Source organism: Numenius arquata, chromosome 8 (assembly GCF_964106895.1).
Source record: "Numenius arquata chromosome 8, bNumArq3.hap1.1, whole genome shotgun sequence".
NCBI lineage: Eukaryota > Metazoa > Chordata > Aves > Charadriiformes > Scolopacidae > Numenius > Numenius arquata.
In genome coordinates, this window is record NC_133583.1 from 60,897,481 (window position 1) to 60,961,271 (window position 63,791).

Sequence of the window (63,791 nt, forward strand, 5' to 3'; positions counted from 1 at the left end):
TCCCCAGCAATAAAGAAAACGCTTTATTATGAAATCCCATACAATGGCCTCGGGCTGCAGGACTTGTGCTGGGAGAGGGGACATCATTCAGTGTCCCACAAGGTACAAATTGCCCAGGGGCTGCTGGGAGCAGGTTTAAAAGGGACAAGAAGAAAAAGCCAGCACTTCCCTCTCCCCAGCACCACTGGAGACTGTGGACAGTCTTGGATTGTTGCTGGGACACTCAAACCCACCCAGTTGCTCCTTCCCTTTTTAAGCTGGGAAACACGGACCAGCTCCATCCCACAAGCCTTGTTGCTGGAGCTTGTGGCCAGCAGGCATACGGTGACACACAGCCGTATAGCCTTTGATCATTTTTGTCACTCTTCCCCGAGCCTTTCCTTGATCTAACATACCCTTTCAGAGGGGTGGAGACATCTGGTTCACAAGCCCAGTTCCCCCAGACCACCACTGCAAGTATCACGAGGGGTAATGGCTTCAAACTGAAAGAAGAGAGATGGAGATGAGATGTGGGGCAGAAGTTCTTTGCTGTGAGGGTGGTGAGAGCCTGGCCCAGGTTGCCCAGAGAAGCTGTGGCTGCCCCATCCCTGGAGGGGTTCAAGGCCACGTTGGAGGGGGCTTGGAGCAATTTGGTCTGGTGGGAGGTGTCCCTGCCCAGGGCAGGGGGTGGCACTGGGTGGGCTTTAAGGTCCCTTCCCACCCAAACCATTGTGTGATTCTAAAACCAGTCAAACTGTTCCAGCCAAAGACCATTTGCTGGCCTCGAGAGCCATGGTCCCCAGCTCACCCCCAAAGGTCTATCACGACCCATTTCCCTTCTCTTACTCCTTCTGCTCGTAACTCCACCACATACCTCTTAGAGAAACTCTCAGGCAGTTGTTCCCATTCCTCTCCAGTTCTCACCGTGTCCCTGCCCGGTGGCACAGAACCACGAAGCTCCTGGGACAGCTTGGAGCCTGAGCAACACCTTGCAGGTAATGGGAACTTAGAAACCTAAGCAAATTTCCCACATTTTTAGTGATTTATTTTCTATTTTCCTCTGGCTGGAAGCCGTGATCTGCTGGCAGCAGAGGGCAGCAAAGCCCTGCCAGGGCAAAGAGCCTAAAGAAGAGAAATCTTGGGAAGAGAAGCCGTGTGGGAGGGTGACAGTGGTTTTACAGTTACTTAAAATTCATGAATTTGCTCTTTTGAAATTCATTAGATCGTGGAAGCGCTGTGATGCCTCTCCTTTGCCTTTGGGCAGCCCTCGGTCCTCGCCGTGGCAGAGGCTGCCGCAGCGGTGGGCTCTGCCTAAATTAGGCAAACTCCCCAGCCCCCCGTCCCCTCTCACGTGCCACTTGATCAAGGCAGCTCCTATTACGATGGGAACTTCAAGCTATTCATATTGAAATCAATCTGTCATCATCACATTTTCCATGACTCCTTAACGCGCAAGTCTTTGGGAAACCATTTTTCCGCCCCCTGGATTATAGACCAGAATGCGGGAAGCAGCGGGAGGCAGCGCCTTCGAATACAGCACAGATGGAGGAGGATGCTCAAATCCTGGGGTAAAGCCAATGTGCCAAGTTCCCAGCCGAGCTGTGGCCACTCCGGGGCCGGCAAGAGGGGACAGGTAGATCCAGGGGACTTCCCAAAGGAAAACCCAATGGCTGTGCCCCGCCGTGGGATCAGACTCCGGCTGGGCCAGGGGAGCTGCAACCCACGCTCCAGGGACAAGGAAGAAATGGCTCCTAAAGCAAAGGCTTTAAAGGTCAAAAAGCTATTAATTTGGAGAGAGATGCAGGAGAAAATCATCTGAGTGAGCCAACTGTTTTCCCCAGCAGCAACTTGCGCCACCTGCCACTGCCTGAAGTAAAACACCAAACAAAAGCACACAAAATCACAGCAGAAAAGCTGTGATTTCCCAGACAGGCCCACCATACATCCACAATATTGTATATTTTATTTAAATTAACAAAAACTACACGTTTCCCAGGTTGCTTAAAGCAATCTGTAAAAACCGGAACTCAGCCTAAACAAAAAAAAGGATATATTTTAATAAGACCCAGGGACTATTTCTGAGACATATGAGTAGGGCTTAGGAATTAAGAAATAAAAAAAAAACCCCCCATACGCACACACACGCAGACACGCGCCCCGTAAACAAATTGTTAGTGTTTGACACAAAATTTGGTTTGAAAGCTGCAATTCCTCTCTCCCCCTCCCCCCCCATTTGTAAGGAGCTTTTACAAAACGCAACGCTACACTACGCTGTAAAAAAAACCACGGACGCACCTATGGGAACAACATAAATATCACGCAAAGAATCCAAGGTAAAAAGCGACGTTAAAGTTGCAAAGTCGAGCACTGGGCCAGGAACAGTAATTGTGCTCCCCCCCCTTTTTTAATTATTTCTTTTCAACTACATTTCTCTTCAGTACAGGGGCAACCCATCCCACTTCAAAAAAAAAAATAAACAACCAACCCAAACTTATAAAAAATGACTAGTATTGCAGTTCAAGTATCCAAAATGATCCAAAGTTACTCCCTCGAGCAGCGTTCAGCATGGCTCCGGTGCTGCGGTGACTCCACACGCTCGGATGCAGCATCACCAGGGGCTTCACCCTGAGCCTTCAGCCTTCCTTGGCGCCGAGACCATGCCAGGGCTAAGGGGGGAGCTGGGCATCCCGGTGGGGGGGCCACCAGAATTGCTTGCTCTTAAGAAAACGCTGTAATATCTTGAATTTATCTTGAATTAACAATAATAAGGCAACGCTTCCGCAGATGGGGTCTGCCCTGGGTGCTGCACCCTGATGGGAGACCCATGCGATGGAACACAACTTGGGGGTCCTGGCAACCAAAAGGAGGCGAGATTATCTACGCTATCCTCTTTTTATTTAAAATGCCACTTTACAGAGTGCCGTTCTTACTGGGATTGTAACAACCCAGCACCTCCTGGTGCTATTCCTTCCACACAGTCAGCAGGTCCCTGTGGGAAATCCCTCCTGGGAAAGGCCAGTGAGGGGACAGATGGGGTCCCTGGCTGGTCCTGCACGTGGCTGAGGGGCAAGCACTGGCCTTCTGGCCTCATTCCCCGAGGGACTGGGAAAATCCAGAGAAATTATTTGAATTCCTCATCCCAGTGGAAGTACTGATTTGTCGGAAGAATCTCAGGGAAGGGAATGCAAAAGGCAAAGGAAGGCGGTGCTGTGTTTTGTCACCAAGATGCTAGGGATGGTGAGAGGGGAACCATCAGTGGCTTTGGGAGCTCCCGCCCCTCTCCCCAGATCTCTGACCCTTCAGCAACAGAGAGATTCTTATCTTTTAGGGACAAAACTGGGGGGGTTGAGTTACATGTTACTAGCAGTTAACACACATTTATAGGTGATGAGGTCCCCTGGATCCTCCAGGCCCTAGAAGGAGATGTGCCCTGAGCAGCCACGCTTCTTCCTGCACACACCATCAACACTTCTCTTAACTGGTCCCCAGCATGGTCCCAGTTTACTCCTCCATCCCATACCGGTTCCTAGTCCCCTGGTGCTGCCAAGAGGCCGACCCGCCCAGGCACAGCGTGGGGGTGAGCGACCTCATCGTCTGCTTTTCCTCCAAAAAGCCAATATGCACCTTAGTGCATGACAAAGGGACTTTTTTCCAAGTTCGATAATCCCTGGAAGAATCCAGCTCGGCCAAGCAGGCTCCATCCCAGCAGCACGAGGAGGAGCGGGATTGCCCGGAATCCCCTGCTGAGCTCGTGGACATGGACCTGAGAACACACTGTCCCTCCCGTGGCCTTTCCCTTCTTCCCATGGCACAGAAACAGCGTAAAAATGAAGGATCCGTAACAAAAAAGGCAGGATGGACGAGGACAACGAGAAGGAGGGAAGCCAAAGGGGCTGAGAAGAGGCAGGAGCTGGCGGTGGGACCGGGACCTCTGGGACCTGGGGACAGGAGTACCCCTTTCTCCTGCAGCTCAGCTCAGACAACCAGTTTTTACATTCCTCTACATTTAACAAAAAGCTGCAAAGCCTACCGAGAAACCGATGTCGCTGCTTCTGCTAAATCTTATTTATTACAGTCTACTCCCTTCCCCAGCGGCGTCTGGTTCAAGCGACGGAGGTTTGCTGCAGAGTTGTGGGGCCGTACCCAAGACTTAAACCATTTCAGTGCAGTTATAGATGATGGAATTGAATGTTTTTACAATGAGGCTGTACTTCAACCCCCCCCTCCCACAACCAAGACCTTGTTTAAGGAGAAAACTCCAAATACTGAGTATGTGCTCACCAACTGAGCTCCTTTATGCGCGGGCACGTGGGAGCCAAATAAAAACTGCCCGGCGTCAGCTCTGCCCCTTTCCCACCTTCTGAACACGCGACTTTGCAACCTTAAATGCTTTTCTGGCAGGTTTTTATGTGCTGGAGTGTAACACAATGTACATATCCCTCCCCCCAGAAAGAACTACACCATAGGAAAGAGTTTACAAACGTTCTGCTCCGTGTCACTGCTCGGTGAAAAGACACTATCAGGGGGGTGGGGGGCTTGAGAAGGACGTTGGGTCAGAGAGGTGTCCTCCTGCCAGGCGGTGTGTTGCCCCCTGCCCTCCAGCCCAGTTCTGGGTCCCAGCTGAGGCCACCACCTCAGCGTCACTCCTGAGCCTCCTTGCGAGCCAGCTTGTAAACCTCCGTTGGCCCATCCACATGGGTGATGGTGGTGGTGAGCTGAAGCTCTTCCCCGCTGTTCACTCCCAGGTCACCTGAGGAAGGACGTTATTCCATCAGCCCGGTCTCACAATGAAGTATTTGGCAATTAGAAAGCAAAGGATCCATTTTATTCCCTCCAGGCTTTCAGGAGGTACCTGAGCTATGGACTATGCAACGTCGACCTTCTCTAGTGGGAAGTGTCCCTGCCCAGGGCAGGGGGTTGGAACTAGATGGTCTTTAAGGTCCCTTCCAACCCAAGCCATTCTATGATTTCCCTAAACGCTTTTATTTAGTTATTTAAATATCAGCAAAGGATGATTTCTGCACTGCTGAAGACTACTGATAAAGGAATCCAACAGCATTGCCCAGATTTCTATTTTCTCCTTCCCCTCTCCCTCCATTTGAGCTACACAATTACAACTGGGCCATGCTAAACAGTACAAAAACCCATCTAGAAGGTTCTAGACAGCCTTGGCTAGATCTCAAACCTGTCTAACCTTGTCAGTAATTAAAACGTCTGCCACGAAAAAACAAACCATCATTTACATAGCATTTTGAAGTGTTGAACATGCAACTTTGGCCAAAAAAACAAGGTAGCAAAGGTATCAATCACCCCCTTGATATCGCTTTCGTCCCTTGAGAGCCATCGGATTGTGTAGAGGCATTTACCGTTCGACTGGTCTTCGCCGTAATTCTTGTGCGACGGGGCGTAGAGGAACATCAGGGCAAAGACGTAGAGGTTCCACATGCCGTAGATGCCGGTGAAGAAGGCACTGTTGACTTGTATCGTCACGTCCCCCCACTTCCAGTGGCCTTCGGTCACCTGCCCGGGAGAAAACAGGGTAGATCAGCGAGACCAGATTCTTTAAAAATTCAGAATTGATCCCCTAAAGCACTAACTTAAGAGTAAATCAACAAGAACAGCGTCAATTCAACGGGATGGAGTAAATGGAGTGGAACGGATTCAGCGACGCAGAACTCGAGCGAGGATTCTCCTCTTTAGCCTTAATCCGCAAGAAAAAAAAAAAAAATGGTCCTTACAAAATGCTGGCATCAGGGTTGCTTTAACTTTGATTTATCACTCTTAAACGTGACAAAATCTCTCTATTCTGCGATACATCCCTGCTGTAACCGACGCCTTCAGCAAAGATTGCCACATGAAGGGCAGTACCCAGGAGACAAGCAGTTCTGTCTTCTACAGACGGAATTAGACTTCTATTAGACTTCTATAAATAGACCTTTTATAGAGGGAAAACCGGCATGAATAATGCGAAGAGCTAATGCGCTGAACGCCGCCTTCCTGCTTCCGCCTACGAGAGACGCCTCGGCTGAGAGCAGCAGCCCTTAGAACGGGCAGGGATTTGTCAAGATTTAGGAAAATATCATCAATATTAATATTACTTCAACCATCAATATTAATATGGCTCGAGGACAGGCAGACTGTTCCCACCGAGACGTTGGCTTTCCGTTGAAGAAAGAGAAATAAGGGGGAAAGACGAAAGCTAAACCAAGAGTAGTTGGGGAAGACTGTTTGCGTTATGCCCATAGGTGACGATGGTTATGGTCACCAGCACTCAATAATGAATCCAACTGCCATTTCTCAAACCATTCCTTCAGTGTAATGGATTTTTAAGAGCAAAACCATCTGCTGCTGTAGTTTGTGATGAGACCTACCACATACCCCAAAGCGTAAGAGGTGAGGTGAGGGAGAAACCGCTCCTGCACCCCTAAAAACTCTGCAAAACTGGGCTTGTGAGGCTGCACCCGCAGCTCTCCCAAGGCTACAAAGCTGCCTGTACTGAAGAACAACCAGGAACGACAACTTTGGAACAGATGCAAGCTGAAAAGTCACTTGGAGTACATCATCAAAGCACGTTTCGGTAGCAATATAAACTCATTTGTGCCGAGACTGCGTTGGAGCTCAGCGTAATCGGGTAGAGACACCACAAAAGCCAACCCAGGGAAGGCTGGATTCTGCTATTGCTCCGTGGGCATACAAAGCCACCGGCTTTTTTGTTTATTTTCAATGGGAACAGAAGATTTTCCTCTTGCTGAGTTCTCAGAAATGACTAAAACCCTCTTGGCTGATACTTCAAACAGCAGAGCCCCAAACCCTACCCTGAGCCAAAGGCCTTTGTCAAGGCTTCGGCCTCAGCAGTTTTATGGCCGTGCTTCCAAGAAATGAAAACAACTCCTTAAAAAGCAACTTCTTATCAAATCTTATTATCAAATATTATAACAGGCATGCCTTGTCCAAACGGCAGGTTGAGTGGCTACGGAATCGAGGGCTGATGGAGCCCAGTTTGGTCCCTCACCTGGCTGACGATGAAGAAGATGACCGTCATCGCCGCACAAGCCAGGGTGATGAGCATCAGGAACTTGAACCTAAAAATCAGCCCCTGTTTCGAGAGAAACGTCACTGGACACATTAACAGAACCCACAAAACCCATTTTTGTTTTTAGCATATGCAAGACACAGTATAAAAAAAAAAAAAAAGGGAAAAAAAAAAAAAGGGTCCAACCCACGAAACCCCAAAGCAAAACAACCTCCACCCACTCCTCTGCGCCGTCTTCGGGACGGCCCATCTTCTCCGCTCCCCACACGTCTGCATTCCTCCCGCGCGCCCCGAGCGGGCTGTGCGCGTCTGGGCAGCCCCGGCTTCCCGTTACACTCGCTCCTGCCGCCGGATTTCCCCAGGAGGAGGCAGATCGGTGTGAGCCAGGAGCTTCGGTAAAACAAACACGGCTCCGCAAGAGGTTTCCGCAGGGTTTCCGCAGCGCGGGACCTGGTACCACACTCACACTCATCTCCAGGCTCTGCCTGGCTGGAACCCTGCACAATTCCCAACGCACGTCAAAACTAGGCCGGCTATTCTGGAAAAAATGTCCATTCTAAGACAAATTATGGCTCAAGAATGACTTGATTGGGAATCTGACGGCAAACCGTACTTGCTTGCGCTAGTTTTACATTTTTACTCAAAAATTCTTTTGTTTTTGGTTGTGGGTTTTTTTTTTTGTGTGTGTCTGTTGTTTTTTTTAACCTGTTTCTGGAATTTTGGTGGAAATGTCAGCGTGTGCGTAATTGCTGTGCCACACTATGACAACAAGTGACTATTAATTTAACTCTTCATGTTTGCCAGATGTTTGTACGTAGAGCGCGGCCGCAGCGGGCTCTACAAGACGAGCTGAAATCCCGTGCCTCTTGCTAAAGGGAAATGTGGAAAAAAAAAATGTTCAATATCTTCTTCATTCTCTCATGTCCCATTTTCTTTTTTATTTTTATGTGCGTTCCTGACGGGTGATAATGGACTTACTTAAATTAAAAGTGACCATCTTTTCAACAGAACAACATCAGCAATAAATATTTACACACCCACGGAAACACCACTTAAAGCCAGCTCCTCGTGTTTAGCAGCAGCTAAAGATGGTGAGGACAGAAACAACGTACAAAATCATGGGCTAAAAACGGGGATAATGGGGCCAACACGTCACGTTTTGATCCCGATGGGACAGTTTGCCTCCAGTGACTTGGTTAGGGAAAGACAACCCCATAAATCTGAATTCACACCTGAATTTATGCCTATAAATACTTCAAGGGTGGGTGTCAGGGGGATGGGGCCAGTCTTTTTTCAGTGGTGCCCAGGGACAGGACAAGAGGGAACAGGCACAAACTTGAACACAAGAAGTTCCACCTAAACATGAGGAGGAACTTCTTCACTTTGAGGGTGGCAGAGCCCTGGAAGAGGCTGCCCAGAGAGGTGGTGGAGACATTCTCTGGAGACATTCAAAACCCGCCTGGACACATTCCTGTGCAACCTGCTCTGGGTGGACCTGCTCTGGCAGGGGGTTGGACTGGATGATCTCCAGAGGTCCCTTCCAACCCTATATCAGCCTGTGATTCTGTGAAAAACAGGGTGGTTTTAGTAATACTTTCCACTAAATACAATTATTAATGTTACAGAAGGAGCAAAACAGAGGTATGGGGACCTGATGGGTTTAGACTCCATAGTAATTCAAACAAGAGTTGGGCCAATTTTCTTCTGTCCTCCAACACCATTCAGTAAGTTGGGAGATGGCAACGACTCATAAGAAGGAGAGGTGGCTGACATACCCTCCTGACAGCTGAAAAATACTTCACTGGGACTAAAGACCCAAATAAAGAAGACATGACAATCAAACAAAAAAGCATTTAAAGCATTTAAGGGATTTGAGCAACCCAAGGAAGCCAATATAGACCAGATCTTCCAATTCAGGACAGAGAAGATCTCAGGATAGTAGACTTTAAGGTCAATAATGCATTCTAAAGATCAAGAATCTACGTAACGAGGAGGGAAGTTACCTCGTAATGAAGGCGGCGAGCCTTGCTCATGGCGGGGAGGCTGGACTGCTTCCCGCTGATGTTTCTGAACACCTGGAAGACCATAAAGCACAGGAAGAGAAAATAGAGGCACAGGCAGATTCCCGCGACTATAATAAAGGCCATCTGGGCAGCGCAGGTTAAGAGAAAATGGCACGAGCTGGACAGAAACAGCAGCAAACATTATCCAGGCGATGCAGTTATTTTAATATCATCCCAAAGATCATAATTAAACTTCCAGCAGGCAGCCAGGAGGGACAACCCACCAAAATCTGCTGTGGCCAACTGGCGCGATCTCCGGAGAGGCTCCTGCGAGAGGGCTGGATGCTGCCGGAGGGGGACTAATCGCATTAATTGCAGGCTGGCAATCAAAATTAACAGCAGTGAAAGCAAGCCCTTCCAGCTGGGCCTGGAAAAGCAATTCATGGAGACGCCTCCGCAACGCCTGCCCGAGGAACGGCAGCAAAGGGAGAGTCCTGGAGTAGATGCTACCACAGCTGGGGACAAGGGGGAGCAGAGCTGGAGCAGGACGGGCTCTGGGGTATTCATGATGACACCCAGGACCCTAATCTGCCATGCCTCACCCCAAATCTCTGACATCTTGAGGAGAGGTTCAGTCCTCCAGCAACTTCCCTGAGCGCAGCATCAGTCCCTGGAGATAGCCACCTCCAGGTCTTCTTCTCCCAAACAACACCAGCATCTCTCACAGCACTCAAGCCGCACCCTCCAGTCCCATTCTGCCAAAAGGAGGTTTCCCCCGACCCTGCAGGAGTCTGGCAGGAGGGGAACATCTCCCTTCCCTACCAACAGAAACCAAGCCTTCCCCAAGCTGGCTGGAAGGATACAGCCAGCTCCGTGCCGACTTCGGTGGTCCAGATGCTGTAGAAGGGGTTCTTCAGCTGCACCCCCCTGCAAGGAGGAGAGAAAACACCGAGTTGCCACAGAAGCCAACAAGCTCCGAGAGCCCCACGTGTGTCCTACAGCCTGGGAAGAGCCAGCCACGCTGCTTTCCCATGCGGGTGAGGAGGAGATGAGGTGAGAAGCGTTTCTTTATGGTCCCACAGGACAAGATAGGCTGCTGGGAAATGCCAACAGGCTTCAGTGTGCTCCCCAGAGCCTCTCCTCGCTTCCCGAGATGAAGCTGTGCATCCAACCACGGGAGGTGCATGGGGAGCAGCGTTGTACCTACCTCTCGCACATGTCGAAGATGAAGAGGCAGAAGGAGCCAACAGCTATGGGTCCAACCTGCTTCCAGTACCCCGAGAGACGATTCCGCTCGTTCTGGTCCTAATAAGAAGGTCAAGAGGTGGGGAAGAGGAGGAGAAAAAGGAAAAGCGAGTTAGCTTGAAGTCCTCTCACCTGGTGCAAAGTCCCAGGGGCTGGAAACCACCTTCCCTTCTGGGTTGTACCCACCATCATGTGCTCGCCGCAGAAGATGATCCAAAAGGACAGGAGCATGGCATAGAAAATGCCTTGTCGTATGTCTCCGAAGAGCAACATCCATGTCCAGTCAAACCCGATGGAAAACCACTCCACGGGGATGTTAATGAACGTCATGGAAATCCCCAGAGCAAAGATGACCCTGGAGAGGCAGAAAAACCATCTCTTTCCAGTTTGCAAAGCAATGACACAGAGCCCCAGAACCAAAGCTGTGCATGAAGAGCAACAGAAGAAAATCTGGTGCTGTTTGGGTGGTGGGGTGTCACCTTCTGCCAGCAAACCCTCTGGGGCTAAGCCCCATGGCCAAATGAAGCTATTCATTTTCTATGGGCTTAATGGGAAAGAAAGGAGAAGCTACAGATGTCTCCTGCTCCCAGTGTGCCTGGGTGGACCACCCCTGTCTCCCCAAACATGGGCTCTGCCTGGGAGCAGCGACCACCTGTGTCAGGGTCCTCTTGCTTGAGAGTCACCTTCGCCAGCGTGCGAGCCCCTACTCACTTCTCCAGCAGGACAGGAGCGCGTGTCATCAGCGTTATCCTTCTCCAGTACCACACCATGATAATTAAAATGCTGGGGGTGAGGAAGGTCTTCATGGCAAACCAGACTTTGGTAAAGCCTCCATTTTGATGGATGCCCTGAGGAAAACAAAGGTGGAATGAAGAGCTGTGCAGGGTTTAGCATCACAGAATTATAGAATGGTCCGGGTTGGAAGGGACCTTAAAGCCCACCCAGTGCCACCCCCTGCCCTGGGCAGGGACACCTCCCACCAGACCAGGTTTCTCCAAGCCCCCTCCAACCTGGCCTTGAACCCCTCCAGGGATGGGGCAGCCACAGCTTCTCTGGGCAACCTGGGCCAGGCTCTCACCACCCTCACAGCAAAGAACTTCTTCCCCACATCTCATCTCCATCTCCCCTCTTTCAGTGTCAAACCCTTCCCCCTCCTCCTAGGGCTCCCCTCCCTCATCCAGAGTCCCTCCCCAGCTTTCCTGGAGCCCCCTGAGGGACTGGAAGGGGCTCTAAGGTCTCCCCGGAGCCTTCTCTTCTCCAGGCTGAACCCCCGCAACTCTCCCAGCCTGTCCTCCCAGCAGAGGGGCTCCAGCCCTCCCAGTATCTCCATGGCCTCCTCTGGCCCTGCTCCAACAGGTCCATGTCCTTCCTCTGACACAGCACGGAAAAAACTGGCTAAATTGCTCTCAGACAAGTAACGAGATCCTCCCGAAGCCGAGTCACCACCAGTGGGAAACGCATCAGCCAAATTAATGGATTTCTCCAGACACAGGCCCTCCCACTGCTGTCTGCAGCCACCACAGCCGGCTGGCTCCCTGCTTCTGCTGAGAGGGACGGGGATGGGAGGTTTTCCAGCTGGGAAAGCCTCAGGGGAGGGCAGGAGCAGGGACAGGTGACAGCCCTCCTGAACATCTGTGTGGTGACAGCCAACTCCAGGACACAGCAGGTCCCCCCTGAGCCCTGCTGTTCTGTTCCTTCTTAGCTCCTCTCCACCAGAGGCAGGGCTTGATCAGGTGGAGGACCTTGACCCGAGCCAGACTGCGGTGGGGAGGAAAGGACACAGGGGACCTGTAGGAAGAGCCCAGCTCTGAAGGTGGCCACCAGGCAGTGCAGGAGGGTGGCACTGCTCAAGGCTTGAGGAGAACTTGGTCCTCAGAAGAGGGGATCCTTCAGGAAGGAGGAAAGTCACATTTGCAGGTAGGAGCTATGCGCGATGAAGTGTAGGACCTTGCTGTGGAGCAAAGAGAAGACCAAGAAGGAGCTGCAGCAGCCCCTGGGCAGACATCACGGACAGGAGCACGGTGGCTACTTACCACGAGGCGGATATCCTTGATCTCCCCGATGCCCACGTTAATGCCCTTCCTCTCGTTCACAGGCAGACGAATGTTGATGAGGTAGTACTTGTGGGCCACACTGCCAATCTCCATGAAGGGAAGGAAGTCACAGTCGTAGTGACGGCCTTCAGACTCCAGGGTCTGGAAAGGGCACAGAGCAGCAAGACGTCCATCAGCCTTGAATGGACTTCCACGGTGAGGGTCTGCAAAAGCCCTAACACTGGGACCACTGCTAGCACCCAGAGCCTGCTGGCTAATTCCAGTCTTCCCTTGGTGAAAGTCTGTCCAAGTCTGGAGAACATCAGCGGTTTGGGGACCTTTTTGATTGTTTGGGGTCATTGAGTCAATAGCGTTTGACCTCAAGTAGGTTCATGTCTCAGGCTCTTAAATACATTTAAAGTCAAGGGAGCCTTTGGAGATGAAAGGCTGCTTTGGGATTGAAGTTTCCTCCCTCAGCAAGCACAACTTGAACCAACACAAAACACGCAACCCTCTCACGCACGTCTTGATGTGAAGTTTCTTAAGTTCTGTTTTACGAGCAATACTCTCCTCTGCGCCTCGTACGTGCTTACTGGGTAGATGTGGCCGTACAGACGAGTACGGGTGTCACCGGGGACACGAGGGGGTTGCTGAAAGGGACTGTGAGATGGGAGAAACAAGGCACAGAGCTGCAAAAACGTGGCACGGTGAAGAGACACCAGATTCATTTAAGCACAGGAATTACCGTCTGCAGCACAAAAAGGAACATCTTTAAACAAGATGCTCTGTTCTCACTGCCGGCTGTGCTCTCTGCTCCTAAGCTTTGTAGCCTGAGGCGTTGAGAAGTTATTTTAAGAAACTCTCACCCCACCTCTCCAGGTTCTTTGAGCGCTGCAGTGTCCCTGGTGGGCTGTTTCCTCACCACTCCTGAAGAACAAGGTTTTATCCATCACGGAAGTGCACGATGGAAAGGTCCATGTTCTCTAGGATGGTTTGGGGTACACAGATCTCAAAGCATTCAAGTTCCAGCTGCAGAGGACAACTCTGCTTGCACCTGGATCTGTGTGTTGACCTCACACCTTTTCTTCCTCACAGTTCTAAGTCTACCTTCAACTTCATCCCCTTCTCTTGTATCACCAAACAGAACCACTTGCATATGGAGCTCATCAGGTTTTCAAAGACTTTGAGCAAAGAGAAAGCTTTCAAAGTCATGACTGAACAACAAGAGCTTCTAGGAAGCACCATGAAGGAAAGGAAGAGGACAACTCCCACCACACTCCCACACCTCCCCACCTCCAGCGTCATCAGAACACCTTACTTTTGGCGAGCCAAAGGTGCATTTCAGCTTCCTGATCTCTATTGCGTGCGCTATTTCTTCCCAGTCGTCAAACATGTCATCGCGATACGCTAATGACACATCCAGGGTAACTTCTGCATTCTCTTCTGCAAGAGCAAGGAGACATCAGGCTGGTTAGAGAGGAGAGGAACAGTACAGAACATCAGAAGGGTGGGAGAGCCTCCAGACACTGAAAGGACCTGAAAGGACCTCTGAGAGGCACACAGTTACGGCGGGGAATGGAAGTTTTTGCATTTCAAATAATACAGACCAAATTACCCTTTTTTCAAAACATTTATCTCCTCTCTAGTAGAGAAGAAAAAAATCTTTTACTAGTCATGAAGGTCTGATGTCTTTCTAACATAGCATGACTTATGTCATATCACAACATATCACGGCTTATGTTACGATTGCGGGTGAGGAGCATTATTTATTCATGTAGCATTAGAAACAGTAATCATATAAAACTAGAATCTAGAGAGCTGCAGAGACAGAGAATAAGCCTAAAAGCCACCCAGCAGCCTCTCCACCACAGGCTGGCAGAGGGACAGTAAGAGAGGTTTCACCATGGACTGTCTGCAGGCAATGCAATAGGTCCTTCTGCTTCAGGAAACAACTACATTGCATCATAGGATTTGCTTTACATCAACATTGAAACAGTGCTTTTTACAGAAAAATCACTGAAAAAAAAAAAGTATACAACTGTATATGGTTAAATGAACTGTGTAAAGGAGAAACCATGCAGCTGATGGTACATTTTGTTCATTTAGATATGACAGCAGAAGTCGTCTATCAACATAACCTTAGGTTTCTTATGGCTGTAGGTTCACCATCCCCAAACATCGAAGCCCAACATCTTGACTAAAAAGGCCCAGAATGTGCCTCTAACAAAGACGTGTTCTACCAGAGAGATGTCATAGGAAATAAAGAAAAAGGGCCACAGAGGTCTTTGGGTGGGACGGGAAGGGAGGAGGCAAGGAAAGGTCAAAATGCATCACCAAAAGCCCAAATCACTTCACAATTGCCCATTCATGGGATCCTCTGCTCTTAAAAGATAAGTTGGGGGTCCCAGAGTAATAAGAAAAAAATTGAAGTTTAGCTGTGATGGCCTTGCTGGAAAAAGGGACGACCAGGAACCTCAGAAATGCGGATGCAGTTGATGTTTTTCATATGTATTGTTTAACTTAAGTCATTCTACGTTAAAACTTTTGAAGCCCTCCCCTCCACACGCACACCCTGCAGCACCACTGCCTTCTGTCTGCCTTTACCAAAGCACCAACTTGCAGGAGCACGGGGAGTAACTGCTTTTAAATATGCTCTTGCTGCCAAGAGCTCATCGCTGCAAGAAGGAAATGGGGCTGGAATGGACTTATTTAGGTGCCATAACTGAGCAAGTTCACGAAATCAAGAGTTACAGTTGAAGCTGCCAAGCAGCAACACGTAAACATGCTTTAAAAACCCCAGGCAAGTCTGTACCAGCTCTACCAGATGTAAAATCCTGCTATTTACCAGGCGCAGATCCCAGGGAAGGCTCTGAAAGAGGAACATGTTCTGAAACAAGCATGTGCATGCTACAATCTGGCCTCTTCTCATAGATCACCAAACTCTGAGAGCCACAGCTGTTGGAAAAGCGTTGGAAGATGGCTACAGAACCATTGGTCATGGAGAAGTGTTGGACGGTGGCTACAGAACCACTGGTCGTGGAGAAGCGCTGGAAGATGTCTCAAGAACCACCCGCGGTGGAGAAGCATTGGAAGATGGCTACAGAACCATTGGTCATGGAGAAGCATTAGAAGATGGCTACAGAACCATGCTCTCACTGCCAATAGCTCATGCTTGCAAGCTGCCAGGATGCATGCCGTGGCACGTTCCTGAGCTCAGGAGGTCAGAAATGCCTCTGCAGATCTGAGATGACAGACAGACACATTCCACTGGGGCTGCGTCACCGCATGAGCGGACACCACGTGTGCTCTGTCTTGCAAGGACGCAGAAGGCATCATACACAACATCAACACCCATCACATTTCACCAGGAACAGTCTGTGTGACACCAGGACTTGCCTGTTCGGGGAATGGGCTGCAAAGACACATCAGTTCTCCATGGGCTTTGAAGTTCAGCTCCAGAATAAATGTGGTCTTCATGAAGGGAAGCTGAATCATGTCTACGAGTAAGGACGAGTCTTTCAAGCGCTGCGTGTCCTGTGTATTGGTCACCTTTTCCAGTTATATTTCTGCTGGGAAGAGGTGGTGGCACACTCCTCCAAAAGGATGGGAAGGGGCATGGATGGTCTCTGTGGTTTAGACTTGCCGTTTACAGTATCTGGAGATGGCTCTGTTACGCAGCTGATGTGGATGCACCAAGATCTTTCTGAGCATTTTTTTTTCACCCATGTGATCTGTTCCATCCAGCTTGATACTGTGCTCCTTCCCGCGGCAGCCGCCAGCGAGGTTTCCATCCAACACCAATTTGCCATCTCAGATCCGCTATTTAGGAGACCAGCAAACCAGATAAATGGGAACAGAAGGTTGAACTTGGCCCGGCTAAAGAGAACTGCAAACTTCATTTCAGAGGCCATAAAACCAAGCGGAATGCTTGGGATTAAAGCCAACAAAACCAGCTTTCATTATTTCATCTTTGTAATCCCAATGTTGCTGCTGCCATCACGTATGAAACAGGCAGGAGATAATAGCAGTGTGTGCCCTTCCAGGCCAACGGATTAGAACTTCCCTCTGAATTTCCATCAGTCCCTGGGCCAGGGTAACGCCTCCCATTAAAATAGTTTTGTACAAAGATCCTTCAAGATAAAATACATAGATATATGTGTATGTGTACATATATACACAGATGCTGGGAGGGCTGGAGCCCCTCTGCTGGGAGGACAGGCTGAGAGAGTTGGGGGGTTCAGCCTGGAGAAGAGAAGGCTCCGGGGAGACCTTAGAGCCCCTTCCAGTCCCTAAAGGGGGGGCTCCAGGAAAGCTGGGGAGGGACTCTGGATGAGGGAGGGGAGCCCTAGGAGGAGGGGGAAGGGTTTGACACTGAAAGAGGGGAGATGGAGATGAGATGTGGGGAAGGACTTCTTTGCTGTGAGGGTGGTGAGAGCCTGGCCCAGGTTGCCCAGAGAAGCTGTGGCTGCCCCATCCCTGGAGGGGTTCAAGGCCAGGTTGGAGGGGGCTTGGAGCAACCTGGTCTGGTGGGAGGTGTCCCTGCCCAGGGCAGGGGGTGGCACTGGGTGGGCTTTAAGGTCCCTTCCGACCTAAACCATTCTGTGATTCTATGATTTACACACGGACATTCCCACCCCAGTTCAATCTCAGCCTTTCATTTGCAGTCCCCACTGTCCAAGAGACATAAATAAGGACAGTGCTTGGCAGAGAACTGAATTTTAAGAAGATTCGTAACTTAATCACATTAATACCAAACCCTCAGAGGCTGAACAGACAATCTGGGTGTGTGTGTGTGGCCCTTTTCGTGCCCAGCACCGACACCACTGAAGGCTACAGGCCGGGAACGTGCCCACACACACAGACACGTCGAGAACCAGCAGCTCGTGTTCCACCACGCTTGGCTTCAAGATAAAAGCAAGGTGGTTTAAAATCGTGCTATTTACCATCAAAACAGCAGCTGGGAGGAGTGAGCAGGAGGCCAGAGGCTGACACTCAAGGCAGTTTTTACGTCTGGAAGCACTGAGAGAGTCTAAAGCATTTTAATTCTTCAAGGCTGAGCCCCGGCAGAAGAGGAAGAACACATGCAAGGAAGGAGGAGAAAAAGCTACTGCAAACCTGTGCTCAGCCTCCCAGATGCCAACATCTTTGAGGAAAGCAATCATTCAGTTCCTCCACACACATTAATCAAGATTCTCCGCAATTTCCCAACAATAAAAGGTAGAAATAGGTAGATCTAAATCTGTCTCATTCGGAGAGATGAAACTTCATCTCACAAGGACCACATCAGAGCATGTCTTCATGACGTGCTCCACATTAACCTTTCCTTCACAGATCTTAAAGACAGTCTGGAGCCTGGTACATCATTTCTGATATTAGTGGCTCAAGCGCTGAGTGACGACCTCACTAGTATCACAGGATTACATTAAAAACCCTACAGAAATAAGACAGGTTTGTGTAGATGATTATGGGCTCCAGGGATGACTAGCGAGGAGAACCCACGCTCCTGCGGGGGTTCCCAGGGACTGTCCCTTCTCATGGCTGCAATATCACAGAATCACAGCATGGTTTGGGTTGGAAGGGACCTTAAAGCCCACCCAGTGCCACCCCCTGCCCTGGGCAGGGACACCTCCCACCAGAACAGGTTGCTCCAAGCCCCCTCCAACCTGGCCTTGAACCCCTCCAGGGATGGGGCAGCCACAGCTTCTCTGGGCAACCTGGGCCAGGCTCTCACCACCCTCACAGCAAAGAACTTCTTCCCCACATCTCATCTCCATCTCCCCTCTGTCAGTGTCAAACCCTTCCCCCTCCTCCTATGGCTCCCCTCCCTCATCCAGAGTCCCTCCCCAGCTTTCCTGGAGCCCCTTGAGGGACTGGAAGGGGCTCTAAGGTCTCCCCGGAGCCTTCTCTTCTCCAGGCTGAACCCCCCCAATTCTCTCAGCCTGTCCTCCCAGCAGAGGGGCTCCAGCCCTCCCAGTATCTCCGTGGCCTCCTCTGGCCCCACTCCAACAGGTCCCATGTCCTTTCTTTGCTGAGGACTCCAGAGCTGGACACAGTCCCCCAGGTAGGGAAATGATGCTGTGACCCCCAACACCGAGGCACTCCCCGGTTCCTCCCATGCTCCCAGCACCACCAACAGATGTTTCTTCATGTTGGCATTTTACTGCCAGACATTCAATCCCCACGATCTTTTCCACAATTCACTTTATAGCACGATATGAGCAGAGGGTTTGATCTTCACTCGCATTACAATGGTCTAAAAATAGGGAAGTTGTTGGAGGAGATGGCTCTGTGCCAGCTGCACACTAATACAGACAGCCCTCTGGAAAAAGGAGGATGCAAGCAAACTGAAGAAATGCTGGAATTATTTGCATTACCCACGCTCCAGCAGCTCTCCGAAATTCCAAAAACTACCAAGAGAGACCCAAATTGGATGAATTTGAAGAGGAGCCCGCAGCCAGCCGGCCAGCCGCCTGTACACAACTGCTTTCCAACGGCAGAGAAACCAGAAGTCATTCTCACTTAGTAACAGTTTAAGTTTGCCAGATATAAAAATAGAGGAAAACAAGCTTTTTTTTTTTTTTTTTAAGTCTGAAAATGTGTAAAGGCCCCTCTGTGCTGTTACGCCACCTGATAAATAGATGCCTCGTTATCCAGTGCCCACTCTGTGCTCCTCGGGGACATCGCGTTCCTAGAGGTAAATTCAATATGGAGCAATTTCAGGTTTCACTTTTCCACAAGGTGAAACTGGGGCAGGAAAAGCCCAGCTCCGGGGGCTCCCGAAGCCCATGGCTGCGGGGAGGGAGCAGCGCCCGGGTCCCTGCTCCAGCCAAGGACAGATCCCAGGGAATTATTTCTCAGCACGTAGGCGGTCGCGCCGCAAAGGGAAGGGAGGGAAGGACTGATGGTCCCTGCTGGAGCTTGCCAAGCACAAATGGCCCAGACCCATGGCTGCAGAAACCAGCCCAAAAGATAAAGGAAGAGAAATCCCCTGCGAGCTCACAGCACATCCTCCCACCCTTCTCCAAGGTATCCTGCGGGAGAGCCTAGCAAGATGTGCCAACAAACAACAATTAAAGCAGGAATGGATTTTTAAAGTGCATCTGATGTGGAGGGAACAGAGCTGAGCACCCAACGTGCCCGGGATGTGCATGCTCGGTACCGGTGACCCCGTCCAGAGAAGGTCCACCCAGAGCAGGTCCCACAGGAACGTGTCCAGGGGGGTTTGAATGTCTCCAGAGAAGGAGACTCCACCACCTCTCTGGGCAGCCTCTTCCAGGGCTCTGCCACCCTCACAGGAAAGAAGTTCCTCCTCATGTTGAGATGGAATTTCCCATGTTCCAGTTTGTGCCCGTTGCTCCTTGTCCTGTCCCCAGGCACCACTGAGTCTGGCCCCATCATCTTGCCACCTGCCCTTTAGCTATTGCTCAGCATGGATGAGATCCCCTCTCAGTCTGCTCTTCTCCAGCTGAACAGCCCCAGGTCCCTCAGCCTTTCCTCAGCAGAGAGATGCTCCAGGCCCCTCATCATCTTCGTAGCCTCCGCTGGACTCTCTCCAGCAGTTCCCAGTCCTTCTGGAACTGGGGGCCCCAGAACTCAGCTTTGGCCATTGAGGTACAGGCAGCTTTAAGGTGACTTCATCTCATTTCTCTAACTGCTGCCTTTCCCTGGTCTGGAAAGGGTTTTTTTTTAATAATTGAATGCACAACACATGGAAAAAGCTTGGACACAGAAATAGCCCTTTCCTTGGAGAAACAGCGAGTCTGAGCCTCTCCCGGCTTTCCACGAGGGATACACGCAAGGGAAGTAGTTCAGCTTCTAAACATCTGCCTTTTGACAACATCGGCATTTCAAAAACACTTAAACATCTGCATTAGGACAGTCCAGAGCCAGTTTCCAAGGGGAAAATGTGATTAAGGCGGGTTCCTCCTCGGAAGGGCGCAGAACACTCTCAGGATGCTCAACCCCTCGGGATGCGGGCGGCTCTCCCGGGGGCCGGAGGGATGACACGGAGGGATGACTCTGGCTCTCCAGAGGCGAGGGAAAGGGCTGGTGTCTGGCCCATGAGTCACCCCGAGGTCCACCCCCGGGCAGCCCCACTCCATCCCTCTCCTAGGAGGGATGTGACACCCCACGGCTCCGGAAAAACCCCAGCCCACCGAGGTCCGGCTTTGAGGTCTGGGATTAAAGCTTGAGAGATGACACTCAAACGGTCGATTTAAAAGAAGAAAAGAGGTTATTTCACAACTTCAGTATTGTCTCTTTTGAGGCGCCCATTCCAACGACCTGATCAATGAAGCTCTTAACGCTCGGGCAGAGCTAGCAGCGAGACAGAGACATGTATGCAATTATTTTGGCTTGACAAGACTTTTTTTTTTTTTTTTTTTTTAAATCTGTTACAAGACAATGCAGCCAGCAAGCAGCACGTTCCTCACTGGTTTCTTAGATTTTACACTTAATTTATGTCTGCCTTCAGCTTGGCACAAAGCGTAGGAAAATAATGGGTTTTAAAATACTTTCTTCAGTCAATGAAAGAAAAACTTGCAAGATGTGCTAAATAAGGTCTCACCATAAGGAGGACTCATGTTCCTCATCTCACAAAGAACAGCAGCAGCTACAGAATTGATAACGACCAGACACAGAAGTGCAGGGCTCACCCCCAAACCTTGCTTTTATTACCCAGAGGGTGGCCCAAGACAAGCTTTCCTGCTTCTAAATCTCAGAAAAGAGTTTCCTCCTTTGAAGGACCCGGTGACTGAACAGCACAAACCATGACCCAAAGAAAAGACTCTGCCCTTGCAGGGGAAACGCTGTCAGGAGCTTGTTTAGCATTTTAGCAACCTGCTCCCAGGTGCTCAGCCAGTTACCGATGCCAGCTCAGCTGTTTGACTTTAAAAGACTCAGAACAAAGTGTTATTTCTCTAAACACAGCCACCTATTGAAGTCTGAGCAGCTGAGTGAGGCCTTAATGAAGTTACAAAGCTACTCTCTCCGTGTTTTAGAGATAATTATAGGGTTGAGAATACACACGTAGGCTTTACACAATCTCATTTTTTAACTTATCTTAATGAGGATACATTAAAGAGCTACCACCCGTGTGTGCCGGCCCCTGTCCCCAGCCCAGCAGCCAGGTCCTGGGACAGATTTGCTCCCTGACCTGATCCACCACGCGGTCCCGGGGACAGCAGAGCCACACCGAGGACAGGCTGCAGCCAGAGAAAGAGAAGGAGCCCCAGAGCTGAGCAGCTTGAAAAGGGAATTGTTTAGTCGTTGTTAGAGAGAAGGATTCTTCCCCAAACCCTCGCACACACAAACGCAGGCACAGCTCTTCTCTCAGTAAGGGGCAGGTCAGTCCTGCCCTCGCTGCTCCCGACATCGTTTTGCAGATTTTTTGCAGGGTTATTTTTTATTTGGGGTTTTGTCTGTTTGTTTGGGAGGTTTTGTTCTGTTTTTCCCCCTTCGCGTTATACCTTCCTCCAGGAACTAAGGGTGCACCCCAGAAAGACACCTTCTCCCACGGTTCCTGTACCCACACAGTTTTCTGGTTACTTTGGACCACTGTAGTTTCAAGGCCTGAAGGCACTTTCCATCAAAATCCCAGCAAAAAAATTGTATCTCACACGGACTGATGGAAGGCAGGGCAACCGTTTCAGTTCACCAACACCTAACCTCACACTGAAGACGTTGAAACTGTTGGTATGACAAAGGCTCAGTAAATAAACATCAACTCTTCTGCAAGTGGTGCCCGATGGAGAGTGAGTGTTTAAACTCTCAGATGCGAGCGTTCCTTCTTACGAGCTCCTCATGTACTCTTATGGATCAATAATTTCATTTACTAAGTACTTTGGCTCTGTCCTGGCCTCAGCTGGGATAGAGTTTTCTTCCTAGTAGCTGCAGCGTTTTGGATTTAGTATGAGACGTGTTAAGTAATGTTTATATTAAGTCAAGGACTTTTTCAGCTTCCCCAACACAGACAGGACTATTCATGCTCAGTATAGAAATGGGGATGGCGGGGGGGCAGGAATCCGCAATCACTCCTCAGGACCAGCTGGAAAACCCATCATGGGGTGGTGGGAGCAATTGCACTGCATCACTTCATTTTGTATATTCTTTTAACAATATTATTATTTTCTCTCCCATTACTGTGCTATTAAACCGTCTTTATCTCAACCCAGGAGGTTTTTTTTCTCCCTCTTCTCCCTACCCTATGGTGGGGTGAGTGAACAGCTGCGTGGTCCCTCTTGCCAGCTGGGGTTAAACCACGACAGGTCGCAGTTCAGAAACTCATCACACAAAAGCACTTGGCAAAGAGGGAGCAAAACACCATGGCTCATCCCTGGAGGGACTTCAAAGCCGGGCAGACGTGGTGCTGAGGGACATGGGTCAGTGGGGGTTTGGGCAGCGCTGGGTTGATGGTTGGACTCCATGGTCTGAAAGGTCCTTTCCAACCCAGACCGTTCTATGACTCTAAACCAGCAAAGTTGCTGATGGTCCCTGTACTTCAAAACAGGGAACCTGCTCGTCATCTGCTCAGCTACTCTCTTCATGCTGCAGTAGTGCTCTCCCTGTGAAGATAATTTATTGATATACCTCATTCCCACCTTCAGAACATGCTCCTGTATCATCAGGCTGCACGGAGGCACCGTAGCACTTAACACATCGTGCAGGATAAAAGCAGTTTTAAGAGAAATACATGGAGAAACACAGTCAGCATCTCAGGAAGGATGGAGAGTGACTTACTTAGGTCATTGTCCATCTTGAAGGCGATGTCCAGCTGCATGATGAAGAGCATGAACTGGAACCAGGGGCTCATCTCCTTGCTGGGGAGGGGAATGTGGACGGCGAAGACGATGTCGTTGGCTTCGATCTGCCTGCTCACCGCCTCGTCGAAGTCCTTCAGCTTCTCGCAGTGGTTGGGTCCCCAGGGCATCAGCCACTTGGTTTTGTGGTGGTTTTTTCTTACATCAATGCACTTCACGGACATGTAGGGAACAGCTGTGGTGGGGCTGGGAGCTGCAAGTGGAAGAGAGCCACAGCTTTAGCATCTTTAGGTACCTTACAGAGTGGTTTCCCCCCCAGAAATACGCAGTTCCCCATTCAACCATTTGAAGACAATTTAAAACAAATGCATGAAACGATTCGCCTTCACAGCTCCTTGATCTAGCAGTTGACTAATTAAGTTTATTATGTCTACAGACATACTACTGACTTTGTAGTGGGGATCAAATTAGGATTAGTTGAGGCAATGAGAATCTGCCGGTTCAGCCTCAGATAGCTTGGCCACACCAAAATCACACGAAGTCACTGGCATCTTCTTCCATGCACATGCTCTTCCAGTTCACTTGCTCGAGCAAATCCACTTGCAAAGCACGTGGACATCCCAAGCCCAGACAGATGAACTGATCTCAGACCTCGTGGTCCCACCGAGCAGGGCCAGCCACCTGAACCCCTCACAGCCATGCGTTTCCCTGGGCAGGAAAGCTTTTCTCACCCCTGAACCATGCAATCGTTTTTTAAAAACATCAGGGAAATAAAAGAGCTCCCATAGCAGGTGAAGAAGGTGGCACAGCCCTCTCCGTGCCATAAACCATCTCATCTTCCACAGGGCTGCCCCATCCCTGGAGGGGTTCAAGGCCAGGTTGGAGGGGGCTTGGAGCAACCTGGTCTGGTGGGAGGTGTCCCTGCCCAGGGAATGGGCTGGGACTGGGTGGTCTTTAAGGTTCCTTCCAACCTAAACCATTCTGTGATTCTACAAAGTTCTCCTGAAGCCCTGTGAAGGGAGAGAGCAGCATCAGTTGGCATCTAACCCAGCCCAGGGCAACCACCATCTGCTGCCTGCAAACCTGCTGTCTCACCTTGGCCAAAACTCTCTACGTGGAGAACATGGGGGTCAGTGGTCACCTCCACAATGCTCCAGAGGCATGAACTAATGACTATGACAACCAATGTCTCTTTTTGCCCTACCACAGGTTTTTTGAGATATTGGGAGAAACACAGCTCAACAGAGACCTTGGCTCTGAAACGCTCCCAGCACCACAATACACCACGAGGCTTAACAGCACCCATAACATCCCAGAGGAGATAATTAAAACTCTGGGACATTATACGGCTTGGGCTTAACACTGATGAGGAAACAGTCAGAAACTCTTTAGTACAAATAGGGATGAAAGTAGAAAAAAAATAATGCATTACACCTTCAGCCAGAATTTGAGCATAAACCACCTTCCAATCTGAGAGAAATAAAGTCAATGGTTGGACTAGATGATCTTAAAGGTCCCTTCCAACCTAGACAATTCTATGATTCTATGAAAAGGCTTTTAAAAAGTCAAATATATTCCCAACCTAGTTCTTCCAAGCAAAGAATTCAGTGGTTCTGCCCTGTTTCAAATATCATTTGGGAAATAAATATTTTAATGCTATTTCAATGCATCACAGAACTGGCAAACCACGGGGACGAGCAGAGCGGGGGATGCTCTAGTTCCTTGTCTCCCCACTACGATCCCAGGGGCGTCCACGGGTCAGAAAGTCAAGTGATGGAAGAGTCGATAATTCCCCTGTCCCTTATGGATCTATTCCCATTTTTGTCAGAGAAAGGAGTATTTTTTTTTTCTGCACATCAACCAGCTCAACACTTTTCAATATCCAATACATTTCACTGCAATTAAACCAGAACTGTCCTATTTTTCTGAAGTATCAGCAGGAAGGTATCATTGGAGACCCTGTAACGAATTTCTTCCAGCTTCACAGGTTTTGAGAAGCAGATGGAACAGGTTAACTCTTGCTTTTTAAGCTGTTAAAAGAGTTTTCTTCATTTCTGTTTTCACTAGAACTTGAAGAAATTAAAGCTAGGCAATACGAGTTTGTGAAATGACATTTATGGAAAAAACCCTAAAGTACCCAGCCCTTTTAAAAATGAAAATATGGCTTGACATTCAAAAGTTTAAGTGTAAATTTAAATTAATAATGTAAAATTGCTCTAAAGCAAGTGACAAGCATTGAAATGTTCCTATACTCCTGAGTTAAAACAGAAGCAGCACATAGACAGACACGCAGAATAACACATGACTTAATGTCAAAGCCCCCAGAGAAAAGACCTCATGGTGGCCACCTAAAATTGGAGCTGAGGTAGCCAGTCCGGGGGCTCCTCACGTTGTCACCATTCCAGGACTTTCCCAGCAGATCACAGCCCACCAAAAAAAGAACACGTAACAACACCCTGCCTACAAACGGTGAGAATTTTAGTGAGAAAAAAAACCAACCCAAACCTGAGCAACACCCACCAGGGCTGGGACATGCCGACACCCCCCAGCCCTGATGATTCAGAGCTGGTGGCCACTGTGTCCCTTTGGCCACGGCAGCACAACAGCGGCTCGGCCGCTCGGTGGGAGCCGAGCCAGGGGCTCTGGGGAGCATCTCCGCCGCCGTGTCACCTCGTCGGGGAGATGACATCCTTCCTACAGCCGGGGGAGATGACTCAACAAGTCGGGAGGAAGTTATTAAAAAGCAGTTGTTTATAAACTGCATTTTTTTCTTTTTTTTTTTTTTTCTTTCATTTTTTTTTGACAGCAGCAAGTTTTTCCCAGCTGAGGAGTCGCAGCGATGCTGGCAGGAAGAGTGGGCTACAAGGAAAGGGATTTGCTCCAGCGGGAATTCTTCCAGATTCAGAGCTGCCCTCGCTAATAATCCACAGCCCGAGAGCATCACAGATACACCCCCCCCCCCCCCCCAACATCCAGGGGTCCGCAGAACACCCCCACCTTACAGCAGCCCCCCAAAAAAGAACAAATCACTGATATGCCAGAAAGAAACTGCAAAATAAAATAAAATAACAAACAAAAAACCCCCAAAACAAGAAACCAAGTGTGAGTGCAGGATTAGAGAATGTTTAACGATGGGCCACAAGTGCACAAATCGCTGCAACATTCTCTTGCGCTGCCTCGATGCAGAACTTAGAAACCGTGGCTAAAACTGCAGCCGTAAGCGAATATTCCGAATATTCAAATTAAGCCAGACATTCAGGCTGAGCTCTCAGAGCTTTTTAAACTCTGACAGACCTCAGCGTGATTTAAAAGCAGGCCTTTCTGAATATGGGAGACGTCGTGACTTCTACAGGGAAGACGGATGTTTCTTGCTTTGATGTAACTCCTTAGAGCCATAAATACACATTTTCATCGCCGACCGATTATGATTTTAAATACTTGGCAGGCTGAGCTCGAGCATCCCCTCTGCCAGAGTTACAGCTTTGAGGAGCAAGAGACAATTACCATATATATATATATATATATATATTCTTCGTCGGGAACTGCACACCAAACAAACGCCGGCACTTGGCTTGTGTTACTCCCTTGGCTCCCAGCCCATTAAATTCAAGCGAGCGTTGAACCAAGGGGAAAAAAAAAAAATAATAAAAAAAAAAAAGTAAAACTGCTTTGTGAAACTGCAGCCAAGTCAACTAACAGCATTACAAAGTGCTATGCAAAACAAAGCCAGCATCGAGGGATTTGGGCTAAAAGGCGGTGCCAAGCGGGCGGCTGTCGGCCCTTCTGCCTGCGGGCTGGTGGACGGCTCAGCTTTACGTGTTTTAACGTGATATATGTCAGCCTGTAAGTAATTAAATCGTCGTTTGTGCCCAGTACGGTGGATGAGCCCCCATCCCCATGTGATGAGAAGCGGCAGGAACTCGGGTACCATTCGGGGTGTCCCACAGCGGGGCTGGTATCTGGAGGGCTCTGCAGAAGCCAGGCAGATGCCCAGGGATCGTGAGCCCCCCCACACCAAGGGGTTTGTCCCCTGCAATGCTGGACACCCAAAGCCATCAGCACGGGGCCAGCGGAGCTGGGGGCGCTGTCGGTGGATGCTGCCAACCCCCCCCCTAATTAAGGGGAAAAACTTCCCCCAGACAAGTTTAGAGAGAGGATGATTCACAGCAAACGCTTTCAGGGCGACAGCCGGGATCTCCCGTGGGAAGCGGGTGGGAGGTGACTGTCACCAGGGCCCTCCTGGGCTCTGCTGGGGACGGACCGTCACTAAATCTTCCTTAAAAACCCAGGCAAGCGCAGACACGAAAATAAAACCAGTCTGAGCAACCTCTTTTGCAGTTCACTGGTTTTCATAGGTTTGGGGACCGAATACAGTTCGGCCTCTTTGAAGTTTGGTTGCATAAATGCCATAAATACATTTGCCTTAAAGGTATGTGGTGACCGGCTGGCCGAGGAGGAAGCCACCACCTCCATCTCCTCCAGAAGAGGCTTTGGAGGTGCCTGGCTCACTGCAAAACCCCCAGGGTTATCCCAGATGACACAGGTCTGAGCAGACCCCACCAAGGAAGAACGGCTCCTTGCAGTGGTTTTAGCCAGTGAGTTCCCCCGGAGAGCCCAGCGCCTTCAGCAGCATGGCCACCACCGCCCAGGAAGGGCTTCTGAAGAGCTTTCAAAGCCATTTCAGCTCTGTCTTAACAGTTGAAGAAGCTCTTGCATATGATTTCCAGTGAGGCTTTTCTCCCAGTTCACATCAAAAGGTACCATACAGCCAACGGTACAACCATCGTACTTGGCTCAAACATGGATCTTCTGAAGCTGCGTCACCAAGACACAGCAACAGTTAGAAGTACGAGAGACATTCAACGTGGAAGGGACGGACAAAAGTTGAATCACTTTCAGTTTGGAACCATCCAGAACTACTCAGATTTGTGTGGTAGTGGCGTTTCACCCAAAGTGTTACAGAATGATTCCAAGTAAGAGGATTCGAAGGAGGCACCTCAGCACACCTTGTATCTACTGGCCAGAGAGGTCAAAGATCTCCTGACCCAATTCAGCACAAGATGTCACGAGTTGGTTTCTCGGCACTGGTGACCATCCCCACGGCCAAGACAGAAGAGGATTTCTCTCCTTCATCTGAGCCAGAATCAAAATTCTTTCACTTGGTGTAGACTAAACACAGCAGGAGCAGAGGCCAACACCCAGAGAGATCCATCACGCAGCGGGACACCCTGAGCCACCCAACGCTGCTCCTGCCCCGCTACGTTCTCCACAGCGGAACCCCTCAGCGTTTGCTGAAGAAACCGAGCATCCTGCCCCAAATACCCAGCAAACTGGTAAAGAGCGGGGTACTCTGGCAAGTTTTAGTTCAGACTGCGGGTAACCAAACCCTCCCAGTTTGGTTACTTAAAAAGGAGAGTAAACGCCCATTTCCCCCAATCAATACAAGCGTAATTAATCAATCACAGCATCCCAACCTTGGTTTTGTTAGCACCGTTTCTCAAACAAAAGCGAGAACTTCGTGTTACGGAGCTATGCTGCCTCGGCCAGCACATTACAAACGAACCCGCTGAAAGGGAAGAGCATTGTTTGAGGCTGAGGAACCAGGGATGGGACCCGGGGAGGACTCTCATCCAACCTCCTGCTCGCGGCAGGGTCAGCCAGGAGGTCCTGAGGCTGGTTACTGCTCCTGGGACGCTGATGTGCTGCTCTTGCTGACACCCCCCCCCAGCCTTTTTTAACCACTCCACGTACACTATTAAGTATACAAGTATTAAGCTACTACACAGCAGTCAAAGTTGGGTTCAGACGCGGTGGAGATGACCACCAGCTGGACCCTCCTGTGCACACAGCAGTCCCATTGAGTGTATATTCCATTTCTTCACATTTACAGCAAACAATCACGTTTACAACCTGCATTTTTGGTGACTGCATGAGGCACCTGCCGGGGAGCACGTCCTACAGACAGGACACAACGCCACCACCACCAACACTTCCACTCGGAAGAGTCTGGTGTCTCCTGGTTCTCCTGCATGTAGTGTCTCAGGTCTTGCTCTTCTCTCGCCCACACAGATGTTTCTGCTCTTCTCCACCCAACTGACTCCCTCGTTTCCAGCTGAAACCGCTCGGCTGCCTCTACAGAAAACTTGGGTCCCAAAGCTGGGCTGATGTAAAATACAAGAAGAGAGTAAAAACCAGCAGAGGAAGGAGGCTCTCTGGTGGCCGTGAGCCTTAAGCGTGGGAAAAACGACATTTCACCTTCAAATTTCTAAGAGGAAAAAAACCCCAAAGTTTAAACCTTCAGGTCTTTTGAGAAAGACAGGAGAAAAGAAAATCTACTTTCTCCATCAATCTTTAATAAATACCCTTTCACATCTTTGTGCCACGAGCAAAACTCATTCCTGCCCTCCCTTGGGCTCACCTCTCCTGCAAAGCACGGGGGTGACGGCACGTGGGGAATGGGTGAGGGCAAAGGGGACAGGGAAAACTCATTTAGACAAACTGCAGCACCGCTGGACTTACCCTGACAGACGTCAGCAAAGAGCGCTGAGCAGCTGCAGAACTTTTTTTAATAATAATAATAATAATAATTATTATTATTATTTTAACTCTCAAAGCCCCAGTTGAAGGCTTGAGAGCTTTAACATCTCTCTGGCAGAGCAATAAACAGCTTTAGTATTTATTGTTATTATTAAAAAATAGCTTTTTTTAAATTTATTAATAAATAGCTTCAGCTACACTGTCCTTGAAGCAAACTATTCACATGTAAGTGTTCATCTGCCCTTTTCTGAGCAAAAAAAAAAAAAAGGCAGAAAACAAGATCCCACCTGTAAAGGGGCTTATCTCGGGAACTATTCCTCAGGAAAAAACCCAAACATTGTTTCTCTGTATTTAGACTTAAATTTTTAGGTAAAAAAAAAAAAAATCCTATAAGATGAGTGAGTTCAATTTTACAATAATTTCATTTTACAATATTACGTGTGCCTAGTTCTGCATTAAGAGCCACCATCCCTCAGTTTATTAATCTCAATAAATTAAGCAGATCTTTAATAAGCTCCTGGGGAAAAAAAAAACAAACACCTTTAAATAATTCCTTCCTCCTTTCCCCCCCCAACTCCTGCAACCAAGGCGTTCAGCCCCGTCACAAGAGCAACACCCCCCCTCCGCTCCCACGTGAACACTTACCTCTGGGAGATATAAATATACATATATATATATTTATATTTTGCACCTCCTCGCCTAGAACACCTACAGCATTTCAAATTAACTACTGACCCTCGCCCTTGCACTATAAACAAGCCCTTTGGAAAATCTCAATTGCATTGTGTCTACATTGATTAAAGCTTGAATCCCACTGACCTGGCGCGGCGTTAACTTCTCCCGGGCACCGGGAGAATTCTGCTTTTCTACTCAATTACCCCCTTCCGCGCCGGGGCCGGCACTACCCAACGAGCACACACAATGGCCTTCTGCTTCATTACCCTAACCAGCGGCAGGGTAGGAATAAACAAGCTAATTTATCGGCGGAGAGACTGGGCTTTTCCAACTGGGAACACTCAGAACCCGAATAACGTTATACAGACCTATATATTTATTGCAGGAGGGAAAGTTTTCTTTTCTACCTCCCTCTTTCCTGACCTTGATACTTAACAGGTTAATGAGAGTGACCACTAATGCAGTCTTTAAATTACTATTTTTTTTTTCCCACAAGCTACTTGAAAGCCTTTTTCTGAGCATATGCACAATGGCTGCACATCAAAATCATCTAATTCATCTTTTAAAGAAGAAAACAAAAAAGACCCACACCAAGAAAACCCCACTACCTCCTACAAGCCCACTCCCCTTGGGAAAGTTCTTTCTTTCTTATCATTTCAAGCTTTATCAAGCCCATAGTCCTTTGAAGCCCCAGGGCGCCGTTTTCCATCCTTACTCACCGCGGGAGTTGCCAGACACACTATTGCGGCCGGACACCCTTAGTACTCTCATCTCCAGTAGATTTTTTTCAATCCTACAGGTTTCTCTGTCTCTTTTTGGTTCAGACCATGAAAATGAACCTGTCCCAAGCCCAGTTTTGGAGCTTCCTGACCCAAGTTCATCTTCTGTCCACAGGTCTCCTGCTTTGGATGTGGAGAACAAGCCAGGGCCAGGCGCATCCCTCCTCTGGTGACCACCTTGGCTTGGGCAGTGCTGGTTTTCCCACCGCCTCTGGAGGGCAAGGGGGTCCTGAGCCAGGTCCGAGTACAGCTGGATGGAAGACGGCATTTGGTGGCAGCCCAGACCTCTGCCAACTCAAACCTACCGCCTCAGACTGGGGTGGGACAGGAGCTGCTGGGATGTGGAGGTCCCCAACCAAGCACCACGGCCAGCAGAACCATCTTACTGTGGTTTTGAGGAACCCAAAAGGCCATGCAGCACGGGATTTTCTTTCTCTTTAGGGGATTTTCTGCAGTAAGGCAGTTTTCAAAGAGCAGTTCCACCAAGAACCTTCAGACCTGAAGGTGCCACCGGGATCCCGCTGCAGGAAGAGGAGTCCAAGCACCCACAAAAGCTGCTGCCACCCAGCACCGAGCAAAGGGCTTCTGGGGAGCAATCCTGCTCTCCCAGACAAGGGATTACTCCCTCCGCCCCAGGCAAGTCACCGAGCAAGAAATCCTTGCGAGGCAGTGAAGTGTAAGTAGATTTGCTGGAGAACCGAGTGAATTTGCACATGCAACAGCAGCGACGAGCGCCACAAATGCAGAAATATGTGTTCAAAAATATTTGATTTAAAAGAAGAAGGGGGGGAAAAAAAAAAAAAAGAAGGTAGGACTGATTTACTAATTGCCACAGGCAGTTTGATCTCCTTCCAAGCCATCCTTTGTCCGTTTCTCGCCTCCCCACGGGATGCAGTTTCCTGCTACGCCCGGCCAAGATATTAAATCCCTGCGAAGAGAGGTCTGAAATAGCAGCGTGACCCGAGGGCGCCCAGCGAGAGCCTGAAACCCTTGGAAACTCCTGGAGTCGCCCACTGCAGATAACAAGACACCTTAAATCCACCCGCCGGCCCTCAGATATGTAAAGAATTCCATCTGCATTTGAAGAGAGGGCTCAGCCGGCCGGAGAAGGCATCTCACCCCCCTTCAAAGCCTTCCCCGGGCTATCGGCAGAGTTATAACTCGACTTCAAAAGGCCATAAATGTTATTTACTAACGAAAAGGCTTCCTGTTTAATGGTTATCCCTCCCAAAGCGCAGAGAGGCGGCACAAGCCCCGCTTGGGAAGTGCTGGGGTCACGTTTAAAAGCCAGGCTGTTTGGGTAGAGGCAACGCGGGAGAAGAGGAGCGGTAAGAGGAGCATCCTCTTACGTAAACTCCGAGTTTCTAGAGGCACAGGCTTTCCCTGGTGCGACTGGCCCGAGCTCACGGTGCTTTGGGGGGGTGATGCAACTGAGAAAAGTGAAAAAACCACCCAATTCCTGGGAGGATTCACAGCCCGTCTGCCCGCTCCCCCGGCCCCCAGCACCGACTTTCTGCCTGGGAACCCTCAATTTCTGGCACATTTGCCCATCCAGCTACAGTTACAGCTCTTAAAAAGAAGAGGAATTGAGCAGACCTAAACTAAATAGACCTGACCTTTCGTGCCGGCTTTCTCTCTTTTTTTTTCCCTTCTCTCCACGGGCTCCCAGCGGCTTCTGCCAAGGCTGCAGCACCGGAGGAATGTGGCTTATAGAGCGGAGGCTATTGGCATTCACGGCACCCGCCGGAGCTCGCCCATCTTCTGGAGAGGCCAGCGATGAAAGAAAGTCAGGCAAATAAAAATGCTCTTTGTCCTGGAGCCGGCAGACACCCTTCCCTAGCAGGCTACCTCAGAAATCAGAGAAACCAGGCTCGGCCCTAAGAAGGCAAGGAAATCCGAGGAAAGAAAATTAAATCCTGGAAACTCACTGCTCAGGAGCCAAATGGGGCATTTAGATAATAAACTGGAATTGTCGATAGCTGCTCAGCCATTTATACACATGACTCATTATCTCTCCGGGCGAGACACACAAGTAAGAGTTCTATTTGCTCCAGTCAAAACAATTCTGGGTGGCTTCTTTTCCTTCCTCCCCCCCCCCTTTAAGCCGAGGCAGGGGAGCAGTGAACCTGCACCCCCAGAAACGCAGCCCCCTCCTCCCAGAGGACTCCTGTGCTGAATAAAACCCTCCACTTTTCCAATCAGTTAAATCTGTAAAGCTTACGGTCAGGCACCAGACTTTCGGTCCTTAACCATGTGAGTGCCTGCTCCTGGACTTTGTCTTCGCTACCGAGAGGTTCCACCACACTCGCTCGACGTGTTCGAACCGAAACCAAGATAATCTGGGGCTTGGGACACGGAGTCCTAGAAGTAACTCACGTAAAGTAAGTTTTTGAAAAGTATAACTTGTCTACGGAACAAAGACATAATAATAAAAAAAAAAAATCACAGTTTTGAAGTGGGGATATTCCTGCACAGAGCTCTTTTGTCCAATTTCCTCCCGCCCCTTCCTTTCAGCAGCTTTGCTCTTCACTCCAACCTCCCATGGTCCTACCAGACCACGCACGGTGCTCTGCCTGACCAAAGCCATGGAGAGATGGAGCCCCAGGGAAGGTGGGGTAACATCTTGAACCCATGTCCTTAGAGCAGGCCAGACCATTCAGGGAAAAACAAGCCTGAGAACGTGCCAGAGCCAGAGCCTGTACATCTGCCCAGCTTCTGTGGTGGTCAGACAGCAGCACAAAGCCCACCGAGATGCAGGAGACCCTGCCTCAGCACCAGCAGCACCCAGGAGGTTCAGTGATCTCCAGCATTCTATGGGAGCCATGGAGCTACAGGGCTTTATGAGAAGTGCCCCACACTTCGGGGCTCAATTAACACAACATTTTCTGCTATCTTCACCATCTCTAGACAGATTTGAGCAGTAAAGTCATGTTTTCTTTCTTAAATACCATGTATATAAATGAATTCCGGGATGCAAGGGAAAGGACAAAGAGGGACACCACCAACAGCTTCCCACAAGGTATACAAAGGAAGACAATTTGTAATCAAAACTTTGGTTTTAAGAAAACCAAGCGGCATGAAGCCCACACTAGATGAAGTCAGATCTCCATATGCACAGAGTGCACGGGAGGAGGAGGACACAAGGTGTCCCAGCCCACCCCAGGCCCTGGAGCAGCACGTTGCGGTGACACCTCCGTGGGAACGCGCTGGTCAGAACTCCCACGCAGGCCATCGCTCACAGCGGGGCAGTGAAAAGGAGGGTTCATTACAGCTAATATTATAGGTCACATTTTATCGAGTCCCGATGCATCCTACCGGAGCACGGAACGCACAGTCCAGAGGCGTAACCTTAGCAGGGGACAGAGCCGACACCGGGAACCCTGCAGGGCTTGAGAACAGGTCGGTTGGAGGCAGCGACAGCCCCAGGTGCCCGGAGGCAACGGTTCATTGCCGTAGCATGACAAAAATGGCTCCATAAAACTCCCTTTTGAGGTGTTTTCTCACTCCCTGGCTTCGCAAAGCTCCCTCAGACCCCCACGGGAGCCTCACCCCAGCAAGGGAATGACTCCCAGGCTTTTACATCTCCTGCTTCGCCAGCATCTCAGCAAAATCCATCCGGGAGCCGATAAAAGCCCTGCTTCCAAATAAAAGAGCTGCTGGAAATCTGCAAGCTGTATTAAAGCTCAGATATTAATGCAGTTTACTGTTCAAAAACTAGCCAGAGACCCGAAACCGGGCAGAAACCCCCGGGCTCGGAACAGCGAGGCTTTGTCACCGTTGTCACATCAGGTACCACCGCGTCGCATGTGCGTATTTTGGACCTGCACAAGGAATCTGTTAAAATAGAGCACTTAGTCATTGTTTTGAAACATGACCTAAGTGACTGCTGAAGGGAAGGCTGGGTTGGCTTTGAAGCCCTGTTCCAGATGTGTACATATTTTGGTTTGTCTAGACCTGAATAAACTAAAATAACTAGATTCTCCCTGTCCTGTTTGGTGCGCTGGACCAAGCCAGACCAGGCACGCTATTTCTGTGACACCCCCACCCCACCTCGTGTCACCCCTGGGCGACGAGCAGCAGTCCCCTGTCACCGCCACAGAGTGGGTTTGAGCACTCATCACACGGCTTCGCTCCCCGGTCACCACCGGCCACCGACCCGTTTCACACCAGATGCCTCCTAGTCCCTGGAATGTGGCATTTTCTAACTCAAGGGGCCAGGACCAGGGCTCAGCCACAAGCCACCGCCTCAGAGTTCCCCGGGACCCCAAGGGCAAGGCATGACCCAAGGTCGATGGAGCTCTTCCCGGGAAGAGCTTCATGCCGAGCTCCCGGGCCGTGATGCTCGCGTGTCACCGCACCAGATGCCGGGGACCACGCTAGTCCACAAGGAAGGACTCACGGTTGTTTCCCAGGCACCATATACACATCAGTTCCCAGCTCCCAGGAGGGCTGGCTGGGAGCTGCTGGAGCCCTTCGGCCACTGAGGAGGGGGAAGAGCCTCTTAACTCCTTGGACGCATCGGAAGCGGTAAACGCTGCTGGGGAAGAACCAGTTTGGGCGATGGATGAGCCCGGCGTGACCTGCTCAACCATGAGAAGCGGGGGTTTCCCCGCAATTAAGGAAATTTTGCCCACAATAAGCCCCTGACTCGCCTACAGAGAGAAGGCTCCAGCGGGATGAAGTCAACCCGGGCAAGGTGCCGAGAGCCAGCCCTGAGCTGCTGTGTCCCTTGGCAGAAGAGCCGCTCGGCCCCAGCTCCCCAGCCCAGCACCAGCCGGGACCCCCACCTGGGACGGGACCCCCCCCCCCCCCAGCCAGGACAGGGACCCACCGCCGAGGCAGGGACCAGGCAGGAGGGAAGACTGAGCTAACAGCACCTAAATTCCTTCATCTCCCAAATCCCTACGAACCTGAACAAAACCAGTTGTTGATGGCCTGTAAAGCTAAACAGAAATATATCCGTTTATCACACTTGGCCCCAAACGACAACAGAACGGAGCTTCCTCACCAGCACCCTCCTGCTGTACAAGCAACTTACTTTTTTTTAAACTCAGAAACCACTAGAAAAAAAAAGAAAAATAAAATAACAAACCCCCCCCACTTTAGGACGAAGACCGAGCCTGGCCTCTCTGCACAGCACAGGCCCAGGCATTTTATCTAATAAATCAGTGTCGGGTTCAGTAACCGCCTTTTAAAAAATAAAAAAAAGGAAGGAAGGAAGAGAAGCCGATCTTAATAATATTCAGGGTAGGTTCGGGCCCACAAGACTAGAAAAACTGAGTTTTAATCCAACGTTTGCCCCCGAGTCCTTTGTGATCGAGCAAAGCCAGACTGAAGCAAGAGAACGGGGGGAACTAAAGTTTTTTTAAAGTGATGTTTATCAGAATTCCTGCGGCTGTTAAGAGCAGATAAATGCAAATGCAGAGCAGGAAGGGGCACCAGGAACGCCTGTCGGTATTTCTTCAATACCTCCCAAATAAAGCCCAGGGTGAGAACCCTCCAACTTTAATCTCCCCACGAAAACGTGCAACACGTTTTCCCGACGCCCTTTCCCAGGAATGCGAGCTCAGTTACCCACAGGCGGTACCCAAAATCCACCCCCCCCCCCCGCAAGGGCCCCGGAGACGAGGGTGCCCCAGAGGAAGGGGGGGGAACCCCAGGTTTGGGTCGGGGGGGGGTGTATGTGTGTGTGTGTGTGTGTGTGTGTGTGTGTGTGTGTCATCGCAGCCCCGACGGCTCTGCGCTGGGAACCCGCCACCATCCGTACTGGGAGCCGGCGAGGAACGCGGCTGCTTTCTAGTAAAAAATAAATAAAAAAATAAAAAATTTCCCGGGACTGCCCCAAATCCTGTTCTCCTCCATCTTCTGCCTTCCCTCCCCCCGCAAAACTCACCCCCCCGGGGGCGGAGGGGCGGCCGAGCCCGGCTGCTGCCGGGGGTCGCATCCCACCCCGGGGGGGTTTTGTAACGCTCCCTCCCCAGATAATTAAGAAATACATCAAATTGAGAAATAAATCACAATCGGGGCTTTAACAGTTTTCGGCGGGGAGGTTGGCGTGCGGAAAGTCGGGCTGAGCCGCCGGCGGGGGGGGTGCGGGGGGGCTGGATGCCACCCCAAAGGCTTCCAGTGTGTGTGTGTGTGTCGGGGGGGGGGGGGGGGGGGACGGGACACGACACGGGGACGCTCCCGGCCCCCGTGGCCGGGCAGGGGGACAAGGAGCACGGAAAGCTGAGGGGGGTGTGTGTTAAAGCCCCCCCCCACGAGCAGAAACAAACCCCGCCGCGGTTTCCAGCGGATCCGGGGGGGGGGGGGGGGGTCGAGGGGGCGTCCCCGGGAGAAACGACCCCGGACAAAAGCGGGAGCGGGGTAAGGGGGGGCCGGCAGCCACCCGAGCGCACCCACAGACCACTAAAGCAGTCCGGAGCGGCGCCCATTCATTCCCCTTTTAAAAATATTTTTAATTCTATTTTTTAAAAATATTTTTGTTATCATTCTGGCAAGAGACGAGGTTTCCTCCCGCGGTGGGTTCGCGGCGGGGGGGGGGGGGAGGGGGGCAGAGGTACGAAAAGAGCGGAGGAAGGATTTTTTTTTTTTAATTTTTTTTTTTTTTTTTTAGATATTTTATAAATATTTTTTTTTTTTTTAAAGCCAAACCCAAGTTTCCCATGCAAGGCTTCCCCGCGCCAGCCGTCGCCATACTGAACATTTTTTTTTTTTTTTTTTTTTTTCCCCCTTCCTCTTTCTTTAAGTCCAGGCCAAAAAAAAAAAAAAAAAAAAAAAAAAAAAGAAGAAAAAGCCAAAAAAAAAAAAAAAAAGAGAGAAAAAAAAAAAAAAAAGGGAAGAAAAACTTTTTTCTGCCCCTTCTTTTCTGGCAGGCACCGGAGTGAAATGCGCACAAAGAGGCCCAGGGAGCTGTGTTTTCTTAACTACAATAGCCGGGCTAATTAGATCATAGGAGCGAGTCAGCGATACTGTAACAAGTCGCCAAACAGGAGGAGCGGGGCGAGGAAGAGGAGGAGGAGGAAGAGGAGGAAGAAGAAGAAGAAGAAGAAGAAGAAGAGAAAGTTTTGCACCCTCGGCACTCACCGATCAGCCCCCCCACCAGGAAGGCGACGACTTGGAAAACCAGCAGGATCCCCCCGACGATGCACAGCTTTTTGGTGCTCATGTTCTCGATGATGGCCCCAGCCATCTTGGCCCGGCGGCGAGCCCCCCGCTGCCCGGGGTGGGGGGAAGAGGAAGAAGAAGAGGAGTAGGAGGAAGAGGAGGAGGAGGCGGCAGAGGAGAAGGAGGAAGGCAGGCTCGGCAGGGACAGCCCCGGCCCCGCCGCCGGCCCCGCCGCTCGCCGTGATTGTGGCCGCCGCTCGCCGCATCGGGCCGCTTTAAAGGCGCTGCCGGCGGTCACGTGACGACGACGCCCGCCTCCTTCCCCCCCCCCCCCCCCCCCCCATCACACACACACACCCCCCCCCCCGGGCCCCTCCCCGCTGCCTCGGCCCGGCCCCCCCCCATCCTTCGCTCGCCACCCCCGGGATGCGGGGCGAGCCGGGTGGGGGGAGGCCGGTCGCCCCTTCTCGGCCAGCGCCGCGGGTGAAGGGCACCCCCCGGGGAGGAGGGAGGAGGGAGGGGATGGAAGGAGAAGGGGGGGCTCCCCCCCCCCCATTCCAGCGGCAGGGACGGGGGTGTCCCCATCCCATGCCAAAGGCCACACTCCCGGGAAAGACGGGGAACTGCTGGGGAGAGTCTGACTACCAGGATGGTCCCGGGAGCCTTGATCCGTCACCTCGGGAGGTGGGAGACCTGGGAGGAGAAGACTGAGGGGGGGGTCGGGGTTGGAGGAGATGATCCCCAAAGGTCCCCTCCAACCCCTACGACCCTGGGATCTCATCCATGCTGAGCAATAGCTAAAGGGCAGGAGGCAAGAGGATGGGGTCAGGCTCTTCTCCATGGTGGCCGGTGACAGGACAAGGGGCAACGGGCACAAACTGGAACATGGCAAATTCCATCTCAACATGAGGAGGAACTTCTAACTGCTCAGGTGGCAGAGCCCTGGAAGAGGCTGCCCGGAGAGGGTATGGGGTCTCCTTCTCTGGAGATATTCCATCTCCACTCCAACCTGCGGTGGGTGACCCTGCTCTGGCAGGGGGTTGGAGGAGACGATCTCCAGAGGTCCCCTCCAACCCCTGCCATTCTCTGGTTCTGTGATTTTTCTCCCATCTTCTCACATCCCCATCACTCCAAGGCATCTACTGGTGGGACACCACAGGGATCCACGCAGCGAAGGACAGAGTACCGTGGTGGGCAACTGAAACTGCACGTGGAGCTGCTGAAAAGGCTCCTTGAGGGCAAATACGCCATGAATGGAACCAACTGGTGACAAAAATACAGATGGGAACTATCAAAATGAAAGACGGGTCAAATATTAGAGGCACAAACCAATAATAATCCAAAGGAAATAGTAACAAGAAAAAAAAAGTTCAGAAGAACCAAATGCCCAACAGAAATCACCTTATGAAGGGTTGGCAACGCAAGGTGGTCGCCCTGTAGCCAAACCTACCAGGCTTTGATTCGTTCGGGACACAGGCAGCATCTGTGTGCTTATTTCATAGAATCATAGGATGGTTTGGGTGGGAAGGGACCTTAAAGCCCACCCAGTGCCACCCCCTGCCCTGGGCAGGGACACCTCCCACCAGACCAGCCCAATGGGAGCTTTGTGCTGTGCAATGACAGGACCGAAATGAATCTAGAAGTTGAAGGAAGAGTAGAGGAGGGCACATAAGGAAAGACCACACCAGACCTTGACCACACAACGTACAGACAACGCAGAGTTGAGGGCAAGAACTGTACGTTCTTGGTGTTCTGTTGATGGATGTTTGGGAAGAGGTCGCCTTCAGAAAGGGGGAGGATACGTGTCCCTGCCCAAGATCAGGCCTCACTCACCACCATGAACTCGCTGTCTTTGCACCCCTTCCATGACCACAAAAAGGACAGAGCTGCCACCTTGAGTCTTCCCCAAAGGGGGCAGATTCCTCTCCTGAGTCCAACCTGCTCCAGGTTCAGCGCGTTCAGAGGAGCATTTAACACCATGGAGCCCCGGGGTGCCAGAGACATGAGGAGATGTCGTGCTGGAGGCCAAACAACGCTACAATGAGGTCATTTGGATGATCCCTGGAGGGGTTCAAGGCCAGGATGGAGGGGGCTTGGAGCAACCTGGTCTGGTGGGAGGTGTCCCTGCCCAGGGCAGGGGGTGGCACTGGGTGGGCTTTAAGGTCCCTTCCAATGCAAACCATTCTGTGATTCCATGATTCTATGTAATAGAATGTGATCCTACGATCAGGATCCTGGATCCAACAGGATCCATCCGAGAAGCATCGCAGCAGTGACCCCCAATTGCTGGTTTTCCAGCACTACGTCTTTGGTTTCCAAAGTTGGGCTTGAAAAACTAAATGAAATCAAGCTCGTGCACTACTTTTGTGTTTTACCTCGGTGATCTTGTCTTCGTGTGCAGAGCTCACAAATTCTCTTCCTCCGGCCATCGGGCCAATAATGTCAGTTGGAATATAAGCCTCAGGGATAACTTTAGATATTTCGTGACCGCGAGACGGTTTAATCCTTTGGAATACTGCATGTTTAACTTTTTTTTTTTTTTTTCTAGTTTAGTTTTAGCTTTACTGTTACATTACAGTTGTGACTTCATCGTTAAAAATAGCTCTTAATGGCCAAGTCCTTTGTGCCCATTATGAACCCACCGGGATCGCTCACACAGACCTGCTTCCAAAACCCAAAGCCTGTTTGTGGCTTTTTGCCAAGACAATTAAAGACTTAAAATACCAACTACTTTATGCTGAAATTTAAAAAAAAAAAATAAAAAAATAAAAATCCCACATAGAACAACTGCTATTTAAAAGGCTTATTTTGAAATACCTAATATTAAATTTTTAGGATGTTTATCTAACACTTAGTCTTGATTCTGAGTGATGAATTTTGCTATTTTCTCAGTTGGAAACGGCACAGGTTTTTTAATTTCGTTGATTCCCTGACAACCTGCAATCACCGCTGACAAGGAAAGAGTCGTACGAGTCCAGGCCACCCTTCCAGGTCCCACAACTTTCCAAATCCAAGGACCTTTATGACCGAACATCTTCGGAGCCATAAATGCCACTAGATCAAATCTACCTTAATGACTCTACAGAAGTTACACGGTTCAATCTTCCGTTAAATGTCCCATTTGTTCCAATCAATTTGTTCCCAGGACAAAAACCTAAGTGGTAGCGTTGAGATCCTAACACAAGAAAAAAAAATCTTCAGTGAAAAAATTAAAATAACTTTTTACTTCACTTTCCATCTCTACCACACCTTCCTACATCTTTAATACCACGAAGGTTAGAGTTATGAATGACGTGGGACTTTTGACACACGTCCAAAGGGCGTATAGAGCAAATGCCTTCGAGAGCCGGGACCTCTCTTGTGCCAGAAAGTGACCACGCGTGAAATCTCACACGACAGAAACTGGCTCGAAGTATGTTAAAAAACACATCTCTCTCCATCTTCCGGTTGCCTACAAATCCCACTTTCCGTCTCTGTAAGGGCTCCAGAATCAACCGTTTGGGAACTCATCTACTTGCCGCTTATTAGATTATTTTTCCCTGACGGCTTTGGGCTGTTTTGAAAGGCTCAGCCATTAAAATAGCTGTTCCCCGGGCGGGAGGAGGAGTCTCTGCACAGAGAACTCTTTGCAGGCCTGGGCCCAGAGCCCAGATTTTCCAAGGGGTTTGGCTGCCTGAAGGTGAAGGTAAAGGCTCAGCGGGATTTCCACAAGCTCCTCATTTTTTTTTTGGTGCTACACGTCTACAATTCACTGCAAAAGGTCTGGGGAAACTTCCTCTGGCCACTGGGTTTGCACAGGGATCAAACTCTCTCCAAGTTTCGGTATCTCTTCTCCTCTGTTGTCTCGTTTCAATCGGTTTATAGAAATAATTTGAAAAAAAATGCTAGAATTTAGAGCTCTTTCCTCAAACACAACTGTAAGAGAAGGACATGCGCTAAAAATACAACATAAAGGCTTGACAGAGCAACATCTATGACCTGGATTATGAAGTCAAATGACATGATCATAGCAATCATTTCTAAAAAAAACAAAACAAAATAACTCAAACTATGGAAAAGCAACCCCCCCCACACACACACACACACAGAGTTATTTGAACTTACGTTGCTGCACGTATTGAGCTGCTTCGTTTTTGCTCTGCAGAGGCAATTTTATTTTTTAATATTAGTAGCATTGTTGTTTACAGCAGCGCAATAGCGGACTCTGACCCCATATGTAAAATCCAAAGTATAGTAGTGAACAAAAAGCTGATGAAACCATGGTCATCTACCACCAGACACAATAATTACCTACTTTATTTACAATATAGTGTGCAACGTAACAACAGACCTGTGGGGATGAAGCTCTGGCTCTGGTGTCCCGTTTGTAGGCTGTATTTTTTCAGGGGGGGGGAGTATCGGTGTTGCTTGACGCTGTCACTGCAGTTTCTCGTTTTATTTGGAATACACTTAACGCATTACAAAGTTACCCCAGTAATAAATAACCTGTAGTTTGCTGCTACGGGGGAAAAGACAATTAAAAGAATTCAAAAACTACTTACTTCTTGGGACTCTAAAGGGCTTCCATAAGTAACTTGCTGGTTTTGTTCTCTTCCACATACTGATAACAAGGAAAATCTTCTCCTAGAACAGGAAAAGGGTGTTTTATGTTATTTCTGGTGCACGGATGGTGGGGGAACATTTTATCTTCATAAGAAAAGGCTTTTCCACGGTTCATAAAAATACTCAGTTTTAAAAGTTGGTGCAGCACATGTCAACAAAAAAACCAGGAGGGGTTGAGATCAGTGAGTAGACGGAGATCTACAACTGGTAACTGCCCATTGTAGTTGGGGTTAGGAAGAAAATGGACAGGTATGCGATGTTTCATCTTACGTAAACCCCACTCCATAACGTAAATATTTCAAGTGATTTCCAAGAACCGTTGTAGTTCAAGGCTAAACATTCATCCACTTACTAGGAACCAGGAAAGTTGAATTTTGCCACTGTTTATACACCTGGGAACTCAGAGCTAGGCTTAATTTTACATATATATATATATATATTTTTTTTCCTGCATGACACCTTTTACTTAACTGCAGGTCTCCCAGATCTGAGATCCCGTACTGTTCTTCAGGCTTGACACGTGCAGCCCAAAGCTCCATCTCTGCCGGGAGTTGTAGACTCCCCAGCTGATTTCTTTGATGACAATATGGCAAGAAAGAAAGGACCATAAACTTTGCAGGGGGATTATCCAGCCACACAGACTTTAACCTTAAAGCATACAACGACCACAAATAGCCGAGAATAGAAAACCTGTACAGTCACTCTGTACCTGTTGGGCTCCTCAGCAGCACTGAGTGGGTGGCAGTGTCCAGTTTAGATCCTTCAGAGCCACAGTCTCCATTCAGCTGTCCCTATGTCTTGGAATTTATAGCATCCTCATAGCGGCCTTCCAATACCTAAAGGGGGCTACAGGAGAGATGGGGAGAGAGTCTTGATCAGGGAGGGGAGCCATAGGAGGAGGGGGAAGGGTTTGACACTGAAAGAGGGGAGATGGAGATGAGATGTGGGGCAGAAGTTCTTTGCTGTGAGGGTGGTGAGAGCCTGGCCCAGGTTGCCCAGAGAAGCTGTGGCTGCCCCATCCCTGGAGGGGTTCAAGGCCAGGTTGGAGGGGGCTTGGAGCAACCTGGTCTGGCGGGAGGTGTCCCTGCCCAGGGCAGGGGGATTGGAACTCAATGACCTTTAAGGCCCCTTCCAACCCAAACCATTCTATGATTCTGTGATTCTATGAACTGGGCAAGAAAAGCCGTTATTCATCGGGTGTGGAGTGGCAGTTGAAAAACACGGAGAGAACAGCCCCCCAGGTAACTCCCCTGATGGCTCTTCACTGATAGGCATCTCTCAGTCAGATGACAAAGCCTTCCTCCCATGAGCACGTAGCTTCAACAGGGGCATCAAGGCTTCCATCACGCATGTGAGATGAAACCAAGCTGATAATTTGACAGAGAGCACATTTCAGCTCGTCAGACTGAAAGTGCAGACTTGTGATATCCTGAAGGAGGGGCCAGTAACACTGCGTTAAAATAATTTACTAAAGGCTGCTTAAACTGGATTTTAAAAATTTTATTTATAGGCTTTACAATTACCATGTGGTTAAAAGGCTCAAGGCCTCCAAAGCTAATCTGTGGAAAGCCTTTTATTTGAGCCTGCCAAGCTGCCTCTTTCAACCATTAATCCAATCATCAGGAGGCAGAGTTTCTGCAACGAGATATCGGAACAAGCCTAGGGCAGATTCATCAGTAGTCTATCACTAAATTTCCAAGTTCTTCCATCCAAATCTCTTCCATAACACAATGATCATCTGGCAGTAAGTACAGCTCTGCTTCAGTCCTTCTATTTGATTGATTGAGTAATCATGGAGAGGCCCAAAGGATTTCTCTTATCAAAACCATGCCTAACACCCCCCACCTCTCGCCATGGCGACCTCCCACCTCAAAAAATCCATTTAAAAAAAGCCACAGTTCAGAAGCCACATAACTCAGGTCACTCAGAAGGTTCTGCTAATCCACAGCTGAGGGGTGACAATACACCGTGCTGGCCTGGTCTGAAGTTGTTGTACCCGTTCCAATGGCATCCCTGGTGTTTTTGACCAGTGGAAGTTTGTGGGATCAGTGGATCACACATCGACAGCCAAAGCTGTGCTCAGCCTCTCACAACTTCCATAGAATCACAGAATGGTTTGGGTGGGAAGGGACCTTAGAGCCCACCCAGTGCCACCCCCTGCCCTGGGCAGGGACACCTCCCACCAGACCAGGTTGCTCCAAGCCCCCTCCAACCTGGCCTTGAACCCCTCCAGGGATGGGGCAGCCACAGCTTCTCTGGGCAACCTGGGCCAGGCTCTCACCACCCTCACAGCAAAGAAGTTCTTCCCCACATCTCATCTCCATCTCCCCTCTTTCAGTTTAAAACCCTTCCCCCTCTTCCTTTCACTACATCATGGCTTTCCTTCACAAAGGCCATTCCAGTCTGGCATTTCTCTACCTTCGTGCCTGTGTTTTCATCCACTCCAGTGACGGACATCACCGAAACCAGCTCAGACATGGCACAGTTGGGTTAAGGGCCTCCAAGGACTTGTATATCCAGGTAGACAGCAGGAGCAGTGAGACATCAGAACGGCTTCATGTGTCCATCCAAGCTGGGAGACTGCCTTTCTCTGGCTTCCTAACCTCCTCAAAAACAAGCAAAGAACGACATATTACTAATGGATATGGTCACTTTAACATTAAAAATGATATCCAGTATGCTATCTTGGGACAATCAGATTAGCAAAAGTAAATTCCTTCTACCAGCTGAATTGTACAATTGTTTATAGCAAAATCTTCATGGTTCAATAGCTCCCGTCAGCGTTCCGAATACAAAGAATGAATTCCAGAGGGTTTTTTGACAACATCTTATGGCTGTTAAGCCTTTATATTCCCCCGAATCCAATCCATTCCAAGTTTAGTGCTGGAGACCGAATAAGCAGATGCAGCTAAATTTAAAACAAAGCCATTTTTTTTTCATATTGCCCTGAGAAGGGAACAAACGCACGTGGGCTGAGCTATGGCGGTACCTGCTTGGGAACTGTCACACCAAGGAACACACTTTAATTCAATTTTAGTAGAAGCCGATATTAGGTAATTAAGATGGCAGAGGCTCGAGAGATTTAATCCAGTTCCAGCGGTAGCAGCCTTGCAACGTCAGGTGAAACAGTTGACAAATATGAACCAGCTTTATCATTCTATTCTTCTGTTCTGTTAAATAACATGCTGTTTCATGGGATGGCTGTATCGGTCGTTGTAAAAAAGGATCTGCAATTCCCAAAATTCTGCGTGTATACACAGTGCAAACAATCAGTTAATGCACTTTGGAGATTCAGAAGCCCTTAGAAATGAGAAATTCCAAGTTAAATTAAAGCAACGTATGCACCCAGCTCGTGTCCTTGTGAGACATTCTCAAAGTACCACCTAGAACCAAACATAAAGCATATATTAGTTTTAAGGATCTCCTAGAAAGAGACATCTGTTTTGGAACAATCACAAAGGGCTATCGCCAAAACTATCCCGTAATAGTTATGAGCTGTAATTTGACATTTTAGATACACATTCCTCTTGCCAAATAATATCATATTTTTGCTCTTGGCAGAGAAAATAAAGAGAAGCATATATCCAAGATGAGTAATTTAGTACAATGTAATCAAGGCAAGCTGCCCTACAGAGTGGGGACTGAATTACAGATAGCAAGATAGGTTTTTCTGTCCTCTTAAATAAAAGTGTGTGTATCATACAGGGGAAAAAAAAATAGAAGAGAAAAACGGTTTTCTTGTTAATCTTATTTTTCCATCTGAGCCCAAGCGTAGGCTTTCATTCCAAGAGCTGATGATTTGAGGTGGGGTGGCTAAAGCAATTAGTGCTGCGAGCTGAGCTCCTTGGAGGCTTCCATCCCTGCAGATACATGTCCTGGTGAAGGAACCTTCTGCTCCTCAGCTGTCCCAGTTCACCACCCAGCACTTTTGTGTTAACTCTCACTGGTTTCCAATGACATCACTCCGTTGGGCTGCAAAAGGAGCTGGCCAAGAAGCAGAGACAGATCCCAAACCTGTGAGGAGGTGATCCATGGCAGAAGAGGGCAATTAGCAGTAATGATCATTGTCTCAGTTGTCACAGATTAATTCACCTGTAATTAGGACTTACAGCTCCGTTTCCCTGGGCAGGGAAGTGCCTTGTAACTGGAGTAGTAAATTGCTGTCTCTGTGTCATTGAGTATTCCAGCATCATTTAACTGAGCCAAATAACAAGAAAAATTAATGCGTGGGTCAAAGGACTCTGTATCGCTGAATCTTGCCATCCTTGTTGTACTCAGAGTTTAAAATAATTAATGAAAGAGACGGCTAATTTAAGGGAAAAATAATCTAGGGTCTCTAATCTCAATGCAGTGATCCACATACGGCAGTCCGGGTTGTTTGTCAGCCGCTGCCCTTCTGCTCCCAAATGCAAAGTTGGCAAATCGGCTCCATCTCAGCTGCCCCAATTAGCAGCTCTGTGGTTTTGGGCAAACCCACCCCAATCAGCTGTAAGAGGAGTCCCTGCCACACTGCGACAGAGAGAGGAGCTGGAGTTCGTCTCTCAGCATTCTTTGAGTTCTATGCTCTTAACTACAGGAAGGAATGACCCAGATACTTTGTAATATTGCCTGCTCTCATGTTCTGGTTTTTAAAATTAGAATAATTTCCTTAGTTTGCTATCAGGCATTTCTTTAAAGTCAAAGCAATTGGTATAATGTATATCTTGAAGCTCTGACATGGGTTTAATACGTTATTTATCTGCTTATTCAGTTTTCTGAGAACATATACCTTGTACAGAGCAGATGTATTTTTAGTTATATATATATTTATTATATTATATATATTTTATGTAGTATTATTTTTAAGAGGTCTTATGGTATCTTGAAAATGCATGAGTATAAGCAAAGGAAGCAGATTACTAATGCAAGGTGATACACTTAAATATTTAAATGTAACTTGTAGTGCGATTAAGCTAATGTGTTCCCAACTGCTATAATCTATGTTTATGCAAATCACTGTAGTTATTCTACAATAGAACCACAGACATTTCAGCTGGAAATGACTAGTTTGGTCGTCTTACACACTGCTGTCACTGCGAAATTTTATCCAAGGGTATTTCCCAGTTGAAGCAATGGAAAACAATGCGATGGAAGGGCAAGAAAAGTAAGTGCTATTCCTTGGCGTTGCTCACGAGTGAAGAGAATGCGGGAATTTCTAGAGAGAAATCTACTCTCATCTCAAAAACGATGCCCATCTCATGTCAAGGGCTGATGACAAGAATGGAAAAGCAGAGAGAAAGATGCAAGAATATATACTCCTTATTGAAAAAAGAAAAGGTAGTATATTTTCAGGACATTTGATTCTCTAAGAGTAATAAGCCAGGCCTGAAAGACTAATACAGCCCATGCAGAATGTGTCACTGTAAGCCACGTTTCCTCTTAAGGCAAAACAGAAACCTGAAATCATTGTCCTGGAATGCACTGAAACCTCTTAGCACGCGTTCCTGAAATATTCATGAACATTAAGAAAAGAGCAAAGTTTTTGGAGAGCGTGCTATTTAGATGTAACTCGCTACGTACGTGCCATCCTCTGAGCTCTAAAAATATATAAAAGGAAGGCTTTTTGCAGCAAGTAAAAGAAGTAACGGGGACTCAGGGATTTTACCTCCTGGCTGCCGCAGACTGCACAATGGTGATTAATTCAGCTCCTTGATTACTCATCCTCACTGAGAAAATTCTTACGTGACGGGGTGTTTGCTGGTGTGGATCAGCGAGGAGGTCAGTATTTTAAGACGAGAAGATACACTAAGCGTGTAAATTATTAATAAACAGTAGAGGAAACACTGAACTGTAATACACCACCTGAATTTAGATTTACATTCACTTTCCAAACTTCTGCATTTTTGTTACTTTTGGCAAGTCCAGAGACAGGCCCCTTTTTAAACCTCAAATTCTTATGCTAACCACTGCGGAAAAGGAGGAAAAAAAAGAAAGGAAAAGGAGAAACGAAGAGACGTGAACTTCAACTGCAGGTATGAAAACACGTCACCACTTCCCACCCCTTCTCTGCCCCAGTTTGTTTCTGGTCCTGTGGAGCTACGTGCCTGGGGTTTGGGCAAGTTGGGAGCTCACCCAGTGGGAATTAGTCACATCGGAGGAGGTTTAGGAGCATGGAAACAGCAACTTCACATCAAGTGCTGGGAAATAAGCGCTAAAGAGACCACTGCTGAAATGTTTATGTATTTTGCAAGGACATAAATATTTGGAGAATAGCAAAAGACACCGCTTGGCATAGGAAAGTGTTTTACCTGATTACTTGGCCCCAGTTCCAAAGACATTTCTTTTAGCAGCAGCTCAGGCGGCCTCTCTCCTCCCCAGCCCTGGGCACGTGAATTATCCCCTTTCCACACTCCTAAAGCCGTTCATGGCACCACGGAGTGAAACCGAGCAAAAAGTCACACTGCAGAGGAAGAAAGAGAGAAAGAAAAAGAGGTGGAGAGCAAATTGTTTCCAGGTGTAGCCTCAGACTGTCTCGCGTTCAAAGCCTGGGTTGCTCAAAGACTCAGACTTTGTCCCGTCTCCCCCCACCACGGCACAGACTGAGGAACTGAGCTTTTTTTTTTGTTGGAAGGGGGATGTAGATTTTTGGTTTCTTCCAGCTGGATTGATTTCCCACCCAGTTCATCAAGAGTCTGTGCAGATTCTCGTACCAGTGTTTTTGCAGGGTGAACTGGATGAAGAATTCATCCCTGTTAAAAACAAACAGGGGGGAAGGGGATATTTCAGTGCTTCGAATTCACAGTGTGGCTACACAAACGGTTTTACTGATATCACATTATGGCACAAGAAAAAGCAGGGGGGCTGCGAAATCAATGTTATCAAAGGCAATGCCCCCCCAGCACAGCTGCCCCATGAGCCAAACTGTCCCCCTCACTTCAAAGCCCAGATCTCTCTTGTCCTGCTCACTTTGTGCAGCCGATGTCATCTATGGAAAGCCAAGTCCTCTGGTTCTGCATCCTCAAAGATGTCTTCTGGCTCTGGGACTGAACATCCTGGACCGCTCTGTGGGGATCGTCCACCTCCATCCACTGTCCGTTGCTCTCCTGCCTGCTCCTGGGGAGATGGAGATGAAATGAGAACTTCCACGGAAGAATCCCAGTTCCTCCCCACCAGAGCTGGGGACAACTTTCACAACCCAGGTTCCTCCTCACTGCAGACAGCGTGGGAGATGGAATCAGCTCTTTGTGGATGTGGAGATAACCCAGCTGATCCCCAGGTGTCAGGTTTACAAGCCCCTTTTACCCCTGGTCCTCTGGCCCCAGGTACTTGTATGATCAAGGGTGGCAAGAACCCCGTGGCCAGGGGTGGCCCTCACCTGCTGGTCCGGGCCAGCTTAGAGCATCACCGAGACACCAGGTGGCAGCATCAGATCCAGATACAAACTTCACAGTTGAGTTCAACAAGAGATTTGCCTGCCTGGGGGACTGGTTGGTGGATTTACCATGACCCCCCCGCCATGCACCATGGAACACGGACGCAGGCAACGCTTCCCTCCTCTTTCTAATCTGCTAGTTAGAGTTGCATAAATCCAAGCGTCCAGGGAATGAAAATACAACCTCCAAAAGCAAAGGCAGAGTTAGTGGTCACCTCCTTCCCATGAGTACATGGCACCGCTCTGCAATCCAAGAGCACGGAAGGGTTTTTTGTTCTCCGTCCAGCGGCTTCGCATCTTCTGTACATACTTGAAGACAAAACCCACTAGGAACTTTGCAGAATGACCGGGCACGAGCTGTTCGGAGCCAGCAGGAAGCAAACGCCGAGGCTGTTTCCCACGGCATGACTATTTCTAGCACCACTCCCGCAGATATCGATCACAGGTCTAATGTTGGGAACCACATTCTCATCTGCAGGTCCGTCTGTAACTGCTATTTTTATAGGTGTAGCACCTCATTTTGAGTTCAGATACCTTAAAAAATAGCAGCCAAGCTTCCTTGACTGTGCTTAATAAAATTATTTATATATATATGTGTGAGTATAATGTCAAACTACATCTTTGTGTTGTTTCCGAGAGCTTGGTACTGCCGAATAGTGTTAGGCTGATTAAAAGTGCCTGTGAATGTGCGATGGGGACTGTTGCTCGTGCAGCAGGAGGCAAGGCTTGCTCACGAAACAGGACTCCACCTGAGAGAAAAGTCACAGAAATAAATATTCTTTCACGTGCAGTGATGTTTCTAACGAATTTTGCATTTCTCTCCAGGCACGGCCGCTGCTGGTGACGCCGGCTGGTTCGGCACGCTGCCTATTACAGCTCAGTCTCATTAAATCTTCCCAGATCAAACTTAGCACCGGTCTTTAACGCAGACCTCTCACTGTATACCATACTTGATGTCTGCAAAAGAAATAGGAATAAGGGAAATTTGTTTCTTTACGTGCATTTTTAATGCTTATGACCACCTAGTGACTGAAGGCTTCATCTTGTGAGACCGTTCTTGGCCAACAGGAAGAAGGAAAATCACTTTTTTACAGTGGACATTCATCATCTTTAAAACAGAACTGTCATTAAGACGGACCCCTGCCAAAATATCTGACATTTAATGTACTTAAGATCCGTTATTCAGGAAACTTTCACAAGGAACCAGATGTAATAAGCCCAAAGAGGTCTGTTAGCCAGACAAGGAGAAGTAAGAATTCTCCCGGCCCGTTTGCACCACCAGTTGAGTTTCTGGGGTCGTTTTCACCTCGCTGGTTCCCTCATCCCGCACCAGTTTGAAAGCCTGTTCCCTTTTTTCCCTAACCTGTTGGCTGTTCAAATTTGGACCGTGGTGGGTGGGAGGGTCAGGGTGAAGTTAGAGGAGACGGAGCGAACCGATTCTAAGAGGGGGAGGAATTTCCCCTTCCTCCTCCTCCTCCTCCTCGCAGCCGCGCATTCCTCAAGCTTATCATGTGCTGGCTCTGATGCGCGCAGGGCCCCTCCAGCTGCTAACCAAGCAGAAAGCACACTTTTTATCTGGCAAAGCTAAGAGTTTCTTGCCAGACGGGGAGTTAAATCAGCTCACCCAAAGGTCTAACGAGCGCTGTGCTTTGAATAACGGAGTGGAAGCGGAACCAGAAAGAAAAGGTGGAAAAAAGAGGGCATGCAACCTTCTCCTTTCAGATTGCTCATCAAATCCCACCCCAAGTCTTTGTACTTTTGTGATCCATAAAAAGAAAAATCACTGAAAATTAACAACAAACAGCCTAGAGTCCAGCTAGCTCAGCTATTCTGCCCGCTAGGAGTAGTCAGCGCTGCGATTAAAGTGCCTTCAACAAAAATAGTTCATAAACAGGGGTTCAAATCTTGATTTTGGCGCCTGGTGAGACAAATGTAGCCACAGCTCCAGGAGGGAGACATGCCGTGAGCAGTGTGGACAAGGTTATGAGGAATTAGAACTGCTCCCACCTCAGAACAGATTTTGTCAGTCTAAACTCTAGATTTTCAGCCCCTCTGTTCTTGTGCTTCAGGGACCATGACTTTAAAGTAGCTTTATGATTCCCATATGCTGTGCCACACAAGGGTCTGGGGTTGCTGTAATTAATTGGAGCCTCAATCACAGAATACTCTCCTCCTGTCGTCTTGTCCCCCCCCAGGACTGGTACAAATTCCTTATGGGAGTTGTATTTGACTGAGAAACCTTCTGGCACAATTGGTATTCTCAAGTGGTGGTTTCCACCCAATTCAAAAGGAGTCATATAAAGCCAGATGGTTTTGATTACCGGACGTGCCTTGTTTGTGCCAGAGGTTTGAAAGCTCCATCCTCCCCTGCCGTCAGGGATCGGTGCTGAGAAGAAGGGCAGGTCCCCAAGCGCACCCACGGGGAGTGGGTGGGAGATCGATGCAGCCTCGGGCATCAAACGATACGAAACGGGGAAAATACTCTCAGTGGGAATAACCTTCAGAAGAAACCGAGAAGTAAAAGCACAATAAGGGTTGGCTCTGCCACTGCGTGGCTGCCCTTCACTTCAACGATGTAGGGACGGCTGACGGATCCCTAAGACACCCCAAAACAGCCCCTGTAACCTGTGCCAAGGGCTGCAGAGGGGTGATCTCATGACTGCTGACTGCAGACCGACCGAGCAGCCAAACCAATCACTTCTTTCACCGTTTCTTATCAAAATACCGACCTGATACATCTCATAAAACATCACAACGTCTGCTGCTGCCAAGGAATGCTCGTTGCCAGCTAACATTTATTTTTCCACAATTATATTCGGGGCCGTTGAGGGCTCGGTTGTCCTTTCGAGACAGAGCAGATCAAGGAGTGGTGCATGCAGTACATCATCCCAGGATAAATCCGGGGAGGCTCTATGACTCAGAAATGAGTCACTGCTCCTCCTCTGTTTCTTCCAGACTCTTGGGGGCGTACGAATTTATTGTCCGTCTGTATCTGCAGGAAACTATTACCCCCAGCTCCGCTCTCCCGCGCGGGAGGAATTCAGACACGTTCTCCCCTCTCGGGAGGGATAAACAGGTGAGAGGACGCACTGTACGACTCCACACCGAGATCTGAGGGACAAGCAGAGAAATGAGGGAGTTATTTTTTACTTCCTTGTCCAGGTTAATTATTTGCAACTAGATTGTTCCTCCCAATGCCCCGAAATCCCAATTACTAAACTAAGATTGACCTTTCGGAGAGTTATTTCTAAGAACCTGGATAAAATAAGATGGTATGACTCAAACAACAGGAGGAGAGTGTCTGCATCGCAGTTAAGCCACACAAATTGCTTTCACTGTCAGAATCAAGTATTCTAAAAAAAAAAAACCAAACCAACCCAAGAATGATTAATCTTTCATTCTCTTAAGCAAGACAGATTGAAGTATCCCAGCGGAGCAAGCCGGGAAGCGTTTAAACAATGCCTGCTTAGTCTCCAGCGAGTCTTCACTAGTAGGAATACCAGCTTTAGGCTGGAAAGGGAAACAGTTACTAAAATAACAGATTTTTACATATGCATGAACAAGACAAATATATTCAGGGAATCACAGAAAAGCACGAATAGGTACTGAATAGCAAATAGGCCTGTTCAGCTCTTCACATCCAAAGTTCAGGAGCCTGAGGACACTGAGGATACAGTAGAAAAGCATAAAAATACGATTTTTCCGGTGGCAATGTTGATTTAAGAATTTCTTTCCCCCTGTCATTTATCTTCATCCCCATGCTCATTTTTCCACCCCCCTCTCCCCCAGCTTGTGTTTCACAAGACAGTTTTCAATGGCAGCACTGGCTTAAGGTACAGCCCCTTTATCGTCTCCAACGGCTCACCCCCAGCGTTGTGCCTTTGCGTGGCCAAGCGGTAAATGCTCTGCTCTGCACAGAGAGGAGCTGGTGGACCTCCAACAGCCTTTTAAATCAAAGGCAGAAAGAAAAAAATAGTTGCGGAATGGCAAATAGCAATGAAAGAGAATGACGATTTTTGGAATTATATATGTTAAAATGTAAACAAATCCACAAATTCTAAAGAAAGACTTTTAACATGAGTGTACTACTACTTAAAATCATATATATTCACAAATTTAATTAATAATAAATTATATTACAAATCAATTGATTCTCCTATCCATAAAACATTGCGGATTAGTTTTTGCCACATTCTGATTAGTCTCGGCACAGGCTGGCCCTCGAACTTAAATTGTCTGAAAAGCACTGGTTTCCAATTTTTCCCATTTCCTTAACGTGTTTTCACAGACCATCATTATTGCATAGAAACAGATCCTGCTGGCCGGCCGCAGGCTGCTCGGCGTGATGTCGGGGTGAGCACAGCGGGAGATTCCTGGGGACCACTGTCTTCGTGGAAGCAAACCTGGAGGGAGACGTTTCCAATAACACCACAGACCTAACGAGCGCGTGCTTTAACGGCGAGACCCAGCGGTGAGGCTGCCAGGCCGCTGCCTCCCGCTGAGCTGTTCTAACATTCTTTTAGCACAGTATTTCTCATACTTTTTTACTGCTTGCAATGCTTGTGGAGCACTTTTCGGGTAAATATGCTACAATAAAAAAGGCAGGGTCCCACCCTGTGACTCCTCTCTATGACCACAGCACAGATAGAACACGTGGACAACACTGGGGGGGCTGGAGAACAGATGATTAATACATATAGAGAGGAATTAAAAAAGGAAAAATTCAGCTCTATCAGTGGGTATTTTACCACTGTGGAGAACAACAAGAAGTTGTAACTGAACAATGACATCCTAGAGAAAACAGAATTCCTCATAAAAAGAATAGCTTAAGAATAGCTTCCCCGTTCCATCATGGAAACCTGGTTTAGGGAATTTAAGATCGGAAAGAGAACAACTCCGAAGTGGCAAGAAGATCATAGAATCATAGAATCATCTAGGTTGGAAGGGACCTTCAAGATCATCTAGTCCAACCATCAACCTAACTCTGACAAAAAAATAAAACATCACTAAACCATGTCAACCCGTCTTTTGAACACCTCCAGGGATGGTGCCTCAACCACTGCCCTGGGCAGCCCATTCCAAGGCTTAATAACCCTTTCCATGTAAAAATTGTTCCTAATATCCAATCTGAACCTCCCCTGGGGCAACTTGAGGCCGTTTCCTCTTGTCCCATTGCCTGTTCCTTGGGAGAAGAGACCGACCCCCCCTGGCTACCCCCTCCTTTCAGGGAGTTGTAGAGAGCGAGAAGGTCTCCCCTCAGCCTCCTTTTCTCCAGGCTGAACACCCCCAGCTCCCTCAGCCTCTCCCCATAAGACTTGTGCTCCAGACCCCTCACCAGCTCCATTGCCCTTCTCTGGACCCGCTCCAGCCCCTCAATGTCTTTTTTGTGGTGAGGGGCCCAAAACTGGACACAGCACTCGATGGGCTGTTAATAAATTCTCCCGTCCCTGGCTTCTGTGGTGCTGTGGCCTAACATTCAAAAATATCTCCATTCTAATTTTGTCTTAGGGAATTTGGTAAGTCTGAAAAAAATCGATGGAAAGCTAGAAGAGGGAGGTGTGCTTGGATTTGGATTCCTTCTGGCAGAGGGAAGTGGCACCGGAGCTCCCAGCTGAGGCCAGTCCATCGGCTGGAACGCGGCCGCCGGAGCCGGGCTGCTGGCTGCCGACGGCCCCGCTTTCATCTGGCAGCGTCCCCGTCCCCAGCTGCGCCGGAGAAAGAAAGAGAGCGCAGGAATTCACAGCATCCTCCCCCCTCCCATTAATCCCCCGGCCGTCCCGCTGCGCCGGAATGAATTGGGCCAGGGATTGGGAGCTCTGCTGGGGGGCAGATTTGCTGATTTCTTTCAGCCCCCCTGAGGGGAAGTGATATAGAGAGCAAATAAGCAGCGGGCAGCGCCGAAGCGATGTGATGGGCCAGGGCAGAGAAGCCCCTCGCCTCCGCTCTACCCACCGACCACTGGATTTTTCTCCGTATGCGACCGGGAAAGGGTGCAGAGGAAAACTTCACGCTGCTGCCACAGGTGATTTATAGCCGAGTTCTAGGCAGATTGGCCAAATTACAAGAAAAGACATAAATAATGGTTAAGCCAAGAGCTTTGGAGCACAAACTCAGCCTGAGACGGGTGAGCGAGGACGAAGAGAGGTAAGTGCCAGGGTGCAGGGTCCAGCCCTCAGCAGCCGCCCCAAACCCTCCGCCCTGGTTCCTTCCTTTCCAGGCCGGACAATAATTAGATATCAACTTAAAGTGTCATTGTAAAAATGAGAATTAACATTGGCGGAATGGTGGGAAGGCTCTGGAAGCAGAGTCACCCTTCAGAAACTAACTTGAATCCCGGCAGAGAATCACTAAGGCATCCAGCTGATAAACCAGGTATATGTGAAAACATGCATTTGAATTCCAACTAGAATCATACAGGCCTCGCTATAAAATAACATCAAGGCATTTCTTGCAGGGCGCTCTTGAGCCAGCTCCGGTTTCTATTTTCATGATCCAGAGGAAGGAAACGTGACAGATGAGCTGTTTTTCCCACCTGGGTGATTCACACGGCGCTAGTAATCTCTGCCCTTTAGAAATGAGCAGGATTTTGTAATTATTTTTTTTTACTTTAGTTTTGTTCTTGTTTTGAAATCTAGTATGAGGACTCTGAGAATATATAGATACTACATTTATATATATAAATGTTATAAACACCACTAATAAATGATCGCGAAGGAACCACAAACTGGCATCTGGATTATTTGGCCCAACGTAAACATGAAACACAGAGTTCTGAATATCGCCCTGAAAAAAATTCCCAGCAGATCAATTACGATCATGTTGTAGGGAGGAAAGAAATAAAAAGACATCATTTCAAATACTGCTATAATTCAAAGCTATATCCAGTCAATGTGTATTAATTGGGTAAGTCGTTCTCTGTGGATTAATTACTCAGCCCAGCCACCAGCTTGCACTTTTGCCTTAGTCATTTCTGCGAAGGGGCGGAGGGTGAAACTGTTATTCTGAGTAATTCTGGGTAATCTACCTGTTCTGCAGCCATTTTCTCTTTCGTAATATATTGGTTTTGGTTTAGATTCAGATAATCTTTTTAAATAATCTTTCTTTCACTAATTTTGTACCTTTACAAACGTTGCTCCTGAGTTCTGAAGGATCAGAATGCTGCTCCAGTTCTGGTGTAAAAATTCCCGATGCGACAGTCACTCCAGCAGTAGATAATTTTCACTCTGGCATTAATGAAGCTGTTAAATACACTGTTCTGCTGAGACCAGAGGATAATGGTCAGAGACCTCAAAGTGAAAAAAATTGGATTACATTTTTGAAGCTAAAAACACTCCAACTGGAAATCTCTTTGAGGTTTTTGTGGAAAAATTTACCCTGCTAACTGCATATCCCAGTTTCTTGGCTCTCTGTAATATTCTCCCTACGAACGCTTCAAATTTCCCTGTTTACAGCGATTCTCGGGTCACCGGCGTGATGAAGGGATGACCTTACTGTCACAAAGCAGGGCCAGGTCTGGAACCAGCACGTTTCCAGGGCTCTTTCTCTGACAGTCCTGATTTGATCATGTTGCTATAAATATTGGATTAATGTATCGTGCAAGGAGACAAAATTTAAATTTCCTTCCATTTTTTCAGCACCATTCATTCAGTTACCCAGAATAGCTTCTTAAAAGTACCAGGTTGCTTCCCATTTGAAAGCCTGTGCTACTTTTTTACTGTATTACTAACAATACCAGCGAAAAAAGACGCCGTTAGAACTGAGAGAACCCACTGCTAGGTGGTTTTTGTCATCTTAAATGATTAAATTGTGGTCATGAAGGATGAACGCTGAAAAAAAGGATCTTGTCAGAAAAAAAACCGGGTGAAATTTCAAGGCCAACAGCGAGGCCGAGAGCTGCAAAGGAACCATAGGTGACCCTGGTTCAAAAAGATTTGGAATCAAAAGATCTCTGCGATGACTTAGAGATCTCAAGAAGGCTTTATCCATCGCTGCGCTGAGCGGTCTCTGAGACTCTCGCAGCCCTCGCTTTCCAGCCCAGCTGAAGAGCTCCCCCGCCGCGCCGGCGCCTGCAGTTGTTGAATACATGTTTCTCACACTACAGCTCAATTAAGTCAAGGGTATCAGGGAGAAGATGATCCAAGTAATTCACTGGCCTGTGTGGCGGAGGTAACCCGCAAGGGGCTGGAGAATTCATCAGTCGTATAAAATGTACCTTAAGACATGGTGTTTTGACTCCGATTTTTCTTTTTCACTCTTTTTCTAGCATTGTTAGTTGTTCACTACATTTCACTATCAATGTCAGGGAGCATCTATGTAATTTGTAGAGCACCAAGCTAAGCTGAACATCATACCAACATCCAAAATTCTAAAAAAGGAATGTAGCACGACATAATACTGCAAAGGAGCACATTCAAGCCAAGTATAAAATCCTTCCAGCATGAAGATACAAAAGAACTCGCTGCAAAGATTTACAAAAGCATCGCGTAAAAGGATCTGCAGTGACTATTAATTTTTCATCAGGTTTCCATTTTAGTTGTAAATATCCACACAGGTGCTTACCAGCAGGAGAAATGTAGGCTATCTGATGTGTAAATCCATTGCTTCCTAAAGATTGTGGTTTTCCAGCCCTGATTCTTGCCAGAGATTTACATGCTACCGTGGCTTTTCAGAGCATCACTTCTCATCGCCATGTGCGGGCTCTGCTCTGCGCTTCCTGCAAAACGTTAATCCACACGTTACCAATCACCGGATCTTTGACAAAACAAGTAGCAGCAAGAAGAAACCCCCCTGGTTCTTATGATAATAGTAAGGAGAAGTCAAGTTAACATTTGGTGCCAAGTGGATCAGGAAAGCAGGAACTGGAGAAGGATTTTATGGCATTGCTACAATATCTTGTCTGGCAATAGCTGATGCCATTTTCTATGTGTTGTCGCTCAATATTCAGTTCCTCGGTGAAATTTTGCACCAAAACTCAAGGTAGAGACATTCTAGAAATCGTGGCAAATATCACTGAGTTCAAAGGTCAGATATGAGGTTTGTGTCTTCAAAAAATGCCTTCCATGACTTCAAAACCATCCAGGTTTGCTGAGGAGGTAAATTTCAGTGTTTTGAGAAAGTGAACAGAGTTACTTGCAAAGCTGTGAAAAGAAACTTAAAATTTTCCAGATTTTTGAGGATTACGTTATGGCTTTTACAGCTGATGTCAGTGGCAGAGTAGGGCCAGGCGATTGGGAACCAGGGGCTGGAAACTGAATTAGGTGCAGGTAGATGCATCATTGGAAGGTACTAACCACACTTCCAAAATACATTTTGATCTTTCTTCCTTCTAAACAAAGACTTTTCATTACAAATAAAAATAAACAGGGATTTTAAGGGATTGGAGAACTCATTTCAGCATGTATGCATATATATACATATCATATATATATTTATCTATGTGCATATATATATACGCATTCTTTTTAACTTGCAACAGGGCAATTGAACATCTAATTTGTCTTCTAATTAGGCCTTTTTAATGGTTAAATCTTCAACACTGTAAACAGGAATGAACAAACCTGTTACTTGGATGTACACAAATGTTGGCATCGACCTTTCTGCCTCAGTTCCTCTTCTCTCCCAAAAAGGCTCCAGGATGGAAGGTGAGACCAGGCTGCTCTGGGGCTACTAGCCAACGGGGTGGCCCAGCCCCAGCACCCCCACGGAACGTAAGGCTCTTCCAGAAGATCCTGAAAAAATGCAAAAGAGAGGGGGACAGAAAAATACTTCTTCATGATTTTGGTACTATATCGCTCTGTCCTCTTTATGGGGATTTGTGCCGATGTTTTGTGGCATGCAACTCACAGTAAATGGTATTTTTATCCCTTTCTCTGCTACATGGTTGCATAGATTGCTGACAGGAACCGCCAACATGCTCCACTAATAACTACAATGCCGGTTCACTGGCATAAATGGCTTTTTACATTAAGGCAGACCATCTACTTTCGGGGCTTTTAATGATGCAACTACACTGGCATTTAAAGCAATGGAAACGTCTCTGACAGGACCTCAGATTTCGGGATTGAATCCTAAGGGGATATGTAAAAAGAAATGGGGTTAAAAGCTGATGAGTCCCATGGGAGCCAACACACGGATGGAGAAGGTGTGGATGTGCAGATATGGAATTACGTATTTAGGCTCGATTCTTCTTTCAAGTAACATTTTCCTGACAACAGAAGACAAATGCGTCACATTGGCCACAAATGTGCTGTACGTACCAGCGGTTCCTACAGCATCGATATTCTATTTACTTAGTGATTCATCCCCTTCCTCTGCATGTTTATCTAACTACCCCAACCACATCCAGTTACCAATTACTAGCTGGGAACAGCCTGACAGCCTGACAAACCCCAGTCCAAGGGACTCCAAACAGCCGAGCGCAGCTTTGGTGTCACCGCTCAGCGCCAAACGTTTGCATGGGAGAATAAATCAATCGGCGCTTTCCCAGAATAAAACACCACCAGGCAACCTAACCCTCTGCAGCTGAATCTCCCTCTCCTCCGAAGGATAAAAAGACTTCAGAAAACTCTCAATTAGGCCTTTAAACTGGAGGGAGCAACAGATCTTCATGTACTTGTTGCATATTTAAACTGCAGAACAGTTTTTCAGCAGCCTTTCGGTGATTTCGGGTAACACTACAGGTAAAATCAGCTCGTGGTTTGCCAGCTCTGCCATTTCAACCCACGAAAGTCAAATTTATTTTTCTTCTGATTTGGGTATCACCACCACTTACCCGGATTTTTAGACTGAATTCTCTCCTTTTCAGCTTCTCTCAGCGCAATTCAGGACAGACTCTGGTCCTGCAGCGGGGAATTGTACAATTAGATTATGCCTTAACTAGGATTTAGCTCTGCTCCTCTAGTTCTCTGCATTTTACAGGATAAGACAAATCAGAAAGTCACATTTTTCAGTACCATAAGCAAGCATACACACTCCGTGTCTTCTCCAAATGAGCTGTGTTTGCAATTATTTGTAATTGTAATTATTATTATTATTGTAATTAATATGTAATTATTCATGGTTTTATAAGGTCTTTGTGGCAAGAGACAAACACCAAATCCAACTGCCATGGACCAGACTGTCACTCTCCTATCCCTCCCTCATCGCCTTTAATCTCTCCCAGGAGTTTGGTCTCCCAGCATTTTTAGAAGGGCAGAGTCTGAGGGAGAAGAGCTTCCATGTATGAATGGAGCTGCATAGGGCTTCACGCGGTGGGGAATTTCTTTTTTACAGTATTCCCAACACAGCTGTAGTCTAGTACACAATAGTCTGTTTGCTTGAAAGATAAATTATAAAGTCCTAAAAGCTCTCAGCTGCTGAAATTCAGAGTCCAAACCACATACCTTCCTCTTTCAATCTCACTTTTCCACAGGACGTGCCACCAAGAGCAGATGACATTCCTCTGAATGAGAAATGAGAGGTGAGTACCTTCAAACGCTAATTTCAACTCCACGAGAACATCTCCCAGTGCTCCCTCTGCCGCCAGTGGAGAAACGGGCCCTTCCATATGCCTGTCCTGGGCTACCTTCTTTTTTATAGGTGTTGTAACACAGCTACTGTCTCCTATAACTGTATCACAAAATCACAGAATGGTTTGGGTGGGAAGGGACCTTAAAGCCCCCCCCAGTGCCACCCTCTGCCCTGGGCAGGGACACCTCCCACCAGACCAGGTTGCTCCAAGCCCCCTCCAACCTGGCCTTGAACCCCTCCAGGGATGGGGCAGCCACAGCTTCTCTGGGCAACCTGGGCCAGGCTCTCACCACCCTCACAGCAAAGAACTTGTGCCCCACATCTCATCTCCATTTCCCCTCTTTCAGTGTCAAACCCTTCCCCCTCCTCCTAGGGCTCCCCTCCCTCATCCAGAGTCCCTCCCCAGCTTTCCTGGAGCCCCTTGAGGGACTGGAAGGGGCTCCAAGGTCTCCCCGGAGCCTTCTCTTCTCCAGGCTGAACCCCCCCAACTCTCTCAGCCTGTCTGTGAAGGCAAACCTGGCTCTCCACATTTCTCTTTATGTGGGGATTCATAAAACCTCAAATCATCCAAAAGAAGAAGCTGAATAGCATGGGAGCAGCCCTTCATCCGATACACCCTCAGCGGAACGTTCATGTACTTACATTAGAGCTGAGGATCTGGCTCCCAACCTCTCCTGCATTTATTGTCACATTTTCAGACCAGTTCGTTTAACTCTTTCTGCTCTCTCATATCTTCCAGCAGCTACAATAAACTTCTTAACGTTTCATATCAATTCCAGACACTGTGCTCAGCGTACCTGCCGCAGCTCAGCCCTGCCTTTTGTATAGCTGCAAATACATCGAGCGGGTAAAGAAAATTACTTTTTTTTTTTTTTTTTGGGGCAAATTTGTTTGGAATCAATTGAATCTATTTTAGAATGATGTAAGCCCCGAAAAATGCTGTGGGACTGTCTGAGCCTGTTAGCGCTTTTGAGTAAACAAACAAAACCTGCTTTAATTTAGACAAATTTCCAGGCCACAATTGTCAGAACACCACTAAAAGCCCTTGGGTATTAAAAAACAAAATCTAAATAAGAAACAGAAGCTACATAAGGAGGAGGGCTCTGTGGGAACCTTCCTGCCTTTGGTCTGACAATCCAAAGAGTGTGTTCTGGTTTCCCCCAGCATCCGGTGCAACTCCAGCAAGTTGCTAAATAAAGTTGAGTAAAAACTTCACTCGAAGCTTTAAGCGTCCCTCAAATGGCATGTCTCATCTTGGCTGGTAGAGCTGCAGCTCGCCTTAAAGTAAGCACCCACGTGAACATTCTTCCTAAATGCTATATATTCTAAATGCTCAGCCCAAAAGTCGCTAAAATAAGCACTTAAAATGCCAACTTCAAACCCTTGCACAAGGCTGCATCCATTCAGAAGAGCTATTTTTCCTCACCTCACTCCATCTCCCTCCAGTGTTCCTTAAACAAAGGATGCGCCGTGCCATGACGAGAGAGAAAGGCTAGATTTCAGCTCCAGGACTAACATAAGTCAATTAGAAACTATTGGCTTCTAATTACAGGATTTGTTATTTATCCCAGGCTGCCTCCCAGTACAAAAAAAAAAAACCTGGTGACTGATGCCTTCTCTCCGTGATAAACATTCACTTTGTTCCATGAGGAGGCTGAAATGCAATAAGGAGTGTTGCTTTTTCCTTTCAGCTTTCCTGAGAACGTCTAATCCCCTTTTAAGCCCGAGCAAAAGCCATCTGCGTAGAATATTCTGATTGTGAAGGCAGATTCTATCCACGGGAAAAGCTGTAAAACAATACAAGCCAACGCATTAACTGCAAAAGGTATTTAAAAAAACATTCTGCAAATTAGGACCCCATAAAATGAAACCGCTCTGCAACAGTAGCATATTAGAGATAATGTAACTTATGAAAGTCTAACACTTCATTATCAAAAATGAAATAAGAAGCATGAAAATTATAATTGAACAGTAGTCCCTCTGCCACATTCACAGAATAGAGGACTAAAAAAATCTTATGAATCCAGGGAAATGATATATGGGTCAACTTAAAAAAAACCCACAAACCAACCAGAAACAACAGGAAGCCCAAATCTCCCTTTAAATACATATTCAAGCATTT

The 63,791-nt window shown here is 48.3% G+C and overlaps 1 protein-coding gene across 2 annotated transcripts; it reads right to left on the reverse strand.

Annotated features, from left to right (window-relative positions):
- Positions 1–1,925: 1,925 nt before the first annotated feature.
- WLS (Wnt ligand secretion mediator) lies at positions 1,926–38,257 on the reverse strand. 2 transcript variants are annotated; one of them, XM_074152100.1, is made up of 12 exons: positions 38,128–38,257; positions 23,031–23,303; positions 13,612–13,736; positions 12,294–12,455; positions 10,972–11,108; positions 10,447–10,615; positions 10,223–10,320; positions 9,879–9,942; positions 9,016–9,159; positions 6,992–7,075; positions 5,346–5,499; positions 1,926–4,729 (listed from the first exon to the last, which is right to left on the reverse strand). In XM_074152100.1, the coding sequence occupies exons 1-12, from the start codon at positions 38,231–38,233 to the stop codon at positions 4,620–4,622; spliced, it is 1,626 nt and encodes a 541-aa protein (XP_074008201.1). In that variant the 5' UTR covers positions 38,234–38,257; the 3' UTR covers positions 1,926–4,619. The 2 variants fall into 2 exon arrangements, with proteins under 2 accessions (XP_074008201.1, XP_074008203.1); XM_074152102.1 differs by lacking the exon at positions 23,031–23,303 and having other exon boundaries at positions 38,128–38,233.
- Positions 38,258–63,791: the final 25,534 nt, after the last annotated feature.

Coding starts and splice junctions, on each gene's coding strand:
- WLS (XM_074152100.1), bottom strand. CDS start 38,233: ATGGCTGGGGCCATCATCGAGAACATGAGCACCAAAAAGCTGTGCATC. Junction 13,737..23,030: donor CAAGATGGACAATGACCTAA/GTAAGTCACTCT, acceptor TTGCTCTTGCAG/AAGAGAATGCAGAAGTTACC. Junction 10,616..10,971: donor GCTCCTGTCCTGCTGGAGAA/GTGAGTAGGGGC, acceptor CTGCCTCTCCAG/GGTCATCTTTGCTCTGGGGA.